The sequence below is a fragment of the Adiantum capillus-veneris genome, chromosome 19 (assembly GCF_014529385.1).
Source record: "Adiantum capillus-veneris isolate H3 chromosome 19, ASM1452938v2, whole genome shotgun sequence".
Lineage (NCBI taxonomy): Eukaryota > Viridiplantae > Streptophyta > Polypodiopsida > Polypodiales > Pteridaceae > Adiantum > Adiantum capillus-veneris.
Window position 1 is genome coordinate 49654481 of NC_140949.1, and position 72089 is coordinate 49726569.

The window sequence follows — 72089 nt, forward strand, 5'->3', positions numbered from 1 at the left end:
ATTCTGCACCTCCAGATGGTTTGAACATAGCAGGTGTAGAAGGAAGTCTGCTTACTGAAGAAACCAATAGAAAGACAATGGACAAAGGCAAAGGAACAACCTTAGTTGTCAGGGAAGGACCAAAGAAAAGTACAAAGGTGGAAAGAGGAATCAGTCTCGTAGCAAGTCCCGCAGTGCTAAAGGCAAGAGTGACATAGAATGCTACCATTGTGGAAAGAAGGGTCACATGAAAAGAGATTGCAGAGAATGGAAATCACAAAAAGGCAAAGAGAAAGCTGAAGACCATGGTGCGAAGAACAAGTCCTCAGTGAAGATTCAAGAAATAAATGTGACAAACACTGTTGCAGAGGATGACAGTCTAGTGTCAGGAGACATCTACTTCTTGAAGAATACAATGGACTCAGCTCTTCTTACAGCATCTGATGGAAATGCACTGAGTGAATGGATTATAGACTTAGGGGCATCACTTCATGTGTCTCCAAACAAGGAGTGGTTCACCTCTTATGTGACCACTAAAGATCATGTTCGGCTAGGCAATGGGCAGACATGTGAGATCTTAGGTGTTGGAGATGTTCAATTGAAGTTTCAGAATGGCTCTTCTTTTACGCTGAAGAATGTGAGACATGTTCCCGCAAATACAAAGAGCTTGATCAACACAGGTTTACTTGATGCTGGCTACGTCACCACTTTTGGACAGAACATGTGGAAGATATCCAAGGGTTCTATGATAGTAGCACATCGAGTAAAGTCTGGAGGACTTTACATGATTTATGTATCAAATGTCTCTAAAAATGTAATCAATGTAACTGAGCAGCTGAACATTTCTTTTTGGCATAGCCGGTTTGTCTCGTTCTGGTTATTTGCCTGGCTTTTCATTTAATGATTTTGAATTCTGTGAACATTGTCTGTATGGTAAGAAAACACAGTAGCCACATAAGCATAGAAGCAGTAGAAGAGATACACAATTGGCACTTGTTCATAGTGATTTGTGTGGACCTATGCCTAACCTATCTCTAGGGGGAGCTTCTTACTTTATGACATTTATAGATGATTACTCGAGGAAAGTATGGGTTTACTTTCTCAAGCACAAGGATGAAGCGTTTAGTGTTTTCAAAACGTTTGTGACACTTGTGGAGAATCAGAGTGGCAAGAAGCTTAAATGCTTACGCACTGACAATGGTGGAGAGTATGTTTCAAAGGCCTTTCAGGACTTTTGTGAGTCAAAAGGTATAAAACATGAACTTACTGCTCCTTACAATCCTCCTCAAAATGGTGTTGCTGAGAGGATGAATAGGACCATACAAGAGAAGGTCAGAAGTATGTTGTCTAATGCACAACTGCCAAATGGGTTTTGGGTTGAAGCTGTATCAACAGCTGTTCATCTTATAAATAGATCTCCTACCAAGGTTTTGCAGAAGGATTTAGTGGCAGGGATGGTATGGTCAGGCAAGGTGCCCTCATACAAGTATCTCAGAGTCTTTGGCTGTGAGGCATATACTCACGTTGCAAAGGAATTTAGGAACAAACTTGAGCCAAAGAGTAGAAAGTGCATCTTTCTAGGTTATGGTAATTCTAGTGAGATGGGGTACAGACTTTGGGATCCCGAATCCAGAAAGGTTATCTGCAGCAATGATGTTCACTTTAATGAAGCCAAATATCATTCTAAACCAGAGAGGGTTGAGGAGATTAGAAGAGTTGTCTTCCACGAAGATGGACCTGCACGTGCAAGACAAAATGTCAGGGCTCAAGAGGAGCAAGGACAGGATAGAGTGGAGCCACAGGTTGTGGCTGAGCCTGAGCCACCTATTGTGCGTAGATCTGTACGTGTCACGCGACCTCCTGATAGGTTTGTTCCATCTATGAACTATGTCATGTTGATTGATTGCAATGAGCCTTCATGTTACAAGGAAGCAATGCAAATGAAGGACTCCGGGAATTGGCAATTGTCCATGCAGTCAGAGATGACAGCTCTGCATAAAAACAAGACATGGAAGCTAGTTAAATTACCAAAGGGCAAAAAGGCTCTACCTTGTAAATGGGTTTATAGGTATAAGATCACCGCTCATGATGGTCAGCCAAAGTACAAAGCAAGGCTTGTTGCCAAGGGCTTTAAGCAAGAATAAGGCATTGACTTTGATGAAGTCCTCTCTCCGGTGGTCAAGATGACTACATTGAGATTATGCTTTCTCAAGGCTACAAACGTAGTGAGTTCGACAAGTTTATGCTTTCTCAAGGCTACAAGCATAGTGAGTTCGATCATTGACTTTATACAAAGAGAGCTAAGGATGACAGTTGGCTGATCCTTATTTTGTATGTGGATGACATGTTGATTGCTGGTGATAGCCGTTTTTTGTCTCTCCGTAATTGCCATAGTGAGTTAACCCACCCTACCAAAATCATCCAAACACTGTGGCTATCCCTACCATTTCACTGTATATAGGGGTGTGTGAGTTAGGGGACTTTTCCCATATCTTCTTAAAAACCCTCAGCTAGCTAGTCACTGGGCTAGCTGAGCCAAAAAAATAAAATCTATAAAAAATATAAGTATATTATGGCCCATTTGTGTGTAAATATTTCATTGTATATAGGGCCTAAATAAAAGGATTTTTCATATTACCATCCATATTACCCATATCTATCAAAAAACCATAAAATTCAACCTCTTCTCTTTAAAGACAGCATCATGGTGATTGGTTACTCATATTCAATTACCTTGGCTCCCAAAGGAAGGTCAAGAGTGAAAAAACGTACCGTCAAAGCTAGTGAACCATCAACAAGCGTCAAAATTGACCTACTCAAGACACTTGGAGCATCAACATTGTAAGAAATCCATGTTTTCTTACCTATTAAGAGTTTTTTCTTCCTTATTTGTATCCTACTTGGATACTCCCATTGTAAATATCCAATTCCATTTGTAAATCAATAAAATAACTAACTCTACTAATTTACTAGCACTAGCGTACTATGAAAAGTCCTATCACCTCCACTTCTCTCCTCTCTCTCTTCTTCATCTATCCACACCAACTTCTTGATAATTCCAAGCAAAAGAAATTAGATAAGTGCTGAAAATCTAACCCAACCATGGTTAGAGGAGTAACCCTAGCCTTCAAAATTGCTATAAAAGAAGGGTGTAGCTAGCACAAAGGGAGAGCCATAAGCACGAGCACTATGCTATAGCTTGAGAATCCAAGCTCAACCTCTCTAGAAGGAGCTCTTGAGTGGAAGCTCATTGTCTTATGCATATGCATGTGTTGTATTAGGGGTGATTAGCAAGGAACTCTATGCCATTGTAAGAGAGAGTGATCATTCAATTGAGAGTAGGAAATCTATCATTTCTCCTACTAGTGTAAGCCCAACATTTGCTGAATCAAGGAGGGTGGATTTGGAGTAAGCTTGGATACTTTGTCTCTCTTCCAACATGAAGTAATGGACAACAATGATGTGTAAGTGTCTTGGTGTTTTTTTTTAAGTTCTTGATAGCTTGTCTCTGGGTGTTGTCATCAATTTAGCCATAAATCCCACATACTGTAAGAGGGCGACAGGGTGGAGAGGACTCCCCTGGCCTTAAGACAGTGATTGGGGTGGCTTTTCTTGTGATGTGTTGTGGTGGTGTAATTTACTCAAGCTATGTTGAACAAATACTAATCTCACTTTCACTGGTCATGATAGATTTGTAAGAAGGTATTAGTGCAACAAGCACCCCCTCTCGCTTCCCTTTTTTTCTTACATATATAATTGTGTTTGCTTGATCACTGTCGAACATTTCAAAGTAGCCCGAGCACTCTCTCTCTCTCTCTCTCTCTGTCTCTGTCTCTCTCTCTCTCGCTCTCTCTCTCTCTCTCTCTCTCTCTCTCTCTCTCTCTCTCTCTCTCTCTCTCTCTCTCTCTCTCTCTCTCTCTCTCTCTACGCGTCCTAGTTCACATCCAAAACTAGGTGGTGCCCCAAATTTGTGTAGGGTTAGGTTGCGGGTTTGTGTGTGTGTTTGCTGTTTTTTTCCAACCCCAACCCAATTGAGCAGCACGGGAGCCTAGAAGGGTGCTTAGGGGCCGCTCTTGTTGTTGCCCGCCCCGGACCGCCTCAAATTGGTGCCCCCACTGAGGATCGCTTGTATATTTTTGTGAAGGCTCAACCTTTAGCATAATCAAGTAGCTTGCATGAATCACGAGAATTTGTATGATCCCTTCATTCCCATTGCAAGGCAAAAGGTACACATAATTGTTAGTACTAAGTTGCAATTTCAACGTTTAATTCGTAGAATTTTAGGTCCTCTTAGGTTGGCAGAGATAAACGCATCAATAAATCCTTTTATTTTGCCTCTCATTAGGTACGACCTTAGTTTGGACATCTATATTTTTGTTTTGTTTTAAGAATTAGGTCATGCATAGACCATGGATAATGGCCCAAGAATAGAGGTTTTCCCCTTTCATTTCACTCCACACATTAGAATAAACATTGCAATTAGTAGAAAAATCCATTTTCAATAACGTATGGTGTTCATGTTTGGTGCCCAAAGAGTAGGAGAAATTCTCGCATCACCAAACCCTGTCATCCTGCCTCTTATTGATTATCATAGGTCATTTGATGTGAATATTTTTATTTTGTTGTAGAATAGATTGCAATTTAGAAAACATTATTGTGTAAATTTTTTAAGAAAGAAAAAGAAAAACGTGTTGTCACTTTGAAACCGATTCAATGGAGGCCCAACGCCAAATGTCCGGATATCCTCTTTTCTTTGGAGAGCCTGGAGAGGATGCAGAATTATTTTTAGCAAATTTCAAGATGTCTTGTCGTATCAAGAGGATAGTAACTGATCAAGAACGTGTAGAGATGTTTGAGGTGGTCCTTAGGAAAGATGCTAGCACTTGGTTTGACTCTTTGCCTGAGGAAGTTAAAGGGAATTACGGAAGTTGTGAATCATTTCAAGAGATACTTCTTTGATCCCCAAAACACTCAAAAACTATGGCAAGACATTGTTTCTCATAAGCAAAAAGATTTAGATGACTACTACTTGTACAAGCAAGAGTTTCTACGTCTTTGGGCTCTATGGATACGAAATGTTGCTAACCCTGGTGATGGTGCAGAATTTCTAAAGAAGGAGAGATTCATAGCTGGACTCTTTCCTGATCTTAAGGTAAAGGTGGAGGCGATTGCACCTGCCACCTATGATGTAGCTGAAATTAGAGCTTCCAAGAAGTATAGGAAACTCAAGTGCCTAAGGGTGGATTTGGAGTAAGCTTGGATACTTTGTCTCTCTTCCAACGTGAAGTAATGGACAACAATGATGTGTAAGTGTCTTGGTGTTTTTTTTAAAGTTCTTGATAGCTTGTCTCTGGGTGTTGTCATCAATTTAGCCATAAATCCCACATACTGTAAGAGGGCGACAGGGTGGAGAGGACTCCCCTGGCCTTAAGACAGTGATTGGGGTGGCTTTTCTTGTGATGTGTTGTGGTGGTGTAATTTACTCAAGCTATGTTGAACAAATACTAATCTCACTTTCACCTTCTTCTAAACCTTGAAGAATAAGAGAAACCATGATGAACTCATGTTTCCTACACACACTTCCATTCCAAAATTGACCACCTAGTCTCATTTTTCCTCATCCATATTACCCATATCTATCAAAAAACCATAAAATTCAGCCTCTTCTCTTTAAAGACAGCATCATGGTGATTGATTACTCATATTCAATTACCTTGGCTCCCAAAGGAAGGTCAAGAGTGAAAAAACGTACCGTCAAAGTTAGTTGACGTCAACAAGCGTCAAAATTGACCCTACTCAAGACACTTGGAGCATCAAAATTGTAAGAAATCCATGTTTTCTTACCTATTAAGAGTTTTTTCTTCCTTATTTGTATCCTACTTGGATACTCCCATTGTAAATATCCAATTCCATTTGTAAATCAATAAAATAACTAACTCTACTAATTTACTAACACTAACCTACTATGAAAAGTCCTATCACCTCCACTTCTCTCCTCTCTCTCTTCTTCATCTATCCACACCAACTTCTTGATAATTCCAAGCAAAAGAAATTAGATAAGTGCTGAAAATCTAACCCAACCATGGTTAGAGGAGTAACCCGAGCCTTCAAAATTGCTATAAAAGGAGGGTGTAGCTAGCACAAAGGGAGAGCCATAAGCAAGAGCACTATGCTATAGCTTGAGAATCCAAGCTCAACCTCTCTAGAAGGAGCTCTTGAATGGAAGCTCATTGTCTTATGCATATGCATGTGTTGTATTAGGGGTGATTAGCAAGGAACTCTATGCCATTGTAAGAGAGAGTGATCATTCAATTGAGAGTAGGAAATCTATCATTTCTCCTACTAGTGTAAGCCCAACATTTGCTGAATCAAGGAGGGTGGATTTGGAGTAAGCTTGGATACTTTGTCTCTCTTCCAACGTGAAGTAATGGACAACAATGATGTGTAAGTGTCTTGGTGTTTTTTTTAAAGTTCTTGATAGCTTGTCTCTAGGTGTTGTCATCAATTTAGCCATAAATCCCACATACTGAAAGAGGGCGACAGGGTGGAGAGGACTCCCCTGGCCTTAAGACAGTGATTGGGGTGGCTTTTCTTGTGATGTGTTGTGGTGGTGTAATTTACTCAAGCTATGTTGAAACAAATACTAATCTCACTTTCACTGGTCATGATAGATTTGTAAGAAGGTATTAGTGCAACAAGCACCCCCTCTCGCTTCCCTTTTTTTCTTACATATATAATTGTGTTTGCTTGATCACTGTCGAACATTTCAAAGCAGCCCGAGCACTCTCTCTCTCTCTCTCTCTCTCTCTCTCTCTCTCTCCTTGTGCGTCCTAGTTCGCATCCAAAACTAGGTGGTGCCCCAAATTTGTGTAGGGTTAGGTTGAGGGTTTGTGTGTGTGTTTGCTGTTTTTTTCCAATCCCAACCCAATTGAGCAGCACAGGAGCCTAGAAGGGTGCTTAGGGGCCGCTCTTGTTGTTGCCCGCCCCGGGTCGCCTCAAATTGGTGCCCTTCCTACATCTATTCTCTTTTACTCTCATAAATTAGAACACCAAAAATATTCATTTTTTTATGGTAGACTTATAATGAGAGAGATTTATTTTGACCCCTTTATATTTTTTCCACCCATATTATTTATATTTGACATGTACATATTTTTTAAGACCCCTCAATATTTGATTTTCTTAGTTGTGCTATTCACTTATATCATGATCTCAACAATATCTTCAATTATAGACCTACCAAATAAGGTCAAGGGTATGTGGAATGCATGCATGCACCATGGGGAGCTCACTCTTGGAGGTATTCAAAAGAATCATCCAAAGAAGGACCTCACAAGGACCTTGTGCAGTGGAAAACACAGTCGGTTTTGCTGAATTTTTAAAGATCACATGCTCCCCGAATTTGAAAAGGTGATACAAACAAAATTTGTAGCTCGTGAGCTGAACTTTCATCTCATATTTTTTCATATTTTTTTGAGCTACGAGCTGTGAGCTAGGATTTTATTTGTGGACCCCAGTTTGCCCATGCTATGGAGCCACACTCCTTCTTCCACTTTATCATTTTCCTCTTTCACACACACCTCTCCACTCATCATCCCCTCCTCTCTCACCACTCCTCTCTGCACCCTGCTCACCTTCTTCTAAACCTTGAAGAATAAGAGAAACCATGATGAACTCATGTTTCCTACACACACTTCCATTCCAAAATTGACCACCTAGTCTCATTTTTCCTCATCCATATTACCCATATCTATCAAAAAACCATAAAATTCAGCCTCTTCTCTTTAAATACAGCATCATGGTGATTGATTACTCATATTCAATTACCTTGGCTCCCAAAGGAAGGTCAAGAGTGAAAAAACGTACCCTCAAAGTTAGTTGACCGTCAACAAGCGTCAAAATTGACCCTACTCAAGACACTTGGAGCATCAACATTGTAAGAAATCCATGTTTTCTTACCTATTAAGAGTTTTTTCTTCCTTATTTGTATCCTACTTGGATACTCCCATTGTAAATATCCAATTCCATTTGTAAATCAATAAAATAACTAACTCTACTAATTTACTAACACTAACCTACTATGAAAAGTCCTATCACCTCCACTTCTCTCCTCTCTCTTCTTCATCTATCCACACCAACTTCTTGATAATTCCAAGCAAAAGAAATTAGATAAGTGCTGAAAATCTAACCGAATCATGGTTAGAGGAGTAGCCCTAGCCTTCAAAATTGCTATAAAAGGAGGGTGTAGCTAGCACAAAGGGAGAGCCATAAGCAAGAGCACTATGCTATAGCTTGAGAATTTAAGCTCAACCTCTCTAGAAGGAGATCTTGAGTGGAAGCTCATTGTCTTATGCATATGCATGTGTTGTATTAGGGGTGATTAGCAAGGGAACTCTATGCCATTGTAAGAGAGAGTGATCATTCAATTGAGAGTAGGAAATCTATCATTTTTCCTACTAGTGTAAGCCCAACATTTGCTGAATCAAGGAGGGTGGATTTGGAGTAACCTTGGATACTTTGTCTCTCTTCCAACGTGAAGTAATGGAAAACAATGATGTGTAAGTGTCTTGGTGTTTTTTTTAAAGTTCTTGATAGCTTGTCTTTGGATGTTGTCATCAATTTAGCCATAAATCCCACATACTGTAAGAGGGCGACAGGGTGGAGAGGACTCCCCTAGCCTTAAGACAGTGATTAGGGTGGCTTTTCTTGTGATGTGTTGTGGTGGTGTAATTTACTCAAGCTATGTTGAACAAATACTAATCTCACTTTCACTGGTCATGACAGATTTGTAAGAAGGTATTAGTGCAACAACACCCCCTCTCGCTTCCCTTATTTTCTTACATATATAATTGTGTTTGCTTGATCACTGTCGAACATTTCAAAGCAGCCAGAGCACTCTCTCTCTCTCTCTCTCTCTCTCTCTCTCTCTCTCTCTCTCTATGCATCCTAGTTCGCATCCAAAACTAGGTGGTGCCCCAAATTTGTGTAGGGTTAGGTTGTAGGTTTGTGTGTGTGTTTGTTGTTTTTTCCAACCCCAACCCAATTGAGCAGCACGGGAGCCTAGAAGGGTGCTTAGGGGCCTCTCTTCTTGTTGCCCGCCCCGGACCGCCTCACTGGCCAGCACTTGGAAGAAATTTCAGCTTTGAAGTCAAAGATGGCAAAATCGTTTGACATGAAAGACATGGGTGAGGCAATTCATATACTTGGTATGCGCATTGAATGAGACAAATCAAAGAAGTTGATTTGGTTATCTCAAACAGAGTATATTGACAAGGTTTTGCAACGTTTCAATATGGAGAAGGGAAAGGCATTGAGTGTTCCATTGCCACCATATGTGAAACTTAGCAAACAAGATTGTCCTGTGTCTGAGGAATAACAGGCTGAAATGGATAAGATTCCATATGCGTCTGCAATGGGTATTTTAATGTATGCAATGATTGCTACTCGCCCAGACATTGCATTTTCAGTGGGAGTAGTAAGTCGATACATGTCAAACCCAGGCAAGAAACATTGGGAGGCAGTGAAAGGAATATTGAGATACCTGAAAGCTACAAAGAGTATGCGTATATGCTATGGGAGTCAGGAGCTAAGTGTAAAGGTCTTTATAGACTCAGATTATGCAGGTGACTTAGACAACCGAAGGTCTACGTCAGGGTATGTCTTTACATTGGCTGGTGGAGCAGTATCATGGCGTTCTTGGTTACAAGATTGTGTTACTCAGTCTACTACAGAGGCTGAATATGTTGCAGCATCAGAGGCATGCAAAGAATCAATTTGGCTTAATCGACTAGTAACAGATTTGGGAATTAAAGAAGAGATGCATGTGTTATATTGTGATAGTCAAAGTGCTATACAATTGGCTCGAAATCCAGTTTATCACTCAAAGACAAAGCATGTGGATGTGAAGTATCATTTCATCATGGAAATGCTCGAGGATAAGAAACTTCAGCTTGTCAAAGTTCACACCACAGAAAATTCTGTTGATCTACTTACAAAAGGACTTCCCTCAGAGAGCTTTGCGCATTTTTGCAAGAAGTTAGGTGTAGGGTAGTACATCACTTCTCTACATCTCTTGTATATTAGCTTGTATAGTAGCTTCTCTCACACTTAAAGTACCACATTGGACTTTAAGTGGGAGGTTGTTGGGGTATAAAGCCCAATGTGGTCGCCTAGGTAAGTGGGCGGGCCGCCAGATATGTACACATATTTTTATGTGAAAACCTAATAAGAACTTACTATGCTCTACACATTACAGTAGAGCGAGTTCACCATATCGTCGTGCTCTTCTTCTCGCACTCTCTCTCACGTCGCACTTCCGCTTGTACTCCTTCAATATCTTCGTTCTCCAGGTGAAGAATCGAGTGTAGAAATCTCTTCAAAGGCCAACATATTATTCAATGGCAAGAACATACATCTGGCATAGAAGCTGTAAAGGAATTCTTCTGAAGGCTGACTACTCAGATCGTAGCATAAGCCTTTGTTAGCTTCTAAAAATGATATCCATGGGGCTCCTGTTTGCTCAGGCTCATTAAAACTTGGATGCATGTGAGCAGCATTCTGCAAATTTTATATAACATGGTACAGGATACATCCGAAAGACTCTCGAAGAAATACATGGCGCCTGTTAGGGTTTTCACCTTGTATTCCTCTGTTGCTTGTCCTCTCTCTGAAGCTGGCAACTTGGGGTACTTAAGCCAAGTTGGCCTCTTATTTGTCAATGCTTCTTGCTCTTGCCATCCTTAATCTAGGTACAATACAGAAGGTTGGATCTCTTTGAAGGGCTGTAGGTGCTCTTGTGAACAGAATCAGGTATCTCGGATTCTTGTTCAACTAGCTTAACCTCCACTTTGGGTGGTCTTTATATGCGCCATCTTCTTTCATATCTTTGTACAACCTCTCTTTCACCTGTAGTAATTCCACTTTGATGAGAGGGTATGGCAGGGATTGTTGATTCCATTGTGCATTGATCTGATTGGGAGTGAGTTGAGTGACGTTGACAAAGTGTAAAACTCTCAACTCACAATCCTTTGTGGCTTTCCACTGCTCATCCACCTCTAGGGTGATCTTCTCTTTCAGTGCGTCTTCTTGAGCTTTTGGCAGCTGGACCATTGGCACTGTGTCTGCATTTGTTATATTGCTCTAAAAATCCTCATCACCACTTGGCTCTGCTGTGGTTTGTGTCTCAAACTCAACAAATAAGACCGAGGGTATGTCTATCTGTGGCAGCCCTGAAGTGCCTGCCTCCTCCTGTGTTTCTGGTTTTCCATCTCTGAGGAGTTGGTTAACTCGCTTGAGCTCTGCTATTTCCTTTAGGAGCTCCTCTTCTCTCTGAACCCGCATCAATGCCAGTCCCTGCATTGTGATTGTTCTAGCTTTAATTCCAATTCAAAATCTTTGTTCTTCTTTTCAAGTGCCTTGTATACTTCGTCAGTCCCTTTGATCGAGGCCACGGTTTTTCTCTTATTTGCCGTAAGAAAATTACCTGATCATTGATCCACTGTTCAGAGTACTGCAGAGAAGCGTTGGCAACATCTAATTGCACCCGAGTTTTTTGAGCTGACAGAGATGTCGTAAGAAGTTCATTCGTAACTTTTGTCAGCTGCTCGTCTTTTGCTTTGCAGGCATTAGATAATTTGGTGAGCAAATCACCTAATTCCTCCATTTCTTTTTGCTGCCTATCCCTAGCTAGCTGGTGCTATTCAGCTTCTACCTTCATCTCCTGCACCTGCCTTTGAAGATCGGCGATGACAGTCATCCTATCTTCTAACTCTCCTCGGAGAGCGTTGATCACCATCTCAAGCTCTTTGGCCTTTGTGCTAGCTGAGTGCTGCTGAATGGAGCTTCTTCGTCATTTCTTGCATCTGCCGTGCATATTCATTGATTTGTACTATTACCTTGTTGTTTGACTGCCACTCCTCCTATCTTGCCAACTGAGATGTGCATGCAGCCTCTTGTGTGTCTTTTTGCTGCATCGTAGCTACTGGTTCCTCTTGTGTGGAGGTAGAGGGTCGCTCTTCTTCTTTGTCATCCTGAGGCTTTGATGCCTCGATGGTTTCTGGTTGAGTGGAAGTAGAGGGTGATGGCTTAGACCTTGTTGTCTCTTCTGGTGTCGGTCTTTCTTCCTTCTCTGGCCCAAGCTCTTCTCTTGTGCAGTGGTAGCCTCTTTTTCTGGCTCTGCTTCTTGATCTTTCTCTTTCTCTTGCTGGTCTGTCTCTTATGCAGATTCTGTTTCTTTGTTGGATTTAGATTCATTGGTTTTCTCTGGCTCCACTTCTTCATTGGTGTCTTTGCCCTCAGGTGATGGTGGTGGTCTTTGCATGGGGTGTTCTTGTTGTTCGGTAGGCGGTGAGGTTGGTCTGGGAGATCCATAGCTTTGTTCTTGGGCTTCTGCTCCAGCCGTCTCCTTGGCTTATCTTTGTTCTTCCACCTCCTTGTCTTTCTTAGCAGCTTCTTCTACCTCCTTCAGCTTTAGAGCTTCAGCTTCTTAGTACATTCTTTCCAAACGCTCTGTCGGATCTGCAGTTTATTTTCTTGTATGATGCTTTGTTCTAGGGCCTTTGAGTCCAACAGGCACCCATTTCTTTGGGTCCTTCCCTTGTGCTTGTCTATTGTGCAGGTAGGCCTATTTCTCTCTTTCAAAGCGCGCTTGTTTTTGGGCTGGCTCTTCTTGGTGTGTGGCCACAACTTTTCTTTTCATTTCTTCTCTACAAGCTCTCTTTTCCTCGTAGCTCTCACTGCTGTGCCTTTCCGGCGTGCTGTCAGAAGCTGATTCTTCATTGGATTTATATGATCTTTTTCCTGACCTTGTAGCTCTTGGAGAGGTTTGTGCTGCCAATATCTAGGTGTTCTGATCATGAGCAGGTAGTAAATTTTCGGCCATGCCAATGGCATAGTATGCTATTCTTGTCAAGACCTCTGGTGCACCCAAGTAAGTGATTTTGCCTTCCTTCTTGCTGCCCTTCAAAGTAGTTAGGACATATTGCGCATGGTCCACTGGTTGCCTTGTTGTCAACTTGAGAACTTGAGTGAATGTGGTGGCCACGGCGTGATTTGACGTAGTGTACCTTGGTGGCCTTTTTGCCAAGAAATGGAAGTGCTGGTGGTACAAGTGGGTTGGCCCTTCCACTTGTTTGTGAATTAAATCGGCGAATGTAGCCACGGCTGTCTCTTTGGTAAATGTTTTGATTGTTTTCTTGTCCCTTTCTCTCATGGTCATTCCTTCTGTGGACAGTCTGAGTGCCTCTCCCACTATCTCTTTAGTGATGACCACTTCGACCTTGTTCCCTTGGGTGTCGGATATCTGTGCGGTTCCATATTCTTTAACTGTGGATAGAAGCTCGTAAGCTTTCTGAAAATCCACTCCGCAAGGCTCTTGTTCGTAGAAATCCCTGAGTCCCAGCTTGCGGTTAGCCTCTTTTGTCTCTGGCTTTGCGGCTACATCATAGACTTCTTTGGGTAGGAGTTGCAACTCCACCTCATGCCCCTCTTCACTCTTGAACCTGCCAGGAAGACTAAAGTGTGATGTTCTTCTAACTATTCTCTGGAGAGGTATGATGCCTTGGTTGATTTGACTGACTTGGGGTCTAGTTGATAAGCGGGCAGTTCCTGTAGTTTTTCTTTTTGGTTGAGCTTCTTCTTGGCCCTCTCCGCTGCTTGTCTGGCTCCTGTTCAGTGAATAGAGTGCAAAGTTAGCAACTTGTTGGAAGTTTTTCTGAAATGTCCTTCAGGCTGAAATGCTGACAATTTTGGTCCAATTTGCTTCAAATCAATTTTTGAACAAGAAAAGGTGCATAAAAACATGCAAGGAACAAAATTGTGAAGTCAAAACAAACATTTGCAACCAAAATAAATAATCGCAATTATTTACAGCTGAGGAAATTTTTCAACTTCTTGCAAACTTGGCTTCATATGCTTGAAGTATATACCAAATACACACTCTGAGTGAAATATGGGCTCATTTGGATGCATAAGTTGAAAATGGTACCAGATTTTGGCTTTAGGTCTCTGAAATAGTAGATATAAAGGAAATTTGAGATTTTGGGCTCCAAATTGGTTAAAATTTGGCTAGTGGGCTCAATACATCATGTACTTTGGATGTATGATGGAAAAATATCAAAACTCCCCAAATTTGATCAGAAAGTAAATAATCGCGATTATTAACTTTTCTTCCAAAATTGACATTTTTTTGTACAAACTAGTTCTAGGCATTGTATAGACCGTGTATCTGAGATATAAGGTGATTTGGATCAAGAATTGTGGTCCATAACAAGAATTTGCCTTGCAACGACTTCTTTGCGTTTTTTGACAATTTTCCAAGTAATGGGTGGTCATTTTGGCTCATACTTGATTTTTGGCATGTAATAAGTGTGTACACATGATAGATGAGGTGAGGTGACAATTTCCAAGCAAAAATGATGCAAAATTAATTAATCGCGATTATTTATAACAATGACAAATTCTTTGCAAAACTCACAAATTTTGACCTATACATATTCCATACATCTAATACAAGTCCTAAATTGAATATGGTCAAGTTTGGTCATGCCGGCATCACTTTGTGCTTTGTCGACTCTAAAATCACCATTTTTTGTGACTACACTGCCTGTTGGGTTGGTCGGTCAACTTTGAGTCTTTGGACTTGTCCGCAATATAGTCGTGAAGCAACTTGTCCAATTCTGGCTCATTTTGAGTCAGTTTGACCTCGTATGTAGAATTTGACGCTTTGTAACCTTCGAGCCGTTTTCTGCTTTTCGAGGGATTTGCTTGATGGATTTCACCAAACCAATCATATACATTGTATATGGACCTCATAAGCAAGCCATCTGTGGAGTCGGGTCGGAATTCTGGCAATTGCCAAAAACCTAACTTTTCTACTGGGGACCCCTCGACCCCAACTGAATGGTCATCTGATGATATAGGAAGGTTCTATGACGTTAGGGCATGCTATGGTTCAAATCCCATTTGATTTGGTCAAGCTGGCAAGCCGCTAGGTTAGTTTTAGGTCATAGGTCTTCGTGCACTACTCGATTTCTAGGGTTTTTTCTAGGGCTTTAGACTAGCTACCGGCCATACAAAATGAATCTTGACAAGTAAAGAACTTACCCTCGTGTGAGACAGCATTGAAAATGGTCAATTGTGGGCTCCGGAAAAGTCATGCGAAAGAGGCCGAAATCTCTCTTTGCCAAGGCTGCAAGTGGAAATGAGGTGGTTTTAGCCTACCTTGGATATCTATACCCAGACTTCCCGAACCAAATTTCCCCATATTCCCCCGTTAGTCCTACTAGGCCGTGAAATCTATGTTAGACTCAAAAATTTCCCTAATCAGATTTCTGTAGCTCATTCGGCAAGAATTTTGCAAAAGTAGGCCTGGCCGCTTGATTTAGGCTTCCCGCTTTCATCTTTTGATTTTATTGAAAATTTTTGTGCTTGTTTGCCTTGTCTTTTTTATCACCATCGTGTCTTTCATTTTTCCATATGAGCTTTCCGGCTATTTATTATTAATTTTTTATCTATTTATTTGAAAAAATCAAAGAAACTAGCAAAATGCTCTAAAAAGTAAAGTAAAAATTCAATAATTAAGAAAATCCATTGAAAAACCTAGCTTTATCGTTTTTTGTTGGATTTTTCTATTTTTAAGCCTTATTATCAATAAAAATGATAAAAAAATATCCAAAAAAGGACTATTTTTTATGATTTTTTGATAGTTTACACTCATCAAGAAGATATTATCAGTGAATTTTTCCTTGGTGATGAATTATAAGGGCATTATTAGGTAATTTTACAAAAAATCACACATTAACATCGAACTTTTTTCTCCCTCTTCAAACATTGCCCTTAATTACTTAGTACTTAGTACTTAGTGCCCTTCCACCCCTCCTAGATGGCGTACTCCGGAACGACTGTGTGCATGGGTTGAACAATTGTGTCTATGTATAGCCGTGGTTGGATCTATCATGATATGAAGATCAATGCAATTCAAACCAGTATGTTGTGCAAGAGCTGGGTCTTGAGTAATTAACTCAATGGTTTCCGATGTCGAGGTTTGCTGCTGATGTCTTCCAAAGAGAAAATCTTGTAGCTTGTGTGCTCTCTATTTGATTGTACCATTCGGATGATTCAGCACACTGATTTCTTGATCTGTTAATAACACTTTTGACTGTTGTCGAGCTTTTTCTTGCCATTGGTACCTTGGTTAGCTTGGTGCTGCATGGTGTGGTAGAGTCTTTTGAGACTTAACTGGCCATTGCTTGATTGGTTTTGCGATTTGTGGAGAAGATAAGTGCTCCTTTTTCTTCCAAACTATTTCCTTGTTAGGTTCCTTGCGTGGAGATGCTTGCCTCTTTTTTTTAACCCTCGGAACCTTCTTTTGTTTTGTCGGTGAAGTTTTAGGCACCCAGACCTGAATCGGTTTATCCTTAAGCTGTGCTTTTGGTACCCAAATTTGCCTGACTCCTTTCATGCTACTTGTAGCATTTGATTATCGAAAGGATGGAGAAGATTAACTACTTCATGGTTTGGTCTGCTGATTGCTTCTTTTCCATTCCTCCTTGCTTGGTGCAATTGGAACAATGAGTTGCCCTCCTTTAGGTGATAGCTTTAGCTGATTTGTATCCCAATCTGGTACTGCTTTGTATGCTTGCATCCAGGGAATTCCAAGAATCATCGTTTCATTCATGTGTTCATCTGGTAAGCATACAAATTGATGAGGACATGAACTTCCATGTACTATCACATTCAAGTTGACTAGTTCCAATGTTGGGGTTCGGTTCTTGTTGAATCCTTTGATTGTTTCTATTCATGTCGTCAATGCTTGACTTGTTGCCTTCCGTGTTGACCAAAGCATTGGTGCTATGATTGTTGAGTTGTACTTTGATGCGCACGTCCATTCCATCTAACTAGTCATCATCTGCTGAAACTGCGTCCTTAGGTAATTCCCATTGTCGATCATCTTTTCCTAGAGTGTTGATGGGAATCAGTATCTGTTGATTCTTGAGAGCAGCTTTTCGCTTGAGTACCCAAAACCGGGCTTCCTCTTGGGCTTCATCAATAACCTGTTGTTGTTTGATCTTCCTTTGTTTTGCTGCATTCATTCTTTCTAGCAATTCATTGGTTAATGGAAAATTGTATTTCTTTAAACGACATCCGCTAATCCAATTAGCCATTGGTTCACCATCTAGGGTGGACAACTTTACTGCTCCACTTGGAGATACATCTTCAATGATAAATGGTCCGTTTCCCTTTTTCTTAAAATTGGGAATGTGTTGCTTAACGGAATAGACTAAAACTAAGTCCCCTTTCTTGAAAGATTTTTGGGATTTAGTGGGAATGAAAAAACTATTTTTGTTTCTGCTTTTGTGCATAGATATGAGCTACAACAGTAAGCCTTTGCTCATCTAGCTTCTCCAAATCTTCAAGTCTTTCTGACAATTCATGTCCAGTCCACTCAAGATTCTGTGCTACCCTTAATGTCAGCAATAGAAATTCTATTGGAAGTACAGCATCGAAACCATAAACAAGCTTAAAGGGTGTAGCATTTAAAGCTGTTTGAAACTCGATAAGCCCATAGAGCTGCATGGAGATTCATTTCCCAGTCTGTCCTTTCTAAACTAACCACTTTAGTCAGCACCGAGCTCTTATTCGTATGCTCGGCTTGTCCATCTGCTTGTGGGTGATAGGGAGCTGATTTGTTATGGATGACCATAAACTCATTAAGCAAATACTCTATTACCGCATTGAGGAAATGAGTTCCCCGATCACTGACGATCTCTATTGGCAATCCAAATCTTGTGAATACATAATCATATAAGAATGCAGCAGTGGTTCTGGAATCATTCTTTTGAGTTGCTTTAGCCTCGACCCACTTGGTCAAATAGTCCGTAGCTACAATGATCTATTGAGCTTGGGTTCTGTAAGCATGTGGCTATATTGGTCAAACAAAATCTATACCCCATTTTGGGAAAGCTCTAGCCCCCATCATTGGTCTTAAGGGCATGCTATCTACTCGTGTTGGCATTTTTGCTCGTTGACAAGCATCACACATTCGAACATATTCTTTGGCATCTGCAAAAAGTGTTGGCCACCATATACCTACCATCAAGATTGCTCTTGCGGTGGTCTCACTAGAAAAGTGACCACCAGCCAATCCAGCATGTGCTTGTTCTATAATCGTAATATACTCGTTTTCATTTGCACAAAGACGCAAATGTTGATCTTTACCTCTCCGATACAATTGGTTCCTATAAGAGCATAGTCTCTTGCTTCAGTTTCAATTGCTCTTTGACGGCGTTTACTCATATCCTAGGGAAATTATTGGCTCAATAAGTAAGTAACCAGATAATTATTCCACTTAGGAACAATTGACATTTGAAACAATGTTACATGAGGTATGGGTGTCTCTTTTTGACATTTTGAGGGAAATCCTTTACAAAAGATCGAACATCTCTCCTCATAGTCGGCCAAAATACTCCAAGTCTCAAGATTCATTGCATATTTTGGTCTTCCGCAAAGTGAAGTCCTACTATGGTAACATGTGCTTGACTTAGGTACTATTCTTTTTCTTCAGGATTAATGTATAAGAGCAATATCCCATCTTGATTTCTTTTGTATATACTTCTAGCTAGTAATTGATACATAGCTGATTGCTCGATTAATATGATCATGATAGGAAGTGGTATTTGTGAATCCACTTGAGCTATTGTCATCAATGACACAATGTTTTCCGACCATCTAGTTATCATTTCCACAGAGAAGAAATAGGGATCTGGTAGATGATCGTCTACCTTTTTAGGTGATTCTCCTAAAACAATCCTTGACAAATGATCTGCTCATTGATGTGTAGTGCCTTTTTAACAACCACGGTGAAGTCAAATTCGAGAAGAATGATGAACCATCTCACAATTATCCATGTGCTACATGGCTTGCTGACCAAATACAACAAAGCTTGGTGGTCCACAAAGAACACAAACTTGTTGGCTAATAGGTAATGTCTATACTTTTTAATGGCATAAATCATTCGTAATCCTTCTATTTCGGTGGTGGTGTAATTCTTTTCCGCCATGTTAAATTGTCGGCTAGCATAAAAAATAGGAAAGTCAATTTTTCCGTCTCCTGGTTGAGCTAACATACAACCTATAGCAAAATTGGAAGCATCTACATGTACATGGAATACCTTATTTCAATTTGGTGCTTTCAATATCGGAACTAAGGTGAGAGCTTACTTAAGCTTCATGAAGGATTCTTCACATGCCTCGGTCCATTCAAAGTGCGTAATCAAGCTATACATGGGTTTTGAAATTATAGCGTACATGTAGATAAACCGTCAATAATATCCACAATGCCCCATGAAGGCTTGTACCCCCTTTACTTTTGTTGGTCTAGGCAAATTAGCAATGACATGAATCTTCTCAATATCAATAGCTATGCCATTTTTAGACACTATATGTCCAAGAATTTTTCCTTGTCTACCCATGAATGTGCACTTCAGGATTTGAGCAAATCCTATAAAGTCTACATTTCTCGAATACCTTTTTGAGGTGTTCAAAGTGATTAGCCCGGATTGATGAGTGTACACATAGATCATCCATATATACTTTTAAGAATTCCTAAGATATTCTTTGAAAGCATGGTTCATCAACTTTTGAAACGTGGCTGGAGCATTAGTTAACCCAAACGGCATAACTCAATAGGCAAAATATACCCCATTCTATTGCAAAAGTTATTTTATGCTGATCTTTTGGGTCAACCAAAAGTTGATTGTATCCCAAAAAGCCATCTAAGAAGCTCTAAGCTTATTTTCCTGCAACTCGTTCTAAAACATGCTCAGTTATCAGAAGAGGAAAGTTGTCTCTAATGATAGCTGCATTCGTCTTTTTGAGATTGACACACACTCGTAATTTTCCTTTCTTCTTGGGTACTACCACAATTGGAGATACACAATCTGTGTGTTCAATTTTGTAAATGAATTTGACTTTCTTTAGTTTTTCAATCTCTTCTTTTATCTTTCTGACAAGTGTTTTGTTATACGTGTATGGTCTCTGTCTACTTGGTTTCGCATCATCTCTCATGGGTATGGTATGTTGACAGATTTTTGGATAAACACCCTTGAGATCCTTGTAAGACCAAGCGAAGATATCTCAGTATTCCTTTAACAAGCTCAACAAAATCTTTTCTTCTTCTTTTGTTAGGTCATTCGCAATGTAAGCAGGTCGAGGCTCTTCTCCTGGTTCAGTCAAGTCTATCTTTTTACCGTTTTCAAGCCCTTCGTAAGATTCACCTTGTTTTCGTAGTTCGCTAACAGGTTGTTCGACTATAATTTTTTGATCTTGGAGAGTATACTTTTTGTAATGGGATGGAACATGCATTACATCCTTACCATCCTCTTCCGTGGTTTCCATTTCGGTTGTGTATATCTCCGTTAGAGCTTTTTTCAACTCTTGATATTTCTTTTTCCGCTCCACTCTGGTCATGAGTGGTTTCTTATCCTGTGGGTTTGCTTGAGTACCCTTCCTTGTTTTTCTTGATGTTTGAGACATTTTTGAGTTTTTGTTTGCAGGATATCTGCCAGTTATTTTGTCCTTGACACAATCATTTGAATAGATTTGCATCAGGAATTGTGTTTTACTGGAGACTGATGGCATAGGTCGTGTTTTCACAATTCTAGTGTCTCTCTTCAGTGTAATCACAATTCTAGTGATTACCTTGATTGGAACAATCTGTTCACTCTCTGATGAGCTACTAGTTATTGGACTACGTTTACTACCGTTTTACCTTTGTTCAAAGGATTTTTTGGACAATCTTCCGAAAAGTGTCCTTCCTTTTTGCAACATTGTATGCAATAGGCTTCAATTGGTTTGAAGTTTTTGTCAGGCTCTGGACATTCATTCTTCCAATGATCATCAGCACCACAGTTATGACAGTTTCCTGTTCTTGGCTTCATCATGGGTCTTACCATGGGAGGTGTGACACCTTGATTGGCTACATAATACATTGGTGCGAGCTCTGATGGAGCATAAGTCACCGTTTCTTCCATTGGTGGTGGATGTGGATTATACCAATCTCCTTGTACCATTACTGTAGATGGACTAGGGTCTGCATAGGGTGTAACAAGCACTAATGCTTGTTCATCTATGACTTCTTCAGAGTGCATGTACTTTACAGGCACTACATTGGTCTTTGAGCTTGGGCCATATTAGGCTGATATCTAGATGTACATGGGTTGTCTTTGTGGTCTCATGGGCACAGACTGAACATTCCCACCATACTTTGGTCTGAAGTAGCACTCGTGGGTCTCATGGTTGGTCCATTTACCCTCGATTGCACACCATTTTTGTGGACTAATTGGTTGTCCCTACGGAGGTATCCCTTGTCTTGGTCCCCTCATAGGTGGTTTTTGTATGCTGTTCATTTTTTTAGCATATCTTTTATGGCTGAGAGTGGTGTCGCAGCAACCATTCCCACTTGTGCTCGTTTAGTGGATGCTGTTTTCTCAATTTGGTTATCATTAGGGACATCTTCTTTGTTAAAAAAATTTCAATTGTCTCCTAAGTCAATAGCATCCGACACACACATTTCTAGGGTTGTATTCTTTTTACTATAGAGTATAGCATGAAGTTCTTTGTTTAGCAGTCCCTCCAAAAACAAAGATACAAGTCGTTCTTCTGCATGTATCTCTGGTTCTGTGCATCTAGTAATGTATTGTTTCATTTGAGTTGCACAATCCCTAACAGACTCACCATGTTTTCGTTTAAAGCTGTAGATTTGCGCTACCGTATTATGTTTCATCCCTGTTTTGGAACAAGCAGCTACAAATCCTTGAGCTAATGTGTTCAAGTCCATGATTGACCTTGGTGGAATGTTTTGGAACCATGTCAATGCTTTTCCTTCTAATGTCATTCCAAACCTCTCGAATTGAGTATGGAAATTGAACAAACACTCTGATCTTAGCACTTGCTTAAAGCTTGCTAAGTGGTCGTATGGATCACCTGATCCACTATATTTTTTGATCCATTTTTGAAAATCAGCTGGTTTGACGCGTCTGTTTGGTTCAACTCTAGGTCTTCTGGCAGTTGGTCATGTTGTGAGTCCTTCAAACCAGTACGTTGGAAATAGTGACTCATGTAGCCCTAGACTGGCGTTAGTGTCGCTCGGTTTTCTACGTGATGAGGTGGTTTCTGGTTTCTTCACATTACTGCCAGATGATCTTTCACGGTGTTCATCTCTTGGAATTGTTTCTAGTCCTTGTCCCAATATCCAATCCTGTATGGAATACCCTTGGTATTTGGTTTGTTCTACCTCCTCATGAGTCATCATAACAAAGTTGTTATAACAATCCCTAAATAGGTAGGTTGGTAGGTCCGCTGATCCCTTATCTTTGATCTCGAAGATATAGATGATCTTCATGGCTGTTAGTTGTCCTACTTTGGCATGCAAAGTCTACAGAAGATATTTTATGCTTCTATCTTCCCAACAATAGACTCCGAACCTAGGATTGTCCGTATTAAGCCGTTTCAAAGGCTTCAAGTCTACTTGATTGTATTCCTTGAATTCTAAAGTTGGTGGTCCTTCTTTTGCTGACATATCTAGGATTATGGTGTTTACTTGTAACCCCCATTTGTATATCATGTCAGGGTTTTCAACTTGCAAATATTGAGTTCCGTTTTGATCCATGTACATTTTTCCTTGTTTGTTTTCCCTAATCTCTTCTTCGAACTCAATACCATGGTCATCAATGTGGAATAGCATACTCCTCGTTAGGGTCCAAGTAAACTTGGGCTCCATGACGGTTAGTCTTGTAAAAAGAAGGTATATGCTTATAGCGCACTGTCATTTTGGTTTTCGAGTGAGTCGAGTAAGAAGACATTTCGGATGTTGAATCTGAAAAAGTGTCTGACACTTTTCCAGGAATTGTGTGCAAGGAATTGACTTGATTCATGCTTTCTTCGATAGATACTCTACTAGAGGTTTCTTTGAGTATGCCCTGACTTCCTAGTACACGACCAGATCTAAGATTCATATATACTTATGAAGCCCTAGATAGAGTACTCACCTTTGGATTGACTTGTCGTCACTTTTCACTTGATTCAATTGCAACTTTCTGTCAAGCCACTGATTCCTCGTTTGCAATCTGATTCTTGTACAAATTTGATCAAGTTAGCTATTCTTCTATAAGGACTGTTGGGGTATAAAGCCCAATGTGGTCGCCTAGGTAAGTGGGCGGGCCGCCACGTATGTACACATATTCTTTTGTAAAAACCTAATAAGAACTCACTATGCTCTACACATTACAGTAGAGCAAGTTCACCATATCGTCGTTCTCTTCTTCTCGCACTCTCTCTCGCGTCGCACTTCCGCTCGTACTCCTTCAGCTGGTATCAGAGCTCAGATCGAGGCTCGGGGCAGCACTGCAGGAGGCTAGAGTCAGCAACTCAAATTGGAGTGAAATTCGACAGGTGAAGACACGGCCCCAAATCTCGTGGGATATCTCGAAGGGCTTGGTGTTGTCAGAATTTCATTCTGAGGTCATCTCGGCCACCGTTCGGCTTCGACAAAGGTCTGCGCAGGCCATTTTCGACTACGTGGTCTCGACGGGTGCAGATCCGACTCTGCAAATTTGGGGTTTTCGGCCTACGACTGCAGGTGCTGAGGATATCGACACTCCCAGAGTGTTGATATGTGGTTGTCTACACATCGAAGGACGGCTCACAGTTCTTGGAGGCGTGTCACATAGGACGCGGGCGCATCTACACACAGACTATAGGCGACATCCACTAGTTCATCAGGTAGCTTGTGTTTGCTGCTTGATATTCCAGATTTCATCCTGACATTGCAGGTACTTCCACATGGGATATATTGTCAGAGATGATGTATGTCTGTTGAGGGTTTGCTGGCTGTGAGTCACACAACAAACAACCGCCGCAGTGGTTACAGCATATAGCGGGAAATTTGTGGATGTATGACTTTGTGGGAAGTCTATGTACTATCAGATTAACTACAGCCTTTGTTGAGGGTCGAGTGAGGTTTTATTGAGCTGGGGGATTCTCGAATGTTGAGATCCTTTCGGTGATACAGGTCTTGGAGCGATCCCTCGAGTACCCTTAGATAGGCAGCTACGATGTATTGACTGTGAGTTAGACAGTTGGGATTGCATCTTTGCTTTACTGCCGTTGAGGCATTGTCACAGTCTATGCTTACAGGGCAGTGAGTGAGTCACAGTACAGGTGCAGGACAGGTTTACCCGTAGCTTACAGTGTCAGAGAGACAGTGTTTTTTGAGCTGTTTTTTGGGTCTGTTTTTGAGTACACCAGAGCCATTTTACAAAGGAGACTCTACCAAAATTTATGCAGAATCTGAAGCTTTCTTGGTTCATTTGACAGGTTGATATTGGTTAAGAGGTCAGTTTACAGGGGAAACTCTGCCGAATTTCTCCCTGGAAAGTAAACCACTGTGAAGCGTAGCTATGGCTGGATCACAGGACACTGCTCTTTACAATATCAAGAAGCTGGATGGAACCAATTTCCCATTGTGGAAGAAGCAGATTTGGCACGTGTTGGTACAAAAGAAGCAGATAAAACCTATAAAGCTCAAGGGGATAAAACTAGAAGATATGGACGAAGATGAATGGAGCGAAATGGATGAATTGGCACTTTCTACCATTATGCTGACTTTGGCAGAAAGCGTTTACTTCAATGTAGCAGACGAGATGTTGGCTTATCAAGCATGGTTAAAGCTGACTGATCTTTATGAGAAGCAGAGTGCAGCTTCACAGGTATACTGGCTTAAGAAGCTTTTTGACTTGAAGATGAAAGAAGGGACACCTATGTCCAATCATCTGAATGAATTCAACACAATCTATAGTCAGTTGTCAGCTCAAGGTGTCAAGTTTGATGAACCTGTTAGAGCTATGTTCCTGTTGATCACATTGCCGGAAAGTTGGGACACTTTTCGCACAGCTTTGAGTAATTCTGCACCTCCAGATGGTTTGAACATAGCAGGTGTAGAAGGAAGTTTGCTTACTGAAGAAACCAATAGAAAGACAATGGACAAAGGCAAAGGAACAGCCTTAGTTGTCAGGGGAAGGACCAAAGAAAAGTACAAAGGGGGAAAGAGGAATCAGTCTCGTAGCAAGTCCCGCAGTGCTAAAGGCAAGAGTGACATAGAATGCTACCATTGTGGCAAGAAGGGTCACATGAAAAGAGACTGCAGAGAATGGAAAGCAGAAAAAGGCAAAGAGAAAGCTGAAGACCATGGTGAGAAGAACAAGTCCTCAGTGAAGAGTCAAGAAATAAATGTGACAAACACTGTTCCAGAGGATGACAGTCTAGTGTCAGGAGACATCTACTTCTTGAAGAATACAATGGACTCAGCTCTTCTTACAGCATCTGATGGAAATGCACTGAGTGACTGGATTATAGACTCAGGGGCATCACTTCATGTGTCTCCAAACAAGGAGTGGTTTACTTCTTATGTGACCACTAAAGATCATGTTCGGCTAGGCAATGGGCAGACATGTGAGATCTTAGGTGTTGGAGATGTTCAATTGAAGTTTCAAAATGGCTCTTCTTTCACGTTGAAGAATGTGAGACATGTTCCCGCAGTTACAAAGAGCTTGATCAGCACAGGTTTACTTGATGATGCTGGCTACGTCACCACTTTTGGACAGAACATGTGGAAGATATCCAAGGGTTCTATGACAGTAGCACATGGAGTAAAGTCTGGAGGACTTTACATGATTTATGTATCAAATGTCTCTAGAAATGTAATTAATGTAACCGAGCAGCCGAACGTTTCTTTGTGGCATAGCCGGTTAGGACATATGTCCAAGAAGGGAATGGAAATCTTGTCTTGTTATGGTTATTTGCCTGGCTTTTCATTCAATGATTTTGAATTCTGTGAATATAGTCTGTATGGTAAGCAAACATAGCAGCCACATAAGCATAGAAGCAGTAGAAGAGATACACAGTTGGCACTTGTTCATAGTGATTTGTGTGGACCTATGCCTAACCTATCTCTAGGGGGAGCTTCTTACTTTATGACATTCATAGATGATTACTCGAGGAAAGTATGGGTTTACTTTCTCAAGCACAAGGATGAAGCGTTTAGTGTTTTCAAAACGTTTGTGACACTTGTAGAGAATCAGAGTGGCAAGAAGCTTAAATGCTTACGCACTGACAATGGTGGAGAGTATGTTTCAAAGGCCTTTCAGGACTTTTGTGAGTCAAAAGGTATAAAACGTGAACTTACTGCTCCTTACAATCCTCCTCAAAATGGTGTTGCTGAGAGGATGAATAGGACCATACAAGAGAAGGTCAGAAGTATGTTGTCTAATGCACAGCTTCCAAATGGGTTTTGGGCTGAAGCTGTATCAACAGCTGTTCATCTTGTAAATAGATCTCCTAGCAAGGTTTTGCAGAAGGATTCAGTGCCAGAGATGGTATGGTCAGGAAAAATGCCCTCATACAAACATCTCAGAGTCTTTGGCTGTGAGGCATATACTCACGTTCCAAAGGAGTTTAGGAACAAACTTGAGCCAAAGAGTAGAAAGTGCATCTTTCTAGGCTATGGTAATTCTGGTGAGATGGGGTATAGACTTTGGGATCCCGAATCCAGAAAGGTTGTCCGCAGCAATGATGTTCACTTTAATGAATCCAAATATCATTCTAAACCAGAGAGGGTTGAGGAGATTAGAAGAGTTGTCTTCCAAGAAGATGGACCTGCACGTGCAAGACAAAATGTCAGGGCTCAAGAGGAGCAAGGACAGGATAGAGTGGAACCACAGGTTGTGGCTGAGCTTGAGCCACCTATTGTGCGTAGATCTGGACATGTCACGTGACCTCCTGATAGGTTTGTTCCATCTATGAACTATGTCATATTGACTAATTGCAATGAGCCTTCATGTTACAAGGAAGCAGTGCAAATGAAGGACTCCGGGAATTGGAAATTGGCCATGCAATCAGATATGATAGCTCTGCATAAAAACAAGACATGGAAGCTAGTTAAATTACCACAGGGAAAAAAGGCTCTACCTTGTAAATGGGTTTACAGATATAAGATCACCGCTCATGATAGTCATCCAAAGTACAAAGCAAGGCTTGTTGCCAAGGGCTTTAAGCAAGAACAAGGCATTGACTTTGATGAAGTCTTCTCTCCGGTGGTCAAGATGACTACATTGAGATGCTTTCCTGCATTGGTTTCCATTTAGATTTGGTGTTGCACCAAATGGATGTCAAGACAACGTTCTTGCATGGTGATTTAGATGTGGAAATTTACATGCAGCAGCCAGAAGGGTTTGTTGAGAAAGGCAAGGAAGATTGGGTATGCCAGTTGTTAAAGAGTCTTTATGGCTTAAAACAATCACCAAGGGCATGGTGCCATAAATTCCACAAGTTTATGCTTTCTCAAGGCTACAAACGTAGTGAGTTCGATCACTGTCTATATACAAAGAACGCTAAGGATGGTAGTTGGCTGATCCTTATTTTGTATGTGGATGACATGTTGATTGATGGAAAAATCTTTTGACATGAAAGACATGGGTGAGGCAAGTCATATACTTGGTATGCGCATTGAGAGAGACAGATCAAAGAAGTTGATTTGGTTATCTCAAACAGAGTATATTGACAAGGTTTTGCAACGTTTCAATATGGAGAAGGGAAAGGCACTGAGTATTCCATTGCCACCATATGTGAAAATTAGCAAACAAGATTGTCCTGTGTCTGAGGAAGAACAGGCTGAAATGGATAAGATTCCATATGCGTCTGAAGTGGGTAGTTTGATGTATGCAATGATTGCTACTCGCCCAGACATTGCATTTGCAGTGGGAGTAGTAAGTCGATACATGTCAAACCCAGGCAAGAAACATTGGGAGGCAGTGAAAGGAATATTGAGATACCTGAAAGCTACAAAGCGTATGTGTATATGCTATGGGAGTCAGGAGCTAAGTGTAAAGGGTTTTACAGACTCAGATTATGCAGGTGACTTAGACAACCGAAGGTCTATGTCAGGGTATGTCTTTACATTGGCTGGTGGAGCAGTATCATGGCGTTCTAGATTACAAGATTGTGTTACTCAGTCTACTACAGAGGCTGAATATGTTGTAGCATCAGAGGCATGCAAATAATCAAATTGGCTTAATCGACTAGTAACAGATTTGGGAATCAAAGAAGAGATGTCTGTGTTATATTGTGATAGTCAAAGTGCTATACAATTGGCTCGCAATCCAGTTTATCACTCAAAGACAAAGCATGTGGATGTGAAGTATCATTTCATCAGGGAAATGCTCGAGGATAAGAAACTTCATCTTGTCAAAGTTCACACCACAGAAAATCCTACTGATCTACTTACAAAAGGACTTCCCTCAGAGAGCTTTGCGCATTTTCGCAAGCAGTTAGGTGTAGGGTAGTACATCTCTTGTATATTAGCTTGTATAGTAGCTTCTCTCACACTTAAAGTACCACATTGGACTTTAAGTGGGAGGTTGTTGGGGTATAAAGCCCAATGTGGTCGCCCAGGTAAGTGGGCGGGCCGCCAGGTATGTACACATATTCTTTTGTAAAAACCTAATAAGAACTCACTATGCTCTACACATTACAGTAGAGCAAGTTCACCATATCGTCGTGCTCTTCTTCTCGCACTCTCTCTCGCGTCGCACTTCCGCTCGTACTCCTTCAAGGACAGTAGAGTTTTTGTTACTCTTGTGATTGGTCTCTGTGTATCGCTTCAAATTGAGTTACAAGAGTCAAAATTTGACTTTCATATTCGACTTTAGCAAAAAATTCAAAGGTTTGATCTGCAACCTGTAAACTGAGTGTACATGTATCAATTTTGATCCGATTGAACCCAAAATTACCCTGCGGCTTTATATTATATTGGTCTAATACTGCATAAGCTCAAAAGTCAAAATTGATGTCACTAGATAGTAGAAGTAAATAATCACGATTATTTACTTTTGTCAGTTTTTTGCACTTTTTTTATTGGTTTGGCAAGTATACAGCTTGTTAAAGTCCTTGGACAAGTTTCAATAAGTTTGGACAAATTTTGATCAAGTTTATCAACTGTTTTGTGTCCGAAGACTTTGATTTTGAGAATCTGGCTTAAGTCTCACTTTTGGGATCCAAATTTCACCAAAATTGATTTGTGAGGTCTACTTGATATACTTGACGTTGTGGTATACTCAAATTTGCAAAATCATCAAGTTTTGAAGAAGATGTAAATAATCGCGATTATCTACTCCAGCTAATTTTGTAAGTTTTTGCCCCAACTTTGACACAGATCTGTTAAGCACCTTAAGTTAAGTTCACTAGCCAAGTTTTATCAAGTTTGGATCAATTATGTATCCGTAGACTAACTTTGCAATTTTAGTCACAATTTTCAATCCAGTGATCCAAATCTTACCAAATTTGGTTTGAGGGCTTATTACAACATGGTAAAACTAGTGGTATACTGACTTGGTCAAAAAAGTGGAAAAAGTGGACAGATAAAAATAATCATGGTTATTTACTTCTGACAAATTTTTACAAATTTTTGGTCAACTGAGCATGTACACATGTTTATCCCATCAACATAAGCCTATGAATAAAATTTCAACAAGTTTGGATAAATTTTTTCCAAATTCATACCCAAGATTCAAAAAGTCAGTACAAACTTTAGTTTTTACCCAGTTTTTTGCCAGTTTAGTGATCCAAATTTCTTGGGCCTTTACAAAAGTTGTTTGTACATATGCAATGAATCAATGGTCAGATTGAGTGGTTTCGAGTCTTTTTGATCTATTTCTAGGCGTAGACCTGAAATTCTGCAACTTCCAATAACAACTCACACTCGATTCTTTCAGAGAGAGCAATGTTTGTTACCATATACATGTGGTAGTGATGTGTGTGAACACACTAGGACCCCCGGGGCATTTTTTCCCTCTTTAGGAGGTTTTTTCCCCCGTGCATTGTATATACGCCCATCACTCTAGGGCTATCTATCTTTCCATTGCACACTAAGTAACACACTTTCTATTGTGTGCCTTGAGCTTCCTTCGTCTTCTCCAAGCTGTGTGTGTTTCTCTGCAACCCTAATTCCAACAATTGGTATCAGAGCAGGTCACGTCCTCCCGGGCTTAGTCGCCAGCTGCTCCAGCACACGCCTGCTCACTTTCTCCAATTTCAGTGAGCTTTGGCGAGCGTTCATAGGTCGACAAATTTTTTGGGAAATCTAGAAGAGCTTGGTCTGCTCAGAATTTTGATTTGGGCTCATTTCGGCCTCCGTTTTCACAACAGGCAGTACTGCACAGGCTATTTCGTCATTTTGTGCAGATTTTCTGTCAGTGCCGTTTTCTGCATAACAGGTGCCTTATAGTCTTCTACGGTTTGTGCTATATAGCACAAGTTGTTCCCGCTCCATTTCTCCTATTTTCGGACAGTTTTCACATCAGGTGCAGCATTTACCATGGCTGACAACAACAACACAGATGTGTTCAAGATGTTTGCTGCTGAGGACAGGTTGGATGGGGACAACTACCCTATGTGGGCTTATATGATGCAACATGTTCTTGTGTCAAAAGGTGTCTGGAACATTGTGCAGGGCATTGATGTACGTCCTGGTTCTGAAGATGTAGGCGATGTTGAGGATGTTGCAGGTCTTGCTGCAAGGATTGCAGCTGTTAGAGTTGTTTTGCCTACGGCAGAACAAGCTCGTTGGGATGTTAAGGATGCACAGGCTCATGCATTGATTGCGTTGTCTGTGAAGCGCACCATTATTCCTCACATCCGTTCAGCAAAATCTGCAAAACAGGCTTGGGATATTCTAGCAGGTCTTTATGCAAGCCGCAATGAGGCTAAAATTGCTTTGCTGCGTAAAGAGCTAGAGTCGAAGATTATGCATGAGGAAGATGATATGGACACTTTCCTTGCTAGTGTCAAGGATATCAATGAGCAACTCATTTCTGCAGGTGAAGTCATTTCGGACAGTTCCCTTGTGCAGACTGTTCTTGATGCCTTACCAGATTCCTACCAGACTTTTGCTAGTACTTGGAGACTCATGACCCAAGGAAATCCTGAAGTTGTCAAGTTTGATGCATTATGCACATTGCTGTTGCAAGAGTCACTTTCTAGAAAAAACAGGACTAGGCAGCGTGCAGTTGAACAGGCTTTTATTGCTTCTCAAAGAAAGGGTGGTAACAGTAATGCAGCCACTTCTTATGGTTCTGCTGCGAGTGGCAAAAATTCTGTTCCTAATGCTTCTGCTGGCAGCACTTCGTCTGGCAATTCTGGTGATAAGGGCAAAAAGAAGATGCGTTGCCATTATTGTAAAGCCAATGATCACTTGATCAAGTCGTGTCCTAAGTTGAAGGCCAAAGAGGCTAAGAAGAAAGAGGGTGGTTCCACTGCAAATGCTGGTTCCACTACAAATGCAGCCATTGTTGAGTCTTCTGTGAAAGGAGATTGTGATGCTAATGTTGATGCAGAATGGGCTTTTAGCGCAGAGTGCACTTACAATCCTGCTGTCCATGATGCATGCTTGTCAGTTGCTGCAGATTCACATGTGTGGTATTTCGACAGTGGTGCTACAAAGCACATTACCTCACATCGTGAATTGTTTACCTCTCTCGAGTCTGTCCCTCATGGGAATTCAGTCACTTGTGCCAACAACGCCTCTTATCCAGTTCAGGGAGTTGGAAAGATTGTGCTCACTACTGCTAATGGCAGTTCCTTCACACTTGTTGATGCACTTTATGTACCTGGGATCAAGAAGAATCTCTTGTCTGTATCCGCACTTGCTAGACTTGGACTTGTAGTCAAATTTGTGGATGACAGATGTACAGTTCATGATCTCAGTTTTGGTGATGAAATTGTTGTATCTGGGCTTTTGTGCCGTGGGCTGTATAAGCTCACTTTGTATGACAAGTGTGGACAAAATTTTGCAAATGCTGTTGTAGATTCAAGGGCTATTTCAGATGCAAAACTTTGGCATGCACGTTTTGGTCATCTGAATTTTGCCAGTTTGCTGCGTTTGCAGAAATCTGATATGGTTGCTTCTTTGCCGCCTCTTGAAGCACCTGTCAAACATGTTTGTGAAGACTGTATTCTGGGTAAAATGCAGCGTTCTAAGTTTCCAAAGGATGGTTCTGTTAGGGCCACATGCAGGTTGCAGCTTGTGCATAGTGATGTTTGTGGGCCCATGCAAACTCCGTCCTTGGGCAATTACCTGTACTTCGTGACTTTCATTGATGATTACTCCAGGCATGCATGGGTATTTCCGCTTAAAGCAAAGTCCGAAGTTTTTATGTGCTTCAAACAATTTTTGGCTATGGCTGAAAATGTCTCAAAATGTACTATGGGCACCCTCCGTTCCGATCGAGGGGGGGAGTATATGTCTCATGAATTTAATGCATTTCTGGCTAGTCGTGGGATAAAACACCAATGTACAGTGCCTTATACACCTTAGCAAAATGGTGTTGCTGAGAGGAAAAACAGGTCACTAGCGGAAATGGCACGATGTATGGTCAAAAGTCAAGCTTTGCCGCATTCTTTTTGGCTTTAGGCCATCATGTGTGCCACTTATGTACTTAACAGGTGTCCTACGAAAGCTTTGAAGTCTATTACTCCATATGAAGCATGGCATGATAGAAAACCTTCTATTGAGCACATGCATGTTTTTGGCTGTTTGGCATATGCTTTGGTGCCACAAGTGCAGCGTAGAAAATTGGATGATAAGGCTGTCAAATGTATTTTTGTTGGTTATAGTGCTGAAAGCAAAGGTTACAGGTTGTATCATCCGCAAACAAAACGTATTCTGGTTTCACGGGATGTAGTGTTTGTGGAAGACTTTGTTCAGCCCTTGCTATCATGTACTAGAGACAGTAATGTAAGCTCACAGGACATTTATGACACTTTGTTGCCTCTTTTCAGTGGTGGAAATACGAATGTAAGTTCCAATGAGGCAAATGTACAGCCTATGGGGGTTTCTAAAAATGTTTTAGAACAGCCTATTACTGATGCAGATGTACATGATGTACTTGATGAGGAAAGGGCTGAAAATGAGCAGGCTAGAGGTATGCCAAAATGGCTGGTGTACACTTTGCGTGACAGTAAATTGGATGCACCTTTATCTAGTCGTACTCATTCAGGCTCTCGCCATGCATCTTATGCATCAGATTGTTATGCTTTGGCTGTGTCTAGTTTACATGATGTTGAGGAGCCTCTGTCTTTTGATGAAGCACAGAATTTAGAAAATTGGATTGCTGCCATGAAATCAGAATATGATGCACTTATAGAGAATGACACATGGACTTTATGTGATTTGCCTATTGTAACACACTCTCTATTGTGTGCCTTGAGCTTCCTTCGTCTTCTCCAAGCTGTGTGTGTTTCTCTGCAACCCTAATTCCAACAATGTTCTGAAATCCACCTCGGATCCTAATTACCCTACTCTTAGATTCTCATGCAATGGGGTTGTGGAAAGTGTCCACAAACACTTGTTTTCTTGTGTTTTATATGTTTTTCAGAGCCTTGATCTTAAGACTTGTCTCACCTTTCAATCATTCTCCAAATCCTAATCTAATTCTACAATCCTACAATCCTAAAGGCACCCAGCAAGTACGATTACTTCCAAGCTACCTCTACACATCTAAAGACGACAATCTTAAGCTATGGGATTTCTAAAAGAAAGTTTTGAACTCTAGGCAAACCTAGAGGAAGTTAAAGGACAACTACACAAAATGCTTGTGTTTTTCCCTAGTTTAGGTCTCTTCGATCGCCGGCAGCGGCACCAAATGTGGGATGCATGTCTAACCTCACCATCCTATCTTATTGTAGTATTAGCAAGAACCACGATTAATTTGTCAAACCATGGGACGAAGTTGAATCGACTAGTGCATAGAGGCTACAAGAGGTTGTCAATCTCTCAGAAAACAACTAACAACTCGTATCTAACTCAAGCTACACTCAAGTGACTGAAATCACCAAAAGCCAATCGCTCATCGGCAAACAAATCACATCCGTTACAGCATCAAATGACATCCAAATGTAACGAAACTTCTAGGACAAGTTTATAAGAACTAAGCACACATGCTTATGGTCTCAAACCCCACTTTAGGTCAAGTTCCAAATCGTGATTATTAACAGTAGTGGATTTTTGACCTAGTCGTTTTCGACCTAGACTGCATCTAAATGCTTAGCAATGATGCCCCAATACCCCGCCTATGCTTAATTTTGATTTAAAAGTGTAAATTCCTAGTTATGATGAAATTAGGCTGCAGGTCAAGCATGCCAAAATCTACGAAATACTGTGAACTACTTATGTCAATGCGTAGAGCTCTTACCTACGGTTGCAATGCAACAAACACAATCGCAATGTGACAACTGGAGAGGGAGTAGGAAGAGTGAGAAGGACAGAAGTGAGCGTCGTTAGCTCCCACTATGTATTTATTATCCAAAAACTTACAAAAATTGGCTTTTATACCTTAGCCAAGGTTTTTAGGTGCTCAAAACTAATAATCTGGAGTTTTACCAAAGCTAGGTAATGATTGGCTGATACAGTCTAGAAGCTTGTAGCCCCAGCTCATTAATTACAAAGTTTATCCCAGAAAATAGGACTTACAATATTCCTGATTTATCAAAATAATAAATGTTTTATAAAGAGAACTCCGAAAAATGGAGTTTGGATACACAAGATGAAGAAATGCAAGGTCTAGATCTAGAGATAGGATCCATTCAGGAGGTGGATGAATCCCATGCACCACAGGAGGCATGCCTTCAAATTGTTCCGTATGTTGTGCGAGATGAAGTTGCAGCATCAGAGACAAAAAATGAAAATATGCTATACATTCACAGGGGTGAGGACATCTTGCAAACTACATGCATCTTCAATTTTTTTGAGTGCCTTCCAATACCTTTATGTCAATCAATACCATATGCTAGATTTCAAGGCCTCAAAGATAATGTAAGTGGTTTAAAGTCTGCCTTTGCCAAGGAGGGATACATGCAGGAGAAAGGGGCTTTCATCGTGTCAATTTGGACTTGAAAAAGAGAAGAGGTGTATGCATATTAAGCATATTACTCTTTCTTTTTGGCTCTTCTATATTTTAAAGTGTGAACTTCGATTTTTGTATATTTTCTTTTCATGTTTGTTAAGATTTTGTGATGGAAGACTGAGGTCCAATTTGGATTGCCATCAATGAAGAGTTTGAACTTGATCTTGAACACAGTCTAGATCTACATCTGCTTAAAAATAAAATGTTTTATGTATGAGAAGGTAATCACCATACTGTAGCTTGGTGTGCTGCTATTAAAGAAATACTCTCTACTATGAAAGAAAAATATTGCAGAGTGTTGTGTACTATCATTGACCCAACAAAAGTTCCTGAGATTGCACTTCTTAGAAGTTTTCAACGCATGAATTTGTAAGTGTTTTACTTCCTTCAATTTTTTTGGAAGCAGACTTTATGGCTCTATGTTTTATTGACTTTTATGTTGATGTAGCATGAACACGCATGCTCTTGTTGTGACACAGTTGAGGGACAAGCTTGTGAGCTGTTTGCATATTTTCACTGCGGACCATTAAGACTATGTGAAGGGTCTTCTTAAAAAGGATCAAAAGCTTATAGTTGTAGTGCAAAAGAAATACTCCAAGGCCTCTGAACCATGGTATCCTCTCACACGTCGCTACTTAGGAAAGCTTCTATACAATGTAAGTGTGACCATTTTGTTTCATATTTTAATAGAAACATTATATAGAAATTTAAGGATTCATTATGTATTAGGTTCAAATTCGCAAAGAACTCAATACTAGATTGGAGCAAGCTAGATTGACAATGACCGAAGAGAATTGCATTGAAGTACGGAGATTGAATTGGAAAATTATGTTCTGTGGTTGTTTTTTTGGCTATTGTCTATTGCTTGTTATTATTTTTATCTTAATATTGTTCATCCAAATCTGGGAGCAAATTGAATTGCTCAAGTGCTTGCATTAAAGTGGGGGCCTTTCAGTTGGCAATGCTTGGAAAGCTTAACTTGATTGTTGTACATGACGCTCTGATAGAGAGCAAGATACTTTGGGTTAGTTTATTGGAAGCTAAAAAAATCACACTGTCAACTTATGGTCTAAAAAAAGGTGACCATTGGTTTTGCATGTACCTATCTACACACTCCTTCGTCTAGCTTATAGATTATAAAATTCAATAAATTTTCTTGTAGCGAGTATATTCTTCCTTTTCAGTTGGCTTTGTAGAGAAGGGTTGCTACAAAGAATTTTTTTTAGAGCCTCTAAACTAGTGTCAAATTTCATTGATGTGCCTCAGGGTGTCATGCTCCCTCATGATTGTTCACTTGCTGCCTACTTTGAGGAGATTAAGTTTGAAGCAAGGCCATAAATTTATCCTATTGAGACCTACTTGGAAGCTAGAACCAAATATGTGGATAAACAAGCATTGAAGAAGGTTGACACAATGCGCATGGCATTACAAAGATTGGATTACATGTTATTATTATCTTCCTTTGAAACAAGGTGGAGAATATGGTTTCATGTTGATTTGAAATGGAAATGAATGATATGTTATTATTCTCTATATATTGTAGATTCCTATTGCTCTTGGTTTCCAAAAATCATCTTCAGGGTTTGCCTTTTTTGGCTAAGCGAAGGGTGCAACTCTCTATTGTTGATGCATGCATGTACTATCTTCTATCCATTCATTAACTCCATGGGAAATGGAGAGTTGTCCATGGTGGATTGACATGGCTACATTTCATGTGCTTTCACATGATAGAGAGTTGTATGATTCAATGAGAAAGGGTACTACATCAAATAATCAACCACCTCCATGTGTACATGAGCAACCAATAGTATACTTTCATTGAAATGTATTTAGACTACAAAGTATGGCAATGTTACATGGTTCTTGTGTGGTAGGTCCCAATATAAAAAAGGATAAGGATGTGATTGGGGACACAATCATATATGAAACCATGCCATCTCATCAAGGTGATTGTTCTTTTACATTAATCATATGATATTGCTTTATTTTTGCTATTTTGTTAATGGTGAATTATTTCCAACTTGTTTCGGAATTATTGCTTTCAATGACCCCTTGCACTTTGATTGTCAAGAAGAGCTTATCATTCATTTATGCGTCAGATCCATGTTTGACTTTGTTGCCTTCATTGAGTGTTTCCCGATGCATTGCAATTCATGGAGATTATATTGCTATTGCTACTGACGTTAAGGAAGGGAAAAAGAATCCAACATGGTCATCTATATGAGCATATGCTCAAGGCAAGGCCTGATGTTGTGTAGTACACTAGAGCAGGGAAACATGTGGCATGGATAGTAGATTTTATATTCTTAGATCTTCCATTTGGTGGAGCACAAATTGGCCATATGGCGAGGAAAGAGTGGGATGCTCTATCAGAAGATCATGCTCATAGTGGAGTACACCTTTTAAGGTCGACACTTGTAGGATCAGTATCAATAATTAATGATTATGAAATCATTTGCAGGTGTGTGTCGCTTGTAAATATTATTTTTTGAAAGAATTCTTGTTGTGAAAAGTTATCTTTTTGTTTCAAAGGTGATGTTGCTAGGTGGGTGGAGAAATATTGTTTTTTGTTGAACTTGAAGATTGCTCATGACATTATGGTTCAGCAGTGACATCCCCTATGGCTATCTTGATTGGTTGGGTGATCATAATAAGGTTAGATTTATTTTTCTCCTAATATGGTTTGTAGATCAATTCCAGTCTTTAAAAGTATGATACCATGGTCTTCTTGTTATGTTTGTAGTGTGACTCTTCTATGATATTCATGGCACATAGAAGATGTTTGAGCCCGCCTACTTTTATTGCACAGAGCACACCATTTTTCCAAACCTTGGAAATGCACCCTCTTGATTTATTTTTGCGACACCACATGCCTAGTTCATTTCTAGTTGCCATATTAATCTCTCTCTCTCTCTCTCTCTCTCTCTCTCTCTCTCTCTCTCTCTCTCAGTATGTCTCCAATGCTGCCCATTTCTCTCTCCTTCTCTCAAGGCCCAACTGATTAGAAGTAAATAAGGAACAAAGAACTTGCATTGACTTGGAACTGTGTGTGTGTTTGTGTGTGTGGGAGTGCTAACTCAATTTTTGTCTCGCTCAATAAAGTCTGCTCGCTCTTCGGTAAAACTCATCAAACACAAGTCAAGGTCAATATGTATAGAAGGAAATCCTTAAGTCCTTACAATAACCGTCTTCCCATCAAATCCCGAAGTATAAGCCAATAGGTAAAAATTTATGATTAGTAGCTCTAAAATACCACCATTTTAAAGGGATCCAAAGTTCATAGCATACTACGTACAAATAGTACCCTCCATGGCCATAACCAAATGTCTCGGTCAAAAGACCTTAAATTTCATTTTATGCCAAAAGAAGTTCAGTCATCTCAATTTATGCAACATTAACTAATAGACATTAGCACTAATCAAGGCCACACACAAGGCTGCTCTATGTCTATTGAAAATAAAAAGATACACAAACATGAACCTATAAAAGTCAGGTGTAGACATCAAATCTAAAAAATCCCTATTTTTCGAGGATACAAGTGATAAACCTCTATACTTTGTCATGTAAAAGCATCCACAAGCACCTATATCCAAACTAAGAAGTATCTTTTATGAAGATTTAAATTCCCATGACCATAAAAATAAGCTTTGACTAGTAGTCAAAAGATCCAATAACCATCAAGAGTTTAGGCAACTGATATACCCACTATCCATAAACAAGGTAAAAGTCCAACAGCCTTAGTCTTTTTAGACTAGGTTTCAAGGTAAAATAGCTAATAATAGACCATCAAATTTGTTAAAATATAGTCAAATTTGACCTATCAAATTGTCAAGATAAGGCCAGAGCAAATATTTTTCTTTGGGTTTAAAACAATCACAAGTTTTCATAGATAAAGAAATTGTTGACCGCGGGGTCAACAACACAACATAACTAAAGTTTCGTACCAAAGTCTTATCTTTTGCGAGTTATGGAATGCTGCGGATTATGGCTATAAACGTCATTTCTAATGAGTAGTTATTCTAGTTTCAGAAGCCGGGGTGCAATGGCACTTCCAGATTGTAAATACAAAGCCATTTGACCCTTTCAACCCCATTTTTGGTTAAACCTAAGGTAGCCTTAGTATATAAGGTACCTAGGTCATTTTGTAAGAAGACTTTTAATCATAATCAAAACTTAGCAGTGCCGTCTACTGTGTGAGAGAGAGAAAGAGAGTGAGCATGAGCTTCATCCTCTCGCTACGCCCGGCTCGCTCAACACATTGGAGATCCGACTGCACCATTGCTGTAGGCTCGAGGAGAGCTACGCAACAACGCCAAGCATTCCACGCGAGACGAAGCGCACACGCCAACGCATCTATGAGCTATTTGTGGCGGTAAGTGTATCAAACGATGTCTGTTTTATGTGTGCTAGTAGTCTATAGAATCGTGGAGACATAAGCTACGCATAGGTACTCATAAATTTTAGTTTCGGGCACTTTCAAAATTCGGATCTGTCATCCTACGCGTTTTCCGCAGATGGGTTTAGAGTGAGGGCTTTGAGTGTAGAAGCTTAGGGACAGGTGTATCCTAGTGAGGGGATGGTGTTCCTTAAGTTTCCTACGAATCTGGCATGATTAGGTGAGTTACCTTCCATATGTGTGTATGTGGCTAGGTGGTGTAGTTGACGGTAGTGAGATTCTTGATTGTGGTATAGTTGGCCTTCCAGAGTGTTGTATGTGTAGGATGGTCTCAGCCTGACAAGCTTAAGAGATTTCCTCCGTGTGCCTATCGTGTCATCTGTGTCCTCGATTGACATTATGTTGATCTAGGTAGTGTTTGCATGCACTTCCAGAGTGTATAGTTGGTATAGTTGGCCTTCTAGAGTGTTGTATGTGTAGGATGGTCTCAGCCTGACAAGCTTAAGAGATTTCCTCCGTGTGCCTATCGTGTCATCTGTGTCCTCGATTGACATTATGTTGATCTAGGTAGTGTGTGAGTCGCTTCCCGTCCAACATTGGCGCCGCTGCCGGGGACACAAGGACCTAAGTAGGTTTCCTACTAACACTCGTGTGATGGTTGCTTGATTTAATTTCGGCTAAAGAAAGAGTTTTTCTCAAGTGGATCCAGAAGAGGATATTCCGTGATCAAGTGGATAGCCAGGAAGTGTGTGTCTTGTCGAGGGTCTGCGACTAGATAGATTTAGCTAGGATCTGGGGATAAGAGTAGTTGTTGGTGGTCGAGTGATTTGTGAGGTGATAAAAGCATTTACTAGTCCGTGTGTGGCAGTGAAGCGTTTTTCTACTCATAGATGCAAAACCACATATGATTTGTAGGAGTAGCTTTAGGTAAGTGATCCGATTATGATCTAGAGCTATTCAGCACTGAATTATTTGCTAAAGTGCTTGATTGCATTTGAAATCACGGAAAAGTGTGCTTTTGAGGATAAAAATGCATTAAGCAAGCTTTTGTGGAAATTTTTGTATGACTGATTGATGCTGTGCATATAAAAGAGCATTTGCAAGGGTTCTGTGAAGAAAACCTGCAATTCTGTAAACATAGACATCCTACGCGTAGGATGTCTCAAGGGGGTTCTGGAGACAAAATTTGAAAATTTTGACTGCACCAGTGTGTTCAGAAGGGGGGGTTTACCCTAAGTATACATTGAAACTAGAGTTTTGACCAACTCTTGACACCCAAAAGACCAAAGACGGAGTGTCAAAAACGCGAAAACAAGAAACTTAAGATTCTGAGCACAATTTTGCATAAAAACTGGTAGAAATGCTTGAAAAGTAGTGCTCAAGACTTGGGGATGCCTGTGGATGAATTCTGCCAAAATTTTCATCAGTAGACATCCTACGTGTAGGATGTCTCCAGGGCACTTTTGGCAAGGAATTTGGGAAAACTGAGGTTACCAGTGGGTTCAGAGGGTAGGTTTTACCCTAGTAACATATTAACTTGGGTGTTTTTCCCTATTTTTGTTGACCAAAAGCCAAAAGGCGGAGTCAGAAAACGTAAAATTTCAGCAAAGGCTTAATTGAGTGATTTTTGCATGTTTTTGCAATTGTAAAGCATACTAGCACTTTCTGAGAGCATAAGGAATCATCAGGGACACTTCAGTCTCAAAAAATCAGCAGTAGACATCCTACGCGTAGGATGTCTATAGGGTGATCTGGTGGAAATTTTGAAAGTCTGAGTTGACCAGTGTGTTTAGAAGGTAGGTTTTACCCTATTTTCACGTGGAAAGTGGAAATTTGACCAAATTTTGACAGATCAAAGCCAAAAGACGAGAATTGCCAGACATCCTATCCAAATTGTGTCCAAGGCCTAATTTTGAGACCAAACCATAGGATGACTTCATAGGCATGTTCTAAATGTTGTATTGAGTGCATGTGATAAATTTCATCTCATTTGGGTCAATGAAAGGGAAGATTGAGCGGACTTTTGCACTTTTGACTGAAAAAGGCAAGGATAGCTACTTTTGGGGTCTTTTGACATCCAAACCAAATTCTAAGCATACCACTGGGTTACTGACATCAAGGGGAAGCTGTGGGACAAGTCTGGGGTCAAATAGGCCAAAAAGACATCCTACGCGTAGGATGTCTTTTGTGTGATTTTGGACTCTAAACAAAATTCTGAGCATACCACAGTGATCAGCACCTTAAGGAGAGTCTGTGGTTCAAATTTGGGTTCATTCTAAGCAAAAAGACATACTACGCGTAGGATGTCTAAGGCATAATTCTGAAACCAAAATTCTACTGTGACCATACCATGTTGTTGTATAGCCTTAGGCAAGCCTCCTAGTCAAATTTGGTCCAATTTGGAGTTGATTTGACTTAGGAATTCATCAGAACAGACATTAGGCTTTTGGAACAGATTCTTGATAATTTGACCAACCTATAGGTGTCAGAATCAAAAAGTAAAAATAGTTGTGAGTTAAGCACATCAAGGGGAAGCTACAGTGCAAGTTTGAGATGAAACATAGGGAAAAGACATCCTTCGCGTAGGATGTCTCTAGCTTGATTTAGGAGGCCAAACCAGCCTATGAGCACACCACTGTGATCAGCACATCAAGGAGAAGCTGGGGTGAAAATTTCAAGTCATTATGAGCAAAAAGACATCCTACGCGTAGGATGTCTCCAGGCCAGTTTTAGGGTCCAACTGTAATTGTGACCATAGAGGAGTGTTCACAGTGTCACAGAGATCCCAAATCTTCTTTCAAAATTGAATTTGGACTCATTTTGACCATTCTAAACTGCATTTCACTGTTTTGGCCATAACTTTCACAAACGGTATCGGATTGGAAAAGTTTTTATATCAAAACGTAGCCTCAAAATTCATCCGGAAGTTAGGGGTGTCTGAAAGCAACAATTTGCGAGAATTGTGACGAAACGGTTGCGGTTTTGGACATAGTTTCGACTTTTTTCTAACCAAAGAACTTGAACACAGTGGACTAAGTCTACTTGAAACAAGCAAAAGCTCTTAAGCCCAGAAATCATGTCTACCCTAGATTCAAACGCAGCTTACACAAGCTTGGAGATCCCGACGATGGAGGAATATCCTCCCACAATGGATCTTCCAAACTTGCAATTGATAAAGACCCATCTTGTTGAGAGAGTTTGGATGATTGGTCATGAGAGTGAAGGACTATATAGATACATTGACGACAATGAGGTCAATCTTTATAGGTGCTCAGATCCATACCTAGAATAGATAACGGATTACAAGCTCTTATATGTCTACACATACGGAGTCGACTGTCAATGGAGATCTATAGTTGTCGACAAGTATGGACAAGAATACCGAGTTGTAGAAAGCACAAATCCACAAACTGTACTAGAAAGAGGTGGATATTTGGTCAATGAAGGACCACAAATGCCTCCACCAAACACGAGGATTCCTATAGGAATTCCAAGAAGAGAGCCACTAGGATTCCCTTCAAGAGCGATAACGAGAGAAGGATTGGGAGAGTCTCTGGTTAGACTTGTAGACAATCGACAAGTTAGACCATCCCAAGTCCAGAAATGGGTAAACAAAAAATACTCCGGAGATAAAGATCCGAGAGATCACGTAGCGGATTTTAGAAGAGTGATTAGAGCAGAGGAAGTTTCAGATTTTGCGACACAGTTTGCGGGATTTGGATTGACTCTAGAAGATGATGCAGCTACATGGTTCGATTCAATGGAAAAATGGGGTTTTGAGAGCCTAGATGAGCTGTTTGAGAAGTTTATTGAAGAATTCTCGCCAAAAGGCATTGCTCACAACACGGTCTCGCAAATCCATAGATTCAAACAAAAAGAGAATGAATCAGTATGCAAAGCATCATTACGGCTCAAGAGATATGTTAAGCTCTTCCGAGAGCGGAATTACCTACGCAAGCACGACTGATGTTGATCTTTATCCAGGGAATGAGAGATGCGGGCCTTCAGAAGGATCTACATATGATAAGGAGGATGACGCTAAACGATTTGATCAAAGAAGCTCTTTATCTAGTGGATAACTGTGAGGCATACAAAGAAAAGGACTTAAGGAGTCAAGGAGATGACACATCCTCTCAGCACAGTGTTTCACAGATAAGTGAGTCCATTGCCAAGACAATGGCACCTATTGATCAAGAAAAGCTTATCGATGACTTGGTCAAGAGGTTGATTCCTCTTGTAAGGTCTGATTCGGGAGAGCCGAAGTGGTGTGAAATTGAGAGAAAATGGACAAACCATACGGGGGAAGAGTGCTATTATAGCATGGAAAATGCTAGGGAGAGGTATGTACAACCTGTTCCAGAAGCATCTACTCCACCTAGATACATTACGGGGAATGCGCCAAGACCAGTAGGAGTTTTAAGGCCACAGCTTGTCTTAGGACAACAACCTCCGCTGCTGCCAGGTGCTAGAATGCAGGTAGACGAGAGATACATGCCAATGATGGAAGCATCAAATAAACCAACGCGAGTACCAGCTACAATGTGGTATAGCAACCAAAGTGGGTACTACCCTTCGGAGCAACAAAATGTGAGAGAAACACATGGAGTAGTGAGGCCGGTACAACCTCCACCTCCTGGGTTTCAGTCGAAATAAAGAAGGTATGAAATGGACGAAAGGACATTGCGATTCATTGCAAATAGCGGCTTATCTAGGTCAAAGCTTGCTTATAGCCAAGAGGAAATGCTAAAAGAATCTCCTCAACCAGAGACAGATTGTCACAAAAGTCGTGACAACCACTTGGTCAAACAATGTCCTCATACGGAGATCATTGAAGTGAATGCCTATTGTCTTGAGTGTGGCATCACTCACTTGATCCCCGATTGCCCGAAAAAACCAAACCAAATCAGGAAAATCACGACAAATGTATCAGGGATTGTTCAGCTACCTAGTAGCTCAGAAAATGAAAATGTCGTACCAGTTCAAGTGGTTACGAGAGCACAAGCTCAAAAGAAAGCTGATGAGAATCCAGAGACAAAGAACACGGAAAGTGACACGAGTCCAAAGACAGATGATGGACCAAAGACAGACGCACATAGTCAGAAAACCAAGAGCAAACAAAATAGTTGGAAAGCTAGAAAGACTAGGATGAAAGCACGCAGGGAACGAGAGAAAAAATCCCTAGTTGAGAAGCTTACCGAAGCTGAGGAGAAGATAAAACAACATGAGGAAAAGGAGGCACCTTCTCTTACACAGATGGTTAAACCTCTAGAAGAACCATCCATGGATGAGAAACCGAGAAGTGCTAGTTCAGGAGGATCTGTGTTGGCAGAGAAGGTTAATGAGACATTAGATGCCCTCTTGAAAGCCTATGATGCGAGGCTCAAAAACAACCAAATCCCAGAACACAAGTGGATGACATATCCTTATGCGGAACTAGAAAAGCAAAGGTTTGACATGTGCCATAAAATGATTCAAACAGCCCAAGCTTTACTAGAACCACCAGGTGCAAAACCTGAGAATGTGATCCGTGTCATGCCTACACAAGTAATCCCACCAAATCAGGAACTAAAAGAGCCAGATTCTAGTCATGAGCACAGACCAAACCTCAAAGACCTAGCATTAGAACCAAGGATAGTACTGAATACCACGGATAACTCTTCCGAGGGATTTCACCAAGCTATACCTGAGGATTGTAAAGAGATAGATGGTCTTGATGAATTGTGGAAACAAGTCAGAGAGGCCAATGAAGCCGATGACCTAAGAAGACAAGTAGACAAGACTGGTGATGAACGAGGAGTGTTTCTACCACAAATAGAGGACTTTGAGACTAGATCTCAAATGAATCTAGATGTGCGATCGTATTGGGGCGACAAAGGATCTGTACAATCTATGGATAGTCAACCCCATTAGCTAAGAACACTACCGTCCTACATGGGAGAGTACGAGACCAAGTCAGATGTGGTTGCAGTCCCATCAAAGAGACTGTCTCCCAACAAGGCCATCGATTCAAAGGGGCTAGTAGATATTCTATCTACCCTAGTCACCTGTACAATAATGTTAGCCGAGTTGCTCAGAATAAGACCAAACATGTGGGATAATGTGGGTAAATGTCTAGAGAAATTTGGTGTAAAAACCCCAATGACTCAAATCGAGGAAGGCATCAAAGAGCTTGAAATGCCTCAACTAAATACTAGGCCAGTGCCATTAAATAAGGTAGGTGAGTATTACGAGGGAGAAGATGGAAACACCACCCTTCCTGTGGAATTCAATGGTGTAAAAACCATGGCAATCCTTGACAGTGGAGCTGGTGTGGCCATTGCAACCAAAGAGGTTTGGAAAAAATGGGGAAAACCTGCCTTGATATCCACATGAATGACCCTGCAGCTTGCAAACGGACACAAGGAAAAGCCCCTAGGATTGCTAGAAAAAGTACTTGTTACTTCTTGTGGCATTGAATATGAACACACTTCTGCTATTGTTGACTTTGGAAAGAAGAACAACTATGAAATCATTCTGGGAAGACCATTCATGCGACAATTGAAAATGGTCCAAGATTGGGGTTATGACCATATATACCTGAGACATATGGAAACCATAACAAAGGTAAACTTGAGGGACCATAGCTATAGGGATGTGACGAGAACACCGGTTGAGGAGCTTGATTCCGCCACAGTAGCAGGATCAGAACTTCCAGCTTGGTTAGGTAAGCCTAAAGAACTGTGGATGTGTGGAGCTTCACAATGTGGTAGCTGGAAACGTGAGGAATGTATCCTAGAGCGGGTTATAAAGGATATGGACCAGAACCATTTCCTGAAGAAGAGTTAGAGCCTTTTGGATGGGAACACATCTTGGCTACTCTGGACGTGCGCGTCGTGGAGGATGCTCCCACAACAAAGTTTTGTGATGAAAATGGCTATGATGTCGTTCCTTATTTTGCAGTGAGTGTAATCCAGGAAACGAAGAGAACCAGACATCAACAATCTCTCGAAATAAGGAGCAAACAAAGAAATGTGAAGAATCAAAAGATGAAGAAGACGACGAGTTCTATGACTCTGTAGAACACTTCGAGCTTCAAGAAGATCAAAGACCCAGGAATCAATGTCATCACTACACGAATAAAGTGCATCAAAAGTGGATTCCAAAGTCCTCGATGAAAACACAACCACCACAAGCATACTCATACATGGCTCCTAATAAGGATGAAAAGACTCAACTAGGAGGAATACGACCAGAGAAACGAGCTAACAATGCTCTAATCAATGGGCTGGAAAAGTCCTCCAAGAAGCTACCACCCACGAGCAAACAGACAGTAACTTTCCACTACCAGCCAAAAGATCAAGGGAAAGTACAAGAAGTCAACCTTGCTGAGGATAGTAGCAATAGTGATGAATCTTACGACATCCGCTATCATCAACTCAGGCCATCACTATCACCAACCCCCTCAGCAACAACCATGATAGGTCAAAAGAACAGGACAACAAGTCAAAGCCAAAAAGCTCGACAAATCTGGATACCAAAAATCCAGATCCGCCAAAAAGAGATATGGATCAAGAAGACAAAGATCTCTAATGACAAATCACAAGATCCAACACCAAAATAGAAACAAGGAAAGCGTGCACGAACGGGTAAGAATATCACAAAGTCGCAAGCTTTCCCAACTCTGGTTTGGGCTCCAAAGAAGTTGATTCAAGCACAAAAAAGTCAGGAATTCATTTGGATTCCAAAACAACCACAGTATCAACTTTCAAAGCCTGAATCCCGACCCCAACCAAGCGTACAAGGGCTGAAGCAAAGACCACTGTCGACTCACACAACAAAAAGGTGGATCCCAAAGAAGTCTCTCCCTGTCGTAAAGGATGACTCCAAATAGGAAGGGGGGAGGCATTCTGAATGCGTACCTAACATTATGACTATTAGAGGGCAATGTTTTGTGAGATGCATTGAATTTAAGCGTTTTATTGTGATAATGTTTTTGACAAAATTTAGAGTATATGCCCTCATAGTAGTGTTACAGAGGAGTATGGGGACAAAATCCATATATGAGACCCTAGGGACATGTGTATAGTGTACATAGTATTTAGATTTCTATTTGAATGATTTTCCTTTTGTTAAGTTCGTTTTAAGATTTTCTTTGTTCATTATTAAGAAAAAATAAAAAAATCCATAATCCACATGAAGAAAAGACTGACGAGAGGCCTGAGCACTACAAAGAGAAGAAGGTACAGGAAAACGATGAAACTTCACGAAGTATGTCTCAGCACCCACTACAACAGCCGAAGAACTTGTCACAAAGCAGTGTCAACATGCAACCGACAAGTCATACAAGTCAGAGTCGAGTAGCTAAGCCACAAAATGAGTGAGGTGCTAGTCCCAAAGCTTCAAGTAATATTATATGTGGTCTAAGCGTCTTAGCTATTCTAGGTACTGCTCAAGCTGGAAGAGTTGAGCATATTTAAGTTGTGTCGCTCATGCTGGTATATGTGAGCAAAAGAGTCGATGTCTAAGTACTTAAATCCGGTGAAGTGAAGGAGAAGGTCCAAAAGACACTCAAGTACTGAGCACAGTGAGATATGAGTGGAGAAACTTCTACATCGAAAACCCTTCTTGGAATGGTGGAAGCTATTGAGACATCTTTTGATGTCACATGTGCAACATTTATTCCTCGAAACACCCATCTTGTTCTTCTTTCACATTGCATGCTTTTGTTGAAAAATTTCTCATATGCATATAGAGTGTCCCATAATTGGCACTTGCATCAGGCACTCTTTCCGTGTTTCACCCAAGCACTCACCTTTCATGAACATGTACTTCACGTTCAACTGCTCAACTCCAATAAGAGTGTATACCAAAGGCATTCTTTTCCCACCGGGTTTTTTCCCTTTGGTCATCCAGGTTTTAGACCCTAATCTAAAGACACCTATCACCATCCTCTTGTACATATTCCTTCTACATCAAAAATAAAGAAATGCTACTCAAATCAATTGACAAATGAATTGGAGCACCAATTTCAGATCATAGCATACTTCTCCTCAATGGCGAGTCGAAGAATGACCTACAATGACAGATGCAGACAACACTAACAACATGATTGCACAAGAACAAAGAAGTCCTCAATGACAAAGAGCGGACATAAAAGTAATCAGAGGATGTCAAAAGCTTGTCCTTGATAATGCGCATCGAATGCTCGGCAGGGTTTTGAACCTCAAATTAGAATAATTAAGTCCTGATTCGGCCTGACAGTCAGACTTTGCATTGGAGTGCAACTTGGCCTAAAGAAGTTATGGGTTTAGCCATACAATTTCTACAAAATCCTTACAAAGTTGTCATTGGCTCACAATATCAGAAAGCCAATCACTCAACTCTACAGATTGTAGAAGTTGTTTCTGAGAATCACAAATACTCGGAATTCACAGATTTGCTGGAGCAAATGATGGATGGAGCTTTCTCTATCCATGATGATAAGAGTCAAGTTAAACAACATTGGATTCTTTTTGAATTTAGATATGGCAATAGACCTATAATGACAGAAACTGATGCTGCAGCTCGGAGCGTGGATGTGAAAAGACATAAAGTTCGTCATCAATTATGATTTTCCTGAATCATGTGAAGACTATATACATCGGATTGGACGAACAAGACAAGCTACTGCCAAGGCTAAAGTCTATACTTTCTTTCCAACAACAAAACGACAGCAAAGACCACATCGCCATCGACAATCAGGTCATGTCGGGGATGACATGAACGCGGAAGGGGGGAATGTTGACCGCGGGGTCAACAACACAACATAACTCAAGTTTCGTACCAAAGTCTTATCTTTTGCGAGTTATGAAATGCTGCGGATTATGACTATAAACGTCATTTGTAATGAGTAGTTATTCTAGTTTCAGAAGACGGGGTGCAATGGCACTTCCAGATTGTAAATACAAAGCCATTTGACCCTTTCAACCCCATTTTTGGTTAAACCTAAGGTAGCCTTAGTATATAAGGTTCCTAGGTCATTTTGTAAGAAGACTTTTCATCATAATCAAAACTTAGCGCTGCCATCTACTATGTGTGAGAGAGAAAGAGAGTGAGCGTGAGCTTCATCCTCTCGCTACGCCCGGCTCGCTCAACACGTTGGAGATCCGACTGCACCATTGTTGCAGGCTCGAGGAGAGCTACGCGACAACGCCAAGCATTCCACGCGAGACGAAGCGCACACGTCGACGCATCTACGAGCTATTTGTGGCCGTAAGTGTATCAAACGATGTCTGTTTTATGCGTGCTAGTAGTCTATAGAATCGTGGTGACATAAGCTACGCATAGGTACTCATAAAATTCAGTTTCGGGCACTTTCAAAATTCGGCTCTGTCATCCTACGCGTTTTCCGCAGATGGGTTTAGAGTGAGGGTTTTGAGTGTAGAAGCTTAGGGACAGGTGTATCCTAGTGAGGGGATGGTGTTCCTTAAGTTTCCTACGAATCTGGCATGATTAGGTGAGTTACCTTCCATATGTGTGTATGTGGCTAGGTGGTGTAGTTGAGGGTAGTGAGGTTCTTGATTGTGGTATAGTTGGCCTTCTAGAGTGTTTTATGTGTAGGATGGTCTCAGCCTGACAAGCTTAAGAGATTTCCTCCGTGTGCCTATCGTGTCATCTGTGTCCTCGATTGACATTATGTTGATCTAGGTAGTGTTTGCATGCACTTCATGGGTGTGTGAGTCGCTTCCCGTCCAGCAAAAATCTATGCCTAAAATCTCCAAAACTAACTAGAGTAGCAATATTTTCTCTCATAGTGTCAGAACAATGAGTCAAGTCAAAGACTACCTCTACACTATAAAAGGCCTAATCAAGAGCATAATGAAAGGCCTAAGTACTAGCTTTTCAAGTGTATGTTAACCGTGTACATAACCAAAATCAAGCATACAATGATGAAAAAACAAAAAAGTATGTAACATATCAAATCATATGTTGACGGATATGTTGTGACCAGATGCTATCATAGTGAGAACTAAACCAACATAATAAATAATCAACAAAGGATGTAGCTTGACCTTTAAGACAATTTCTACTCGAGGAAATCAAACCTGGACATGTATGTGCTTGTGATTGCAAAACAACCTACAACGTTCATGCTACCAAAATCAAGATTGAAAGTCCTTGAATCTCCTTGAAACTCAAAAGGAATCCTCTACTTACCAAGAGGTCACTACCCTATGGACTCTGACCCTATATCCCGCCTGTAACCACTTGGTGCAACAAACATGTTTGAAGATAAGCACTTTATTATAGGTCACCAATTCTCAACATGCATGGTCCTAATATGTAGCTCTTCTTGCCATGACCCTACTAGTATAAAAAACTCGCAAAACAGACACACGGTTTGAGCACGGCTTGCAAGATAACTCACTTAGAAGCTTGTGCGAGCTTGCCTTACGACAAAACCAAAAACCCACAAACTTGGCATTAGTGCGTAGCCCTCGCTGTTGCTAACTCGTTGGTGTTGTCGCAATCTCAATAGCTTCTCCGTAGATTGCATAGTGAAGAGATAATACCTCTCTCTCTCTCTCTCTCTCTCTCTCTCTCTCTCTCTCTCTCTCTCTCATTCTCTCTCTCAGTCACACAGACATGGCACACAATAAATGCAAAGATTGATTAATTCAAAAAAGTCTCCTTAGGGTTACAATTCTTTTGCTTATATACATTCCTCTTGAGAGGAACATTCCATAAAAAATAATCTCTGAAGTCTATTAGAACTAAATATTACAAAAAATGGGTGATTCTTCTCAGTGTTCCATCAGTCAACACTCCCCCGCTCCCCGTCCATGTTGTCCCTAACATGATTGGTCCATGTGTTTGGTCTTTAGTCCATCTCTTTGCTCAATAGACCCCGATGGATTAATCATCTTCAAGTAGGATTCATATGTGATGTTGCCGATGCTCACTGTTGGTCCGAAAATCTTGTTGTCATATGTGAAAACACCTATGTAAAGATCCTCTTCAAAGGCTTGCATGTGGAAGCTCTGTAAAAACATCAATCATTGGTAGAAATGATGTGGCACTTGTGGCAAGGGTTGAGTGGAGAGGTCATAAGCTAATTTGAGGAAAGTGTTGCCCATGGACAATAGACTTGAGCCCGTAGCTTTGTGTGGTATAAACACCTCGATGAAGGCTAGCAGTGTTTTGCAAGTTTTCTTGAGCATCACACACGTCAAATTAGGAGAGCCAGTAAAGAGCTTAATGGCATCCGCTAGGGTTTCACCATATAAGTCCCACTTATTCTCTCTCCTTATTTGCATAGTGTAAGCTTAGGGTAATTCAACCACGTTGGATGCTTGAGCAAAAGCCTTGAGTGTTCGTTCAAGGTTCTCATCCTCGGTACTGGGCAGTAGGAGACATCATCTCTAACATCTTTTGGAGCATCGACCAGACATACTAGGTATGGTAGGTACTTTATGAGCCAGCCTTTTCTCCACTTTGTCTGTGAGTCTACTATTCTCTTGGAGATTGCTTGATCTTTGATGTCTCCCTCAAATAGTGGTGGCGTCTCGTCTACTTGATTTATTTTTTATATTGAGCACTTCATACTTGAGCAAAGGGTAAGGGAGGGATGGCTGCATCCACTCTTCTTTGATTACATTTGTATCTAATTGTAGTACTCCCATAGAGTGCAACATCCTCTACTACCATTCTATCACTACTCTGAAACCTTCTTTAGTGGCTTTCTCTATCAAACTTTGGAGACGGGCCTCGTCCTCCGCTATCAAGTCTTGCCCTTCCTCTTGAATTTTTGGAGGTATTTCCATCAATATAGGTTTCTCGGAGCTTTTTGGGATCTCCATCGGCTCTTGTTGGGTATTGACTCTCGAGTCACTTGCATCCGGATATGTGTCTAGGGACCTCTGGCTCTTTCCACCTCTTGTCTCAATTCTACCAGTTGTTGTTCTATCAGCTTGTCTCTTTTGGTAGCTTCCTATACATTGTTAACTAGAAGCTCTTGCAGCATTTCTAAATGACAATTTAGCTGCTTATTCTCTTCTTGGAGCTCTTGTTGCTGCTCTTTCTTGAGTCTTTCTTTAGCTACCAAGGAGCCTTCTACTATGTGAACTCTTTGTCTTTGCTCTAATTTCAGCTCTTTCTGAAGTGTCGTGATCTGAGACTCCATGGCCTGTATGGCATGGTTGTCTGCTCCTTCACTTGCTCTTGCAGCCCTTGGGACCCTCTTAGCCTTTGTATGGTTAACTCTTGGACCTCTAATTTGTCCTTAAGTTCTATTATCTCATCTCAAGCTGACTCCAGCCTGTCTTCGGTTTTGTCTTTCTCCTCTTGCAGATTGGCAATTTCTTTAGATATCTCATCCATCTGGAGGGTGAGGGTATCCCTTTTTGCTTTGGCTTCTTTTAGGATCTTTCTTTGTGCTTCTTACTCTCTCTCTATGCTTTTTGCTCTCTGAATAGCTTTTTTGCTATTCCTTGGTGAGGTTATCATGTTCTCCTATTAGATTTTCCTCTCTTGTCCTGAGCATGCTATTTTCCTCCGGGCCATAGTGAGAGATCTTGTTCTAATTCTGTCCAAAATTTGGTGGGAATCTCTCACATCTTCTTCATTTGCTACTACCACACTCTTTGCTAATGGCTTAGGTAGTGGTCCATCTAGGGGAACTTGTGGCCCATGCTAAATAGAACTCGTGTTGGAGGAGGGCACCACGGTCTTTCCAAAGGCCTCCTGGACTCTTCATATGCTTGGATATAGTGATCAAATTGATCCTCTAAGGGTTGAGAGGAATTGTTGCCCATTTTCTTTGGGTCTAGCACCCAATACTCCTCAAAATCACCCTTTAGTGCCCGCTCAGCCTTGAAATGCTCGATCAGTCTCTTGATGCAGGCCGCCTTTTGACTCATGGTCTCTTTTGGTTTCTTTTCCCTGGGAATTTTAGTCTTTCCTTTCTTCTTTGGTGGCTCTTGAGATTTTTCTTCTCACACTATCTCTAGCTTTCTTCTGAGCCTTGTCAAGACAGGCGATGCCCTTGGTGGTTCATCTTTTGCATCTTCCTTAAGCCTTAGCCATTCATTCTGAGTTGGTGGGTCTGGCCATCTTCCTCTTGCTCTCATAGCTTCAATGCAATGTTGGTCAAGATATCTCAATCCCACTACCTGTTCATGTATATACTAGGCATAATATCACATCTCTTTGGTGCACTGCTTCTTAATGCCCAAGTGAAGGTGGTAGCAATGGCATGAGGTGGTGTAATGTACTTCTATGGATGCTTGTTGTAGATATGAAAAAATTAATTTACAATTTGCAAATTTTGATGGATCTTGGGTCCACTGTCTTCAAAATTGGGTTGGTTTTCCTCTAAGAGTACACCTCCACCGCGTCTCTTCTTTCTCTAATTGAGGTGCCATCATTGTGTAACCCCAAAGCGTATGCAATAAGTTGAGGTGTATAATTGTCACTTCTTTACTTTCCCCCTCAAGTGTGGTGAGGACTGCTTTGCCATCTTTTTCAATTGTAGTGGTGAGCTCATAGACTCTTTAGAAATCTACATCTGTTGGTACTTATGTAAAGAATCCATGTAAATCCACTCTTTCCAGGTGATTGGTGTTTCTTTCTTTGCTTGTATATTCAATGATTTCCCTTGGAATCATTGAGACATCCATAGTATTTTGTCTTATAAGCTCTTTTTAGATTCTAAAATGGTAAAATGGATATATTTTGGGTATATTATGCTCAATTGGCTTGAAGCTTATGGTATGGAATCATGAGCATTTGGTAAAAGCATTGGATAGGTCAAAACCACCTCAAATTGCCCATTTGACACTTGAGACATCATACGTATATGATGTCTTTTATCTACAAATGACTTGACTCATATGATAGGATGTTTCCAGCATGTGTATGGTGCCTATAGCTTCAAAATTGAATTTGAGCTTGAAAATGGATGTCAAAATCCAAGAATGGGATTTTTACGCTTAGATTTTCATCATATGGGTGAAAATAGGTCAAATAATATCCAAATATTATGAAAATTTGCTAACAATCTAATAAAGATGTGATAAAAGTGCTGGGGTTGTCAAAAATACTGTAGCATGTCGAATTAAGGGGTCTAGACATCATACGCATATGATATTTAGGTTGGTCATTTTGGGCTCCGATTGGATGTAAGGATTGCTCATGATGTGTACATCAGTCTAATGTGTTCAAATTTGGATTTGGACAAGTGCTCATGTGCCCAAGGCCATAAAAGGTATTTGTGGCATTTGAATTTGCAAAATGAAGTGTATAATGACCAAAACATGCCCAATCAAGCCCAAACTTGCTGTAGAGGCTATATATGACATGAGAATGAATTTTGGATAATCAAAATGTTGAATCATTGTTTAGCAACTCTAGACATCATATGCGTATGATGTTTATTCCTGAAAAACTAAAATATGAGCATGGAGCTAGGATGTATATGCTATGTGCATGCCTTGTGTCTAGTTTCCCTAAGTTTGGAGCATCATTTCTATGTATAAGACCATATTTTTCTTGAGGAATCCAACTTGGTGTTTTTTGACCAAATGGTGGCTTTATGTGGTCCAATTTGCATGAGACTTGGTATGTGATCTGTAATGAGCATGTTGAAGAGACTAGTGTGGAAAAATACCATTTGCATGTGTAAAAAGGCCCACCAGACATCATACGCATATGATGTCTGGGATTCAAAAATTTGGTTTCATGCATTGGAAATATTTTTGCTAGTTCCCTAATCCCTTTTAGCTATGATTCAATTTTAAAATTCATTATTTTAGCTTAGAAACTCCTTGTTTGGTGCTTGGAATTTGAAGTCGATTTCTGCTCTTGGAGATTACTTTTTTGAATGAGTTCACTTGAGCTTGATCACCTAAGCTTGTAGATGTTATCTGACACCTTTCCATGCCGTCGGTGTAGCCTTTGAAATTACAGATTTCCTTTATGATGATTTGTTTCTCTGAAAGCGTCTTTTAGTTGGTTGATGGTCCAGCAATGGATTTTTTTAATGTTTGACCACATGTCTTGATTGTCAAAGAGGTATATCAAAGCTGCTCATGAAGTCTGTTGGCAAACAAATGCTCCATCTAGTCGGGAGAGCCAAATAGCGCTTTGCATGTCCGAAGCCAAGATTGAATTCATGGGTAATCCTTTGGATAGAATTGAAAGCAATCACTGATGGATTACAAACAAATGTCTCTTCATGGCATCCAGATTTGGCCCTAGTCCCGATGGATTTGGAGCACCTCCACACCCGACCTTCCATGTCATCTTTTCGCTTCCCACGGCCCTAGCAACAACGGCGCCGTCGTTGCTTAGGGAGGGCTAATAATAGAGGAATAAAAAAGAAAGGGCATGCCAATGTTTTGGAAGAGGAACGATGTAATGAAGTAGGAGGAGAACGCGTAAGCAAGGAGGGGAGTCGGAGGGGCAAGAAGGACTCCATGGCGTAACGAGGAAGGCATAAGGAGGCAAGCAAGTTGAGCTCCTTCTCTCTCACTCTTATGCTCGGCAAGATATACAAAGCAAAGCTCTTTCTCTCTCCCTCTTGAGCTTGAACAAGAAGCAAGCAAGGAGAGTGGAAGCGAAGCAAAACGAGGGCAAGGCATAGGGAGAAGTAGGGCATCAAGGAAGAGATAACGGGCAAGACAAGGAAGGCTCGTGTTATTCTCTCTTTCGAGCTTGAACAAGAAGCAAGCCGGAAAGGGAAGAAAAGGAATTAAATGTCATTGCATGAAGGTGACTTGAGCTAGCGAAGAGAGGCTCTCTCTGGATCTCGTTCTCAGACAAACAAGGGGAGAAGAAACAGTCTCTCATTCTTGGATCTAAGCAAAGAAGCAAGGGAATTTTCCCTCTCGACATTGGGGAGGAATTTCTTGACTATGTTTTCTCTCTCTTACTCTCGACTAAGGAAGCAAGAGGGTGAGGCCTGAGGCTTGCAAGGAGGAAAGAAGATTGAAGCGAAGCACTAAAGGTAGTCGGAGCAAGTGGTTTAGAGGAGAAGTTGAAATCTATGAGCAGCAATTACGCCATTGCAAAGCATAAGGAGTAAGAAACTGCACAATATTTGACAATAATCAAAGCTTGATGATCGAGGTAGTGAAGTGAATTGAAGCCTTCAGAATCCACGAGGTATTTGAAGCAGATAAAGCGGTAGAGGAAAATTTCCATCACCGTCATCCGTTAGAGATTGAATTAGAATTTTGTTAAGTCCGATGTCGTTAACGACCCGGTTAATCCTATAAATGGGAGCTTAAACTCCTAGTTAGCAGTTGATCCAAGTGACGGTGCTGTTAATAGCCCACCTTGGCTAAGGACTAGATTGTACTCAAGGTAATAATAAATTAATTGATGATTGCGGTGATTGGCAGAGCTATCAGTTGTTCTTGTTCTCTCTCTTTCACACCTCTCACAGTCAGAGGCCCGGCGCCTACCCGCCGACGCTTGCCCGGCTCACGTAGCGAACACATATCCCACAAGAGCGAACATTGACGAAGCGGACATATTCCCTAAGAGCGGACATTGATGAAGCTCTTCAACAACGGATGGAATACTTTCTCGAAAAATGCCCAATGCGAGGCATGCTCGGAAATGGATGATGATGCTCGGGTATGGATGATGATGATTTTAGTCTTTCACTTTACTTCAATTTTATTTTTGTACCGAGACATTGGATCGATCCACCAAGATCATATAGTAAGGTCTCCTAGGTCATTTTGGCCTTTTGAAGGCGTTTAATATAACATTTGATTTCTCTCTCTCTCTCTCTCTCTCTCTCTCTCTCTCTCTCTCTCTCTCTCTCTCTCTCTCTCTCTCTCTCTCTCTCTCTCTCTCTCTCTCTCTCTCTCTCTCTCTCTCTCTCTCTCTCTCTCACGCACAATAAAGTCGGGCCTATGTGAACCTACAAAATTAAAACGAGCCTTTGAAAACCCATACAAAGCTGGGAGCAACAGTGTGTTTTCGGACGTCATACGAAGTAGCAGTTTTCAGAGGTCGTGTGAACAAGGTGCATGGGCAACACTACAGGCAGCCACACTAGCAAGGCTATTGAGGTGGCAACGGGTGCCCTTCTGCCACATTCGAGGAGCGCTCAAAATCTATCCTCAGCCGTATAAAGGGATCAAGGTTTCCTTGCATGCCTATCACATGCTCACCAACGGATTCAACGACATAAAAAATCACTATTGTTGCGGAAAGGAGTAGAAGGGCACCTCCAATGCTAAGCGGAGGCCAAGAGAAAAGAATTGGATTTTTCTTTCTTTTTTGTTGTATCGAGGGCATCGATTACTACCCTCATATATGGTAGATACCATGAGTGTGGACAAGAAGGGAATCAATATGAAACGTACGTAGCCTAGAGGGTTCAACAAGAAGATTACACAAAGGGAAAGAAGGCAAACCAGATCTCTTGGGGGTCTAGGAGGTTGCCTACAGAACGTGGGGATATATTTAAGATCCTCCAGCGATAGACAGCGTAGGATCCTAAAGATGTCAATGTACAAAAGTGACCTTCATACTGACAGGAGGAAGGGAGCAAGAAGCCTAGGGTTGAGCCGTGAGTGGCTTGGGGGTGCGGGGGGCCCTGAGCTGAAGCCTGATATTGTAGAGAGACTAATCACATATTGTCTCCTTGTGGGTTGAGCCGTGAGTGGGTTGGGGGGGGGGGGACTGAGCTGAAGCCTAATATTGTAGAGAGACTAGTCGCATATTGTCTGCTTGTGTCTATAAAAGTAATTGGTATGGGTGCTCGCTGCTCTTGAATGCCTCTCTAGAATTGTGACTCAAGAATAGTTGGTGCAACTCCTCCTCGAGCTGAGCTAATTACACTCTCTACTTTTGGCTCACAAGGCGTTGAAAAAGAAAGGTAGTTTGTGCCTCTCGGTGTGTGATGTCCCATGTCATCCCCACCTCTCTCTATAATCTAGCTCAAGTCTCTTGACACTCATGATCATACGAGCTATTCTATGGCATAGCCATGTTTTGCTGCACCACAAGAATGGGAAAAGGAAGGTTGTAGTTGCCACTTCATGAATAGCATCTGCAAGGTGGCGTGTGTAAGCTCTGTGAAAGGGGTGTGGGGATCCACATCCGCGAGCAATCTTAAGTCTCAGAAGTGCCAAGAGAACTCCTATTTAGAATAATGAATGGAGTGTTAAAGATAGCTAGGCATGATTTAGCAATTCCAAACGGTCTTTGGAACAAGATGTCTCTTGGAAACATGGTATAAGAACAGGTAGACTAACTACATAAGCCAGGTGCATATGCATATAAATTTAAGGGTAGCCCCTTAGTCCACCCCACCCCCACCTGAAATGTAAGGGGGATAACCACTTCAAATATGTTCAACTCAATGCTCAATAAATTGTTTCATTACATACCGTCAAAGCTTTGCACTTAGTCCAAAACATGAATGCTTTATTAAGAGGTTTTGGAATCACAACTTGTTGCTGCATTTTCCAAGCAAAATGTAGATAGGAAGCTCAAGACTAAGGACCATAATTGCTTCCTCACTTTCTTCTTTCGTGGAGCTTTTAAGTCCAATTAGGGATTTGATATGTATGATAATAGAAGCTAGGTTTTAATCATGATTTGTAATTTAGCATCTCCATTCATCCCACCAAGATTACAGTCATATAACAACCGTACAAAATTGTATATATAAGATAGACGTATAAAAAATAAAATAAAATGAAAGTCATATAAGCGTAAACTTTACCTTAAAATGACTCCTAAATAGAGGGTTTTTTGCTCACCATTGACACGTCTCATTCTATAGGGAGTGAATGCTTTAAGCCTGGCTACCATTAAATAGATCTCGGAGAGAACCTCTCAATCCTCTTCCTGGAACCCAACCCACCATTTATACAAGTACATCCTATGTATAGCACCTATGTTGCTACCAGGTCCTCCCCTTACAGTCGTCTCCTACATGATCCTTGTCCTCACACAACCCCTCCTCCCTCATTCTCCCACCAAATAGAAGAGTTATAATTCTTGTAAACAAAATAATCTCTTCTTGAGAGAGTTGATGTTTTTCGAAGTGGAACCTTCACCATGTCGGTCTTTCTGCGTGACAAGTACCCACTTTCTTACATGATGCTCTGTATGCTCCTCATGGTAATCTAGAATATAATTTTTCTTGTAAGGTCTAGAGGTTCAATAAAATATATGAATGAGTTCGTGTTAGCCATATTGTTTGTTGTGCAGACGCCTCTTGAAATCTATGAGTGTGTGTCAGCCATATTGTTTGTTGTGCAAAGCCTCTTGAAATCTTATAAGGACGAGCCACCCAAAGGATCAATAATTGAAGAACCACTTGAGTCTGAATTCCAAGAAGAGATCTTGTAACAAAGAACATTCTACGACATGAGGACAATATTTTAAGTAGTGGTAAGACTATCCAACGATATCTTGTAAAAGTTAAGAGCTATCCTTTTGAAGATGCAAGGTGGATGCAAAACATCTAGCTAAAGAAGAGATCTTGCAGCTAGAGATCATTCTAGGACATGAGGACAAGGTTTAAGAAGTGGTAAGACTATTCAAAGATATCTTGTCAAATTTAGAAACTATCCTTTTGAAGATGCAAGACATCAAGCTAAAGGAAAATTTAAACCTTGTAATTACTTACAATGACTCCTGTCAAAGGTCGGAACTAGGGATGAACAAGTATGTTTTATAAAAAAAATTGTCTTGTTTTGACTAAGATTTATTTTAAATGTTCATGCAAGTTCTAAGTGTATGCATACCATGGATCATGCTTGTGGTAGCTTAGTCTCTAAAGCATATAGTAGACCTTGCCAATCTACTATTAAAGATAATTAAGGCTAAGTAAAGACATGCTTGCGAGAGCTAAGTCTTCTAAGCACCAAATGAAGAATGTCGACGAATAAAAAGGGATCCTCTATCTTAAGCAATAAGACTAGGTAATGTCATGAAAATTAATTTTTAATCTTCTAAAAGTACTTTCCATCTTAATTTGGCCATTTATGTCTGGGGAAAATAAATAAGAACAAGTGACGTTAATTTAGGTGCTTTGATCGGCTCGATCGAAGGCTTGGGACCAAAATGGGATAAGTCTATAAAAGAGCAAGAGTAATTGTTGTCTAGTTATCTTAATCATACATGTCAAGAAATGATAAATATGTTTTCAGCAGTATTGACCAAAAGGGACATGACAAACGAGGTCAGCTAGAGTAATTATATGAGTCTTAAAAATAGAAAGTAGCGGTGCTAGGTTCAAGTCATTAAAATTAACTATTTATAAACTCCAAGTATGAACTTTGGAAAGCCTTAAGGTAAATTTAACACGTTCTGGGAGTAGCTTGATGGAACCTCCAAAGCATCATGCTAAGGTTTTGCACAAAGGTGAAATTTTAAAGCCCAAGGCTAAGTTTTATGTTTACCAAAGTCCATCCTAATTTAGCAGGTCCTAAATTAGCAGATAGGCTGTAGCCCGAGTAAGCGTCATAAAGCCTCCAATGCTAGTTAATTTAAAGGTAAGTCTTGGCAGACGTACCAAACGGCGTCCTCCTAGTTGACCCCTTCATCATGTGCCCTAAGATCGTCATATCCCATCATTATTTTTGCAAAAAGGCTTTGTAATAATATGAGTCTTTGATTTTAGTTCGATAATTTTTTAGCGAGTTTATGTAAAATCCGAGTTGTAAAGTCTTCTTTTGAATCTAAGCCTTGTAAAGCCGGCCACCGGCCAAGAAAGCCCTATATATAAAGCTCACTTTTTGTAAGTGGGAAAGGAGACATAATCATTATCTAAGTTTTTGAGTTTTGGAGCGTATGACTGAGAGGGACTGCTCTCACGCGCCTTCTGGTAACCCAAATTTGATTTCAATTATTGCATTGTGTTCTTTGTCTACCGCTCTTTAATTTAAGTGTAATCTTTGTCAATTCTGATGTGGTTTGCGACTACACGTTAACAAGATAAAGTGACTGTTTTGAGTGTGTTAGTGATTTTTTTTTAATGTTTTGATCTTTGGAGAGTGTTCCTACACTATAGGACGACCATTCTGGTATGTCAAGTTGCTATTTTTATGACCTTGATCATGATGGATCGTGATTTTGGTACCTTGTCAGATTGTTCTGAACTTGGTACGATAGTGTCCCTAAGCGTCTTAGGCCTCCTCCTAAAGTTTTGTTGCATTTGGACTTTGTTTGAGTGCCAAAATGGCGTGATGATCAAGTCCAGTGACATAAGACATAGGAAATTTGCCAAATTTGAGAGTGATAGATTTGCTAGCACTAGAGATGGCTTTGTTCTGTAGGTTCACTACTTGAGGTTAACACCCTTAAAGAGTCTTTGTGCCCCATCCAAGTTGCTTCCCTGAGTATTGACATTACCTTTATAGCAGATAGCATTGAAGCCGTTGCCGGGGATAGTGAACTTTAGGTGGTGAGTGACCTAGCCGTAGATTTTACTTTCAAGACCGTTGATTTTGATTTCCATTCCGTTTACACTTTAGCAGTCCGACAGCTAGACACGAGGTTTAGTGCTTGGCAGAGGCTAGAAGTTGGGGACTTGCTAGATCTACTCTTGAGAGGTATATGGCAGTTGTGAGTCATATACAAAAGCATTTCATTCTCAAATTTTTTGATGCTTTGAAAGAACTATTCCATCATCCGTTTGTTTTTAGTTTTATATCGTTTGTCAGTTTTTGTTCATAGGATTCATTTCAGTATTTAAGAGTAGGTTAGGCAACATCTAAAACGATCAAATTGGGCTAGAAAGATCAAGGAAAAATTTGTCAAAACCATATTTTGGTCGCATAGACCATAGTCTTTTTGAGAATTTGATTGTTAGAACTCAAAAGCTGATACAAACCCAAAAATTGTGCAAAAAGAATATTAAAAAATCCAAAATTGATCAATTTGGAAAGTTTCGAGACAATTTGTGTAGGAACATGAATCGCGATCCATGCCTCGCTGTGACATTTTGACAATAAATTGATACCATTGGGTCAACTGAGGCTCCAGATGATTGGACATATACTTTTGAGAAAATTTGACACATAAAACTCATTCAAGTCAAGAATTTGGAAAAAACCTTCAAAATCCTTCGTCTTTTTGACTTTTCAAGATCCAAATTAAAAAAATTAAGTGAAAATATAAACTCTATGGGGTGCAAGCATACAGATGGCTAAATTTCATGTTCAGAAGTGGACAAACATGGATCGTGATCCATGTCCCCCTTGATCATCTAGAGCTGAGATTTGAGTAGTGAGTAGCTGACAACATTTAGGACAACTTTTGTAAAGGTCGTCATAGCAAAAAAAAAAAAAAAAAAAGGTGACCAAATCACCAAAAGACCAGTTGCAAGTCAAAAAGCCGCAAGGCACATACAAAAACTTTTTTGTGAACAACAAGAACTTTATCAAATTCAAAAATAAGTTATGGAGAGTGCTATTAAGACTGCCGGAAATCACCAAGCCAAATTTCGGGTCCACATCTGATGGGACATGGATCGCAATCCATGATCCCCTGATGACTTCTTGTATAGAGACCATATAGTCTTGCAAAAAAGACCAATACAAACAACTTCTTTAAAAGCAAGAGCACCAAAAAACTTCAAAAAGTGGGTCAAAATAGGGAAAAAGTCATCCAAGTCCAAAAACCGCCAGAAACCATCAAACATACATAGGAATTTACGTTTGGGTGATCTAAAGTGATCCAAACCACATAGGATCGGAACTATGAGGGACCTGTGTGCAAAGTTTTAGTGCATTCTAACACTGGGATACATGGATCGCGATCCATGTCTCCCTGTCCCACAGATTGAGCCTAGATTCATGAATCATACAAGAGCCAGCACTAATTTGTTGGATAGAATGGAACAGCTAACCCATTTAGATAAGTTGCAACTCAAGGATGTTGTAGCCATTTACACACAAAAATAAGAAATGAAAGAATTTCATGACCAACATGTGACAAGCAAGGAGTTTTAGAAGGGTGACTATGTATTAGTCTACACCTTGAATCAAGAGGGAGAGGTGATGCCTAATTGGATCAATGGTTGCAGTATAAAAAAGTATCATCAACCTCTCACCACGGAAATGTTGGAGACGATTCACGAAGCAAAGGTCAAGCAATTCAAGAATAAGCAAAGGAGGAAGCTAGGATGTAGGTTTTAAAGTGCAAAGAACGACAAAATCTTGCTCCATTATGTCAAATAGAAGCACCTTCTCCTCCTATAGCAGCAATTCACATCAAGCAAAGTTGACTTGGAGCTATAGATGTACGCATCAATGTCCAAATATTTGATGGAACCACTAAAAGAGCACTTGTAGATATTGGAGCACAAGTTAATGCTATACAATATTCTACATACCTCAAACTATCTAACTCCATGACAAAATGGACCAAAATAGAGCTAAGGGCAGCTAGCAGAGGTACAATGGTCATTCTGGGCTAAGCCAATGTCTAAAACATTGATGGAAATGATTGCCCAAATAAATTCCACATCATGAAAGATATGGATCTTAATGAATAAATCATCTTAGGAGTTTCATGGATGTGTACTTACAAACCAGTACCAGATTGATAAGATGACACTCTAAAGTACAACCTCAAGGGTACATCGTACCTTACACCCTGGGCCCAAACATATCACATTTGGAATGTACATGCTCAATTAGAAGAATCAGAAAAAGAGGAGCCAAAGTCAGCTATCCACCCACAATAGTCTACAAGCATCCTTCAAAGAAAGGTTACACAAGTTTGGGTAAAAAAGTCCATCATGGAAACCAAACCACAACAAATATGGGTACCCAAATTCCTACTTTCCAATCCATCTTCCAAATCGACTGAGCCAAGCTTCCAAGTAGCCAAAATACCTAATCATACGCCACAATGGTGGAGGAACAAAACAAAACTCAATGCTTCATCAAGCTCACCAAAGTACAAGTGGATTCCCAAATACCAAGTAGAAAAGTCCATAACTGCCAAAGAACTAACATGGCAATGGAGACCAAAACAATCAAAATGCCAAACATCCTCAATGTCTCCAAAACCAATCTTCAAGTCGGTACCCAAATTCAAGACAAGCCAAATCAACAACCAATCCATTGTACTCACCAAACCAACCATCAAAGAACGGGTGATTCGTCTTCAACCACTTTTGTTTGGAAAATGTGATATAGAGGAAACCTCGCCAATGGAAACCACTTAACAATTTGTTCAATACCCACATCTTGCAAATCATTGTGTTAACCAATGCATATCTTCCATAAGCATAATAGGGTCACATCTCATGGACTTGCATAAACACATTGTTAGCACCCTTGCACATCGCACAAAATTTTGTTTGGGACGACTCAAAATGGGAATGGGAGAGTAACCGTACCTGGAGTAGCATATTGCAAGATCTCAAGCTGCAAGATGATAAGAGATTAGGAAGACACTATATAAAGTGTGTTTTGACACTTTAATTTTTTCTTTTTAATGACCTTTTAGCAGAAGTTTTCTCTTATCCGGCATAATATTGAGTCTTATTGACAAATTTTAGCGATCGAGATGCCTAGAGTGAGAGTATGTACATAAGAGCATGATGCCTAGGGTGAGAGAATGTACATAAGAGCATGGGTGAGAGTATGTACGTAAGAGCATGAGGAATAATTTTGGAATTTTTTGGCCAATTATTAATCAATTTCAATAATTTCCTTTCCTTTTCAACCTAATAATGATAAAAAAATAAATAAACAAAGCTGGAAAATTTGGATTCAAGTTCTAAAAGAAAATGTCAAATCTACAAAGCAAGAGCTTTGAACATGTAGAATATGGAAGCATTTGGTAGATGTTCAAATTTGGGCCAACTTACAATGGGCCAGAACTGAAAAATCAAGGGCACGGATCACGATCCATGACCTCCAAACTTGGCCAAACATAGAATTTTTGGTCTAGATAGCTTGTAAATACCTTGGGGACGTGCCCTACAAATTTGGTAATTTGGTGTAAAATGGACACTGGAACCACCAAAAACTAAGTAAAATTGGGATTTCAATCACCAAATGGTCATTTTGACCTATAGATGCAAAATTTGACCCAAATCTAGGAAAAAGTGAACCAATATCTTAGGGAACATGCCTAGAAACTACCCCAAAAGTTTTGTCCATTTTGGGTTCAGAACATGTATCGCAATCCATGAGATGCAAATTGTCAAAAACTGGTTGCAAAGTGATTGTAAGAGTTAATGATGGTGCATGGTGGAAGCAATTTAGCCTTTGGTCACATAAATGGCTTCATTTATCAAAGTTGAGCATTGCCAGAGTGTTAGTAACTAGAATTGTGTTTCTGGTCAAAGTGCAAAGTCAAGAGAGATTGGGAATTTGTGTTAACTCAAGGCATGCCAGAAAATTCCTAGAAAGTGGACACAAATTTTCCAGGGAGACTAATGGGCTCAAAGAGACTCCAATTGTGCCATAAGTCAAAATAAAGCTAGGGATCATACACTTCTTCAACCCCAAATCATCAAATAGGAAAAATCTCAAACAGATTTATCACAATGGTGGATCAAAGCTACCAACCAAAACCAAATACGGCAAAGTCGGACCAAATTGACCCATAACTTGGGAAATGGGGTAAAATTGAGAAAAACTTGTCCACATTTGAAAATATCTTCACCAATGTGTTAGGATATGCTATAGGAACAAGTACCCCAAGTTTCACCCAAAAGCTTATCAAACATGGATTGCGATCCATGAGCTTTTGAGACCAAAGTCATGCCATGAGGTCCCACATGCCTGAAATAAGTCTAACCCCAAAGTATCAAATCATTTGAACTTCAAAAAACTTGCCAAAATGCCAAACTTCTCCAAGTCTGAGAGAATTTTTAAAAAGTGGCATAAAATTCCAACCAATGATCCAAATTCAAAAAGAAGTTTTTGTCAGGCAAGAGTGCCATCGTTTTCTTCTTTGAGCCTCAAATTAGTGCCACCCCTAGCTCCACCACAACCTTGAGGATGACCCATAGGAGCATGGAAACAAATAGATGGGATATCAATCACCTACTCAACCTTCTAGAGACAACCACTACCAAGGGAAATCAACTCAAAGCACACTATGTGTATGCAATTGCTACGTTATCTACGACACTTATGCTCATTGGAACACAACCTAACCTTGTTGAATCATCACAAAACTCAAGGGGTAACATCTACACACATATAGGACACTACCCCAAAGTCTCTAACCCAATCTACTACCAACAAACACTTGTTGCAAAAAACGCGTATGAAGATAGGCATGAAATTATAGGTCGGTGATTCTCAATATACTTAGGCATAAAGTGTAGTTAAACTCATCGTGAACGCAATGACATAAAGAAATCACAAAATGATACACGGTTAGAGAGAAAACTCACTTCGAAGCTCGCAGGAGATCTCTTCGCAAAAGGAAATCGGAATTGTTCAAACTTGGCGTTGAAGGGTAGCTCTCACTATTGCTAACACGATGGTGTAGTTGCCTCCACAATGTAACTTCCATAGTACGCGTAGAGAGGAGAATAAGAATTCACTCCCTCTCTGACACAAAGCACGTAGTCATGGTACACTTAGTAGAGCTCCAAAAGATGATTAATTAAAAGTCTCCTTTAGGGTTACAAAAATTGGCTTATATAACTTAGTCTTGGAGGTATTAACTCATCAAAATTAGGTCCTAATTTCTACTATGGGTTTTGCTTATCCGCATATTTAATAAAGTTACAATCTGGAAACTTGATTGAGTTCCAAAAAATGAGTTAAAATTGAGTCCGTCAAATTAAATAATACAAGAACGGGATTTCTAGTTGTGGAGTGTCTTCCATTCATCACTCCCCCCCTCTGAGTTCATTTCGCCCTCAACATGATCTTTCCATGTGTTGAGGCCTTGTCTTTGTAGTGCTCTTGGCCCTTGTCGTTTGAGTTTATAGCAGTCTTCTATTGTCCATTAATGAAAACCTAAGTGTCTTTAATAGATTTAGATAAGACACATATCTCATGTTGCCAAGGTGACTAGGGCCAAAGATTTTGTTGTCGTATGTGAAGAAGCTGATGTAGAAGGATTTCTTGAATGCCTACATGTGGTAGCTTGGCAAGAACATTAATCTTTGATAAAATAAGTGCAGCACATCTGGGGATGGTTGCTTTGACAGACCATAGCTCATTTTGATGACAGTGTTGCTCCTTGATAATAATGTTGAGTCTGTTGCTTTGGACGTTGTGAACACCCCAAGGCAAGAAAAAAGAGTCTTGCATATCTTATTGATCATCACACACGTCAGGTCAAGAGAGCCAATGAAAATTGTAATGGTTCCCTTTAGGGTTTTCACCTTATAAGAGACACTTATTCTCTCTCCCTCCCTTAGGTGGTGGCATTGATGGGTAATTCAAGCAGGTTGGATGCCTTCTCAAGAGCTTGACATGGTTTGTCCATGAGCATACACGAGGTGTAATGGAAATGGCCTATGAAATTTGAGAATAGCGGAATTAATAGAATTAGAGTGAGCATTTTTGTGAGATTACTTTGAGAACATAGAGAGTGAACTTAATTGATGGTAGCAACATAAACATAGTACTTAATAAACTTGGGATGAATAATACTTTTGCAAGAGAGATTTTTAGAGAACATGACAATAGCTGACAACCATATTTACTTGGAGCCGGTCTCCCCAAAAGGCGTTTGTGTGATAGATTCTCCCATCCAGAGAGACTTGGTACAATACAATCTTTGTGTTCCTTGTGACATAGGTGATGTGATGAATATGAAAAGATTCATGCATCACGAGAATAACATAAACTTTGCAAAAAAAAATCACTATCCCAAGCCTCAGTCCCAAGGCCTCAAACACCTTCAAAGGTGGAGAGAGCTAGCGGGGAATGAGGGTAGGGAAGAGGAAGAAGAATCATTTATAGGAGAAAGAAATAGTTCCTCACTTATCGTCACTCTTCTTGCTTAGCATAGCATAGAAATGAAGATGAAGAAGATGGAAAGTTAAATCATTGAATCATGGCTCTTGGTTGGATGTTCATTCCATAGCCAAGGGTGTTGTTGTAGGCTCTCAACTTCTCAACAATCTTGGAGAAGGAGATGGACCTCTTGCACTTTGCACTTCACACAATGAGAGTGTGTGTGCTAGAGAGTATACCCACTCTCATGCTTGGTCCACCTCTCTCTCTCTCTCTCTCTCTCTCTCTCTCTCTCTCTTTTGTATTATTTAATTATATCATTTGGACATGTGTCCTCTTTTTTTCTCTTCGAGATAAAGAACTTAATTATTTATTTCTATGCATCTAAATTCTTATTGTACCCCTTTAAAGCCTATCCAATAGGATTCAAGCACATCATGAGGGCCAAATGGGGAGGATCTTGACATGTGTCTTTTATGCTTCTTAAGATATCATGTTTGAATTGAACACTTCAAGCACCTTAGTCATTTAAGCATGACAACCGTTTATGCCTCTTGAGAGATCATGTTTGAATTGAACACTTCAAAAACCTTAGTATTTCAAGCATAAGAAGCACCTCAAGCTTGGGTAAGGTTCCCACAAACACCTTAAGCACCTTAGTTAGCAAGCACGACAAGCAGGACAAGCACCTCATGCTTGGGTAGGATTCCCACTTAAGGTCATCCCTAGCTTGCCTAAGGTCAAAGGAATTTTTAACAATAATTTTTGGAGGTCTTTAATGAAGCTAACCCTAAGGTCTGTAAGCTCCATCAGGTAGCATTGCTCTTTAAAAGACCATCTCTCATTTGGACCCCTTTAACATTGGCCCCGTATAGAGACAGATCCATAAGGCACATGCCTATATTCTAACCCTTGTTCCCATTTATTCTCCCACATTAAATGATCGGTTTAATATGAGAAAATCATTTGGATTGGTTAGATATTGGATGTTACGATATTAACTCTCTCTTGAAATCATAGTCGTTCTCGACTATGAGGTAGAAGAGATAAAGTCTTAGTCATTAGTCTATGTCTCTTAGCGGGTAGAGGATCCCTTTTCACCCTACGAAATCATTTCCGAATGGATGACTAGTCCATTTGATGCTTGGGAGACTGTGGCACGCATGTCTAACCTTACCATCCTATCTTATTGCAGTATTAGCAAGAACCACGATTAATTTGTCAAACCATGGGATGAAGCTGACTCGACTAGTGTATAGAGGCTACAAGAGGTTGTCAATCTCTTGGAAAACAACTAACAACTCGCATCCAACTCAAGCTACACTCAAGTGACTGAAATCACCAAAAGCTGATCACTCATTGGCAAACAAATCACATCCATTACAACATCAAATGACATCCAAACGTAACGAAACTTCGAGGAAAAGTTTATAAGACCTAAGTACACATGCCTATGGCCTTAAACCCCACTTTAGGTCAAGTTCCAAAATTGCAATTATTAACAACAATGGATTTTTTACTTAGTCGTTTTCGACCCAGAATGCATCTAAATGCTTAGCAATGATGCCCCAATACCCCACCTATACTTAGTTTTTATTTGAAAGTGTAAATTCCTATTTATGATGAAATTAGGCAGTGGATCAGCGACGCAAAAATCTACAAAATACTGTGAATGGCGTACGTCAATGCGTAGAGCTCTTACCTACGGTTGCAATGCAACAAACGCAATCGCAATGACAACCGGGGAGGGAGTAGGAAGCGCGAGAAGGAGAGAAGTGAGCGCCGTTAGCTCACACTGTGTATTTCTTATCCAAAACTTACAAAAATTGGCTTTTATACCTTAGCCAAGGTTTTCTAGTGGTCAAAACTAATAATCTGGAGTTATACCAAAGCTGGGAATTGATTGGCTGATACAATCTGGAAGCTTGTAGCCTCGGCTCATTAATTACAAAGTTTACCAAGAAAATAGGAGTTAATATACTCCCGATCTATTAAAATAATAATTGTTTTACAAGGAGAACTTCAAAAAATGGTGTCCGCATTAGCTTGCTGCTAACATTCCCCCCCCTCCTCGCCTGTGTCGTCCCTTGATACAGCTTTATGGGCTGAAGTAGTCTTTGGGTTGAAGGCGGGCCAGGCGGTCTTTAAGTGCTTCCAGTGCCTTTTGGTATTTGATTCTTCGTTCTTTGTCAGGCACTTGCAAAAATTGCATGGTTACTTGATTCTTCAGTTCCCCCGCGGAGTAACTTACAAATCTGGATGTGAGGTTTCTTATCACCGATGCAAATATCTTCGTTCGCCAGGTAAAGAATCCAGTGTAGAATGCTTCTTCAAAGACTAGCATATTATGCAAGGGCAAGGACATGCATCTGGCATAGAATCTTCTAAAGGTTTCCCACTCAGATCGTAGCATAGGCCTTTGTTCCCTTCCAAGAATGAGAGTCATGGGGCTCCCGTCTGCTCAGGCTCATTGAAAACTTGTATGCATGCGAGTAGCATCCTGCAGATCTTATATAGCATTGCACAAGAGAGATTCGGAAAACTCTTGAAGAATGACATGACACCCATTAGGTTTTTCACCATGTGTTCCTCCATTGCTTGGCCTCTCTCTAGAGTTGGCAGCCTGGGGAAGTTGAGCCAAGTTGGCCTCTTCTTCTGCAGTGCTTCATGCACTTGCCATGTCCTTACTATGGGTACAGGACAGAATGTTGGATCTTTTTGTAAGGCTGTAGGTGCTCTTGTGAATCGAATCAGGTATCTCGGATTCTTGTTCAGCCAGCTTAACCTCCACTTTGGGTGGTCTTTATATGCGCCATCTTCTTGCATATCCTTGTACAGGCTTTCTTTTACCTTTAAAAGTTCTACCTTGATGAGGGGGTACGAAAGGGATAGTTGGTGCCATTGAGCGTTGATTTGATTGGGAGTGAGTTGAGTAACGTTGACAAAGTGTAAAAATCTCAACTCCCAATCCATAGTGGCCTTCCACTACTCATCCACCTCTAAGGTGATTTTCTCCTTCAGTGCGTCTTCTTCAACTTTTGACAGTTGAACCATTGGCACTCTATCTTCATCGGTGATGTGGACCTGAAAGTATTCATCACCACTCGGCTCTACTGTGGACTACGTCTCAAATTCATCAAACGAGACCGAGGGGATGTCTATTTGGGGTGGCTCTGAAGTGCCTGTCTCTTCCTCCATGTCTGGCTTTCCATCTCTGAGGAGCTGATTTATCCATTTGAGTTCTGCTATCTCCTTTAGGAGCTCCTCCTCTCTTTGAACCCGCATCACTACCAGGTCTCTGCACTGTGACTGTTCAAGCTTTAATTCAAGGTCTAAATCCCTGTTTTTCTTTTCAAGGGCCTTGTATACTTCATAAGTTTCCTTGATCGAGGCCACGACTAGAATTTCTCTGATTTGCCGCAAGAAAATGTCCTGATCATTGATTCTCTGTTCGGAATATTGGAGTGAAGCATTGGAAACATCTAGTTGCACTTGAATTTTTTGAGCTGATAGAGAGGTTGTAAGAAGTTCACTCATGACTTTTGTCAGCTGCTCATCTTTTACCTTGCAAGAATCATATAATTTTGTGAGGAGGTCACCTAACTCCTCCATTTCCTTTTGTTGTTTGTCCCTGGCTATGTGATGTTGTTTCACTTCTGTCTTTAGATCTTGCACTTGCCTTTGGAGATCAGTGATGATAAGCATCCTGTCTTCGAGCTCTCCTTGAAGAGCATCGATGACCATTTCTAGTTCCTTGGACTTTGTTCTGCGGTTTAAGGATGCTGAGCGGAGTTTCTCCATCATGTCTTGCATCTATCTTGCATAC